The 53521-nt window shown below is 34.5% G+C and overlaps 5 protein-coding genes across 5 annotated transcripts; 3 read left to right on the top strand and 2 right to left on the bottom strand.

Moving 5' to 3' along the window:
- The first annotated feature begins 5550 nt into the window (after window positions 1-5550).
- On the top strand, window positions 5551-10158 carry LOC120422397 (37 kDa salivary gland allergen Aed a 2-like). Its single transcript, XM_039585816.2, has 5 exons — window positions 5551-6039; window positions 6100-6312; window positions 9256-9477; window positions 9532-9720; window positions 9773-10158. The coding sequence occupies exons 1-5, from the start codon at window positions 5983-5985 to the stop codon at window positions 10067-10069; spliced, it is 978 nt and encodes a 325-aa protein (XP_039441750.2). The 5' UTR covers window positions 5551-5982; the 3' UTR covers window positions 10070-10158.
- A 16866-nt stretch (window positions 10159-27024) lies between these two features.
- Window positions 27025-28356, top strand: LOC120422423 (37 kDa salivary gland allergen Aed a 2-like). Its single transcript, XM_039585837.2, has 5 exons — window positions 27025-27148; window positions 27202-27414; window positions 27470-27700; window positions 27761-27931; window positions 27994-28356. The coding sequence occupies exons 1-5, from the start codon at window positions 27107-27109 to the stop codon at window positions 28276-28278; spliced, it is 942 nt and encodes a 313-aa protein (XP_039441771.1). The 5' UTR covers window positions 27025-27106; the 3' UTR covers window positions 28279-28356.
- Window positions 28357-28618: 262 nt separating this feature from the next.
- LOC120422422 (37 kDa salivary gland allergen Aed a 2-like) lies at window positions 28619-29825 on the top strand. Its single transcript, XM_039585836.2, has 4 exons — window positions 28619-28922; window positions 28982-29212; window positions 29268-29438; window positions 29497-29825. Exons 1-4 carry the CDS (start codon window positions 28671-28673, stop codon window positions 29779-29781), a joined length of 939 nt encoding a protein of 312 aa, XP_039441770.1. The 5' UTR covers window positions 28619-28670; the 3' UTR covers window positions 29782-29825.
- A 5665-nt stretch (window positions 29826-35490) lies between these two features.
- Window positions 35491-36824, bottom strand: LOC120422421 (37 kDa salivary gland allergen Aed a 2-like). Its single transcript, XM_039585835.2, has 5 exons — window positions 36726-36824; window positions 36468-36668; window positions 36182-36409; window positions 35946-36125; window positions 35491-35886 (listed from the first exon to the last, which is right to left on the bottom strand). Exons 1-5 carry the CDS (start codon window positions 36765-36767, stop codon window positions 35602-35604), a joined length of 936 nt encoding a protein of 311 aa, XP_039441769.1. The 5' UTR covers window positions 36768-36824; the 3' UTR covers window positions 35491-35601.
- A 3865-nt stretch (window positions 36825-40689) lies between these two features.
- LOC120422387 (37 kDa salivary gland allergen Aed a 2-like) lies at window positions 40690-42020 on the bottom strand. Its single transcript, XM_039585796.2, has 4 exons — window positions 41864-42020; window positions 41378-41809; window positions 41141-41320; window positions 40690-41085 (listed from the first exon to the last, which is right to left on the bottom strand). The coding sequence occupies exons 1-4, from the start codon at window positions 41906-41908 to the stop codon at window positions 40792-40794; spliced, it is 951 nt and encodes a 316-aa protein (XP_039441730.1). The 5' UTR covers window positions 41909-42020; the 3' UTR covers window positions 40690-40791.
- Window positions 42021-53521: the final 11501 nt, after the last annotated feature.

The following is a 53521-nucleotide window of genomic DNA, read 5'->3' as shown; positions in this document are numbered from 1 at the left end:
TGATTCCGGTTAAAACATGAACAAAACAAAACAATTAGTTCACCAATTTCCAAATTTGTTGCTTTATAATCTTCTGTGCTTATTCAGACTGTAGTCACGATTTTCCCCGCGATAATTTGTAAAATATTTTTGAATGTAAAAAAAATCTATTCTAAAGTTATTTCAAATCTAACATTCACTGGTTGTCATTTTATTTGTTGCCGCTTCTTTTTTTTAAATACATTTTCAATCATATTTTTTAAGCTTTTCTTGTCATGTCACATTAAAGAATTATTTAATTTGAATCACATTGGATTAACAAATGTGGTTCGACACAACAAAAAAAAACATTTTAATTATCTTTTGAGCTAACAAAAAAACTGCTGTCCTAGTTCAGATTTATGTTTAGATTATCATCAATTAATAGTATTGAGCAAATTCTATGATTTTGACCATAGAATTTATATTTAAAAACCTTTTAAATGAGCCTTAAACATCGAAGATCTGGTAACCCTATCATAACTCAGATAGTTCGATTGAAACGGTGGCCGGGTCTATTATGCGACCCGTCGTAAGTTGGATAATTGAAACCCCTTTCAAATCACCCCAAAACATTGACCCCTCTCCTATCCTATCAGAAATTATAAGAACTTAAGTGATACTTTAGTACTTTTCAGAAGGCGGATCTCGTCAAATCGTCCCCAAATTATGGGAACTTTAAAAAAGAAATTGAAAATTGTAAAAAAATAAAATGAAGGTACAGCTAAATACTCTAAAGATACATTCTCGAGCGACTAAAATGCCACGTTTTGGCTGATAGGTCTAATATTTTAATTATTTATTCGTTGTTTTATTGGTCCAATCATCAATCATAGCTGGATTAACAATTAGAAATGTTTATAACAACTAAAACATGAAATATTAATTTGTATGAAACCAAAAGGGTCGAAATTGGGCTTTTTCTCACTCCGTTGCAATGTCACGGAGAGATCGATGTGGCAACTGAAAAGTTCGAATTAAAACTTGTTTTCCATTGTCACTACTTGTAGAAAATTCTATTTCCAATCCGAATCTGTAATAATATATAAGTTTGGGACAGGTTTTGATATCATACGAGACATACTTCGAAAAAGTGAAAAATTTAGTGACGGTGGAGTAAGTAACGTTTTTAAAATTATTGCTGAAAAAATTACCTTCTGTAATTTTTTTTAGTTTTAAATATGATCAATTCTAATTGGTGCTTTGAATAAATTTCAAATAACCGTTACCCATCCCAACCAAAATCCAATTTCACGAAACATTTCTCCGTAATGCAGTCATTTCTCAAGCACTCAAAACCCAAACCAAAAAAGGGTTCAGCTACGTCGCCGTTGCACACACTTCGAAGCATATTTTGCATACTTAAAAGTCGATTAGCATACATTTCATTATAATAATGCAACCCAGCAGACTCTTTCACTCACTTGCCTCCTCTAAGCACCAAAAAAAGTCTTCAGCGAAAAAGGAGGTGGCGTAAATCACTTTAGTTGCACTTTAGGCAATCCTTTTCATTGCTTTATTTAACTCTCCCCTCAGGTGAAAACTCGTTCTTTGCCACCAGTCCAAGAATTATGTCGCGCTCGCAAGAACGGCTGTGTGCGGTATGTAAATCAACCTTATGCATTATTAATCGCAACTTGCTACAATTTAGATTGGAAAATTTGGCATTTAGCTGAAGGCACGCATTAATTGACGGTTTCACGCGCACTAAATAAGCCCGAAAGGTGGCCCGTTTCTTTTTGCATAAATTTTGCCAGCGAGGTTGGATTATATTTTGCATGATCGATTGCAACCTCGGTTCCCACCGAGGTTTCTTTTCTTTCGATTTCGCTATGCACCACTTTTAATGACTATATCGAAATCGGATCAACGTCCAAATTCCGTCACTTGCCGGGGCACGATGAGAAAGTCCCCCTAACCGACTTGTGATTTTTTCTCTCTCCTGTTGTTGTTCTTTATCAAACACGAAAAAGAAAATCCCTTCCCATGCAGTGCGTCGTCACCAAACTTGAAAAATCGGTGGGAAATAAGTTCGTTACGTATTTATTTCATTGCTTTTATTACGGGCAATAAATGGGGTTAAATTTATTGTTATAATATGTGTGAGGCCGACCTCTTCTTTCCTTGAAAACGACTGAAAAAAAACCTATGACGGAATTCGGAAGCAGGGGATGAAAGTTCTTTTTCATTAGCCATCAGGGAAATCGGGGCATGTGTGGGAAAGGATTTTCTGCGCAGGTTCTCCCGCCAGTACCGCGGAACAATGGACTTCTTCCAGTCAAGTGTGTGCGTCGTGAGAAAGTTTTTGGCCAAGTGCAATCAAGGTGTGCCCATTGTAATGAGTGGAATTGCAAGTGCTGATGGAATTTTAAACAGGGAAGGTGTAACTTTACGTTACAAGTTATAGTTGGGTCTTGCTCCACCAACTCACACAGCAGTTGCCCCGACCCCTCTTCAATTTACGTGAAACTTTGTCCCAATAATTTGCAGCATGAAATGATGATGAGATGGAAATTTGGTGTCGAATGGACTTTTATATATGACCGATTTTATGGCATACCGTTAACCGTGGTGACTTTGATAGGATTTCTATTTGTTTTTTGTAATATTTTCCAACAGGTAAGCCTTTTCTCAAGATTATTATTTTTAAAACATGTACTGAGGTAGGCTATACAAAGTCCATGCACTATTTTGTAAAAAAAGGGTTTTCAATGGTATTTAGAAAAATAAATACGTTAAAAATTCTTAGTTTCAATTCCGGGGTGACTTTGACACACCCAAAGGAAAAATATATCTCAAAATCTGCAACAGTGGATTTGCTGCAGAAAATGTCACATTTTATAACATTTTTTGCAGCAAGCCCCTAGATCATTTTTGCCCGCGTGTAAATATTTCAGCGATCTGCAGTTCTCACCAACACATATAATGCTGGCCCGTCCCCGAGCAACACTCCAAAGAGAAGCATATGTTTGTGCTCTTTCACTCAATTTTTATCAAGCGTCCATGGCGCGGTGGTAGAGTGTCGGATCAATAACCAAGAAGTTGGTGGTTCAATCCTCGTTCTGTTAAGGGGTTTTTTTTTAATACAACCAAAAAGCCGTCGGTAATGTCGATAATTGTCAGTAACGGGCAAAAATGTCATACCCCTATATCGCAAAAAATGCATGAGGACAGTTTTCATGCAGATTCTGATATACTTTCATGCCGCCATGCATCACAATCATGCGACCGCCGTTTAGGTGCAGTCATAGCATTTCTTGTTAAAATCATATTTAAGATGTTTAAACTTTATTTGTACGTTAAATGTACCATCACTAAAGAAGCTGATATAGTTTTTAAGAAAAAAAATCAATGTTTAAATTTAGTAAACTAAGTTAAATTAAGTAAACTATGTAAACAAATACGTATAAATGTACGGTAAAATTGGTAAAAATTTTGCCTGAAATTTGTTAAAACTAGTTTTGTTTATAAAATAAATGATTTATATTGCATTTTATACTGAATTCGAAGCACGTATCACAAGTTTTCACATTTTACATGAAATTTGTTCAACTGAAATCGCCTATAAATTTGGAGATTTTTTTTCAAAAACACATATAATTTATTATTTACAAAATTATTTAACCTTCTCCTTGTAAAAATTGTCCAAAGAATCCGAAAATGCATTACGTTTTCCGATTCAAAATCATGTCGATTGAAATAATCATTACACTTCATTACAGAAGTTTAAAATAATTACTTCATCAACATTTTCTTAACTATAGTTAACTAACTTTTTAAACCTTTCAAAATTTTATGAAAAGTTCTTCTTGAGGTACTTTGAACACTTCTCTACCACGGTCAGTATGATTCTAAACAATTCCGTACGTATTTTAATTGAACTATTCATTTTGCGGAAAAGTCGCAAACATATCAAAGTCACCCCTTTTTACGGTACTCAGAATTCAGAGAAAACGTACATTTCATCGCAAAAATACAAAAATAGTTTCAAAAATTCTGCTATTTTTCGTTACTCGGCTGTAAAAAACTTGTGACAAGTCATTTTATGGAAAATTTGTTGTTCTTCTCGAATCTGCATTAACCCAGAAGGGTATTTTTTCATTTAGAAAAATTTTTCATTTGAAAATGTTGGGTTTTTTCCACTTTTGCAGAGTATTTTTTTTTAAAGTGTAATAATGTTATATAAAGTTGTAGAGCAAACAACAACAAAAATTAAAAGACATTAAAAATTTTAATATCGAGAACCTGACAGATTTATTTTCATTATTCGATTATCCTTATCCTCTTCTATGAAAGTTTTAGATAAATGCACTCTGAATAATTGAGTCTGTACTGTAGTCCAGATCGCGATTTTCAATTTTGTTGTTGAAAACTGTTTTTTTTATCAACAATTATTATCAACTTAAATGCAAAAAAAATATTTTGTTTTTGTTAAAAATGCGGTTTTCATTCAAGTTTTGGAAAAATCATTTAGTATGGTAAGTTTATAATGTTTTTCTTTTTAATGGTGGTTACATCAGCAATGATATTCATTGATTTTTTTTGTCAATTTATATAGTTGGCACTAAGCAGTAGCATGTGAAATAGCGAGATCAATTATAAAATTGAGTATTCATGAGAATTCTAAAATTACCTTTTTTTGTCATACGACTAGTTCTCTTGATTTTCGTGAATTTTTTTAAGATTTCTACTTTATTTAGATGAAACTTCGTCCACAGGAACCAATTTTGCATCAATAGTTTTAAATACCATACAAGGTTTTTTTTATTTTTCTTTGGATGACTAGAATTTTTTTTATTTTCATTTTTTTATGGACTGCACCAAGTGCGCAAGTGCTTTCCCTTGAAACAAAAATAGAAATTAGATGATAACGTAAGAAACAAAACCTGATTCAGTTTTCACTTATTTTAAAGTTTAAAGACCGAGATTGTTTTTTTTTTTTAACTTACAACCACAGTAACAGCAACAGCAACTGCTGCAGCAGCATCTAATCTCTCGATCGTGTCAGCGATTTTTACCCCAGCAAACAATTATTCATCCCAACACGCCATTATTATTAACGCGCTCTCGGAACAGCCTCCACCAGGGGCCATATGAACTAGCAAACTCTTTGGCAATCGCTCATAACTCACCGTTCTGGTACACAGAAGTTTCGACTCCATAGAACACCAACTTGCAGTAGCAGCAACCAGTCTGCTTCAAGACTTTAGTCAGAAGCTCGAAAAAATAAACTATTGGTAGCACATTAACTGGTGCACGATTTAATAATTAAAGTGTTTTTCTCCCTGTGGTCTGCGCTGATCCTGAACTAGTGCTAGTGCCCCTTCATCATATTTGGCGACCTCTGTGCTGCTGCTGCAATTGCTAGGGCGAGAAGCTACTGTACAGAGCCTCAACTGTAGACACTGGAGCAGCAAGATTGATGGTTTGAACCCGGCCCGAACTCGAGTGCCCCTGCAATTGTTTTTCAATCAATCGGGGAACAGTTGCAAACTTTATTTTTTAGCAAACTTTAACAAAATCAACAAAAAAAGTCAACATTAACTTTTTTTCCTGTGCAAAAGTTCGATTAAAAGGTGTGTAGCTCAGGAGATCTATCAGTTCAGCACCCGTTCCTTGTTGAAGTTGCGGAATCGGACAGGTTGCGGTTCCTGTTCGTCAAATTCCGTACCGGAATCCGTGCCGCAGTAATTAACTTTTTAGAGGTTGCACTACACCAGTCAGTGGCGATCAGAGCGGCCAGATATGATTGAACGGTGGCTCAATGAAGGCTGACACAGTAGTGCTCGGGAGTGTGGCTGATTGAAAAATGGATTCAATTAATAACACTTGCCGCAATACTGCTTGATAGCTATAAGGGAAAAGTGAGTGCTTTGTTTGTCCAGGTGTTAGGAGAACAATAAAGACACCTCAAGTGTCTATTAAAGCGTGCTGATTTGATGAGATGCTGTCAGTTTGTATAAAATGTGTGGAAACATAATGATTAGCGTGCTGGGGCTGCTTTTGCTGATTAGTCGTTCTGTATTGAATCAATTTTATCAAAAAATGTTTCAGCTATATAACACAAATCTTTTAAGACAGATCACAGCATGGAAACCGTTGGATCCGGAGCAAGTGTTGTTTGGATTTTCGAGGTGTGGTGAGGATTACACTCCAAATGATGAAAATCGAACGATTCGGATTAAAAATTGGGCCAAATGGACACTAGAACCCGTGGACAACTGGACCATGTGCTACGTAAGGTGCTGTTTGGAAAAACTAGAGTTGTTTAATGCGACGACGAATAGGTTTATGGTAAGTAAAAGTTATATTACACAGTTTGCTTTCTGTTTTTATCAATAGCTGAATATCTTTAAAAAAAAAGTTAGTTGAATATTAAATGTGTAAAAATGTGAATCTGTTGAAAATTTATGTTTTTTTAGAAACGGACCAAATAAGGATTTTAATAGTAGTTTATGCAACAAGTTGCAAAAAGAGGATTTTTTCAGCACGAGTCGTACATTTATCCAACGAGGTTCACCGAGTTGGATAAATACGACGAGTGCTGAAAAAATCAAGTTTTGCAACGAGTTCCATACAATATTTTTTGCAATTTCGAAAAACACCCATTGAGTGAAATTTTAAAAATCGTTCAACTTTTCAGCACCCATTTCAGTGCTGCAAAGTAGAACTTTTCAGCATTTATTTTGAAAAGTGTTGCTATTCGATTCTGTTATTTTTGGTACAGAAAAGTAGGCTATTTCGTCGTTCAAGAATGACAGGAAAAGAAAGAAGTTTCACGACGGAATTGCAAAAACATATTTATAACAAGCGATATTTGATACTTTTTTCGTTACCAGTAACAAAAAAAATGAATAATGAAATCAAATTTAACAAAAAATAGCAACACAAAAATTGGGATTCAAACCAATTGATAAAAATATTATGTTTGCAACTCCGTAGTGAAACTACTTACTTTTCCTGTCATTCTTGAACGACGAAATAGCCTACTTAAAATCGAGACTAACATTTCAAACGGGCCAAACATTCAATATTACGCCCTTTTAAAATGTTAGTCTTGATTTAAATTTTTATTTAAATATTGTTTTCGAAAAGATCGGAAAATTTCACGAATGCTTCATGTTTAAACACTGTAATTCGGACCATTAGTTGCTGAGATATCGACATTAGAAAATGGTGGGTTGTTTGGGTGAGACTTAGAAAACATCAATTTTCCTGTTTTTTTAACTGTTGCATGCCAATATCTCAGCAACTAAGGGTCGTATCAACAAAGTTCAAAAAAGCAAAATATAGAGAATTTTCTCAGCTTTTCAAAAATATTTTTTTCAAAAGTGGGCACTAATTTTAAAAAATGAAAAACTGCGACTATTTTCTAAAAAGTTACCTAAAAATGGCTATAACTTGAAAACGGTGCAATTTATCAAAAATTCACTTAAGTACTTTTTGATTGCAAATTTAATTTTACATCGAAAAAAGAAGTTGAAAAATTTTTCGACCAATATTTCGATTTTAAAAAAAAAATTGTATTGATTCATAAAAATCATAACTCAGTCAAAGATTTTTTGCCCATTCTGGAAATTTCTGAAAAGTTGGCATTTGAGTCCTCTAAAACATATCAGAAATTCCGTCGTGAAACTATTTACTTTTCCTGACATTCTCAAACGACGAAACGGCCTTCTTTTCTCTACCAAAAATAACAGAATGGAATATTAATACCTTTCAATACTAGTGCTGAAATGTTCTACTTTTCAGCACTAAAATTACATTTTCCAATACTTTTTTTGTTTTGATCGGTGAATTTACTTAACATATGGATGTTAAGCATAAAATTCCATTCAAAGAGCGTTCTTTGAAATTGCAAAAAATTATGCTAGCAACTCGTAGCAAAACTTGATTTTTTTAGCACTTGTCGTATTTATTCAATTCGGTAAACCTCGTTGGATAAATGTACGACTCGTGCTGAAAAAATCTTCATTTTGAAACATGCATAAACTACTATTTCAATTTATTCAATTTATTTTTTAGTAGTGTTCTTGTTATGTAATCGTTGATTAAAAATTCTGAAATATAAAAATTGCCTTGAAAATGCAATAATATTTTTTTTATGTTCATGTAATCATAGTTTTTTTTTAAATGAAATTAAAAAGACTCAATTAAAACAAAACTGGAGTTTCAATTTTTTTTTAAAACAACCATGCACCTTTGCATTTTTCTCTTTCAGTCCAGCCTCAATGAGAAAAGAAACATATTTCAATCATGTTTAAAAAATAAATCACTTATTTTTCAAACAGTAACACAACACATTTATTGTTCAGTCAAATTAAATTTTATATGGAAATGATTTTTTTTTCGAATATCCGAAAATATTGTACTTTGAGTTCATAATTTGAAACTGTTAGCTCCAAAAATTAATTTTAAAAATCATTAGAAAAATTACCAAGCCCAATTTCAATCATAAATGAAAGATCAATCCAAATATGCTTGAAAAACTAAAAAATATTATTTGTCAAAAATTTCAAAAATATAAAACATTTGAGAAGTAGGTATAAATGTAAAAGAATCGAACTGAATAAAAAAAAAGCGAAGGATATTTTATTAGAAGAAATTGATGTGGAACGAAACATGTTTTTAATTGATTATGGAGGTATATCTGGTGACAATTTTTAAAGTGGAAAACATTTAATTAAATTTAAAAATCAAACGAAAATGTTTAATGTGGAAATTGAACTTACAATTTATTGAAATTGTGCAATCTTCTGAAATTTTTATTTATATTTAACATGTGGCTCGCGATTCTGGTGCAAGTTGGCCTTCGAGGTTTCGTTAGCTGAGGACCACTGGAATAGAGAGATAATTTATACTAAAAAAAATAATGATTTTGTGATAACTGCTAACAAAAATTGAATTTAACCTTTAAAGTTGTTTTTTTCCTTCTTTCAAGAATGGAAAACCCTCATAACTTGTAACAACTGCTGACAAAAGTTTAATTTTACTGCAGCAGTTATCACTAGTAAATAGAGTTTTCCATTGTTAAAGAAGGAAAAAAAACAATTAGTGCCAGTACGCCATTTTTTCAAGGTCAAGGTTATATTCTGGGGAATTTATCATTCCGGGGAGTGGCATTCTGGGGAATTGAGATTGGAGGATTGGAATTCTGGGGAATAGGATTGAATCAAAGATACTTCAAGGTATAGTATATTTGCTTAAAATTTCAAATTGTTTTATATATATTTACAGACCCATCACCTCAACGACCAATTTGAAGGATTCAAAAGGTACAACGAACTAATCCAAATCAGTGTCAACAAATTTGCCGCAGCTTTGAATAACATTGGAAAGTTGCATGACTGTGAGGCTGTTTTCCATGCACTTACTGATAACCTGAAAAATCACATGCTAACATTGATTAAATTGTTTAATGGAAGTCCTAGGATCAATACGAAAATCTATAAAGATTTGGTAATGGCAAAAAATTATCTTCGTAAAAGTGCTCAACATTCATGATTTTCGTAGGGCTCCACCATTCGTCAAAGAAAGCAATCTTATGTGGAGTTTTGTGAAAATAAGTTAATTAAATGCAACAAAAACGATGTTTGCAACTTTCGACAACGTAAACCAAGCAGCTCTGCGAAAAATAATGGAAATTTAGTTCATTGCATTTTCAAAGGATTCCGTTACTTGGATAAACATGATAAAATAGATGTGAGTATTTGTAAAACAAACAAAAGAAGATAACTTTTAGTTCTCTTTTCAGCCTCAGGAGGTGATCAGAGATTTCCATGCTATTGGAGAAACCACTCTGGACGACGAAATACGTATCACCTTAACAAAGTGCAGTCGAAACAACCGACCAGCCACTGCCCAAAACTACTACAAATACATGATTTCCAACAAAAATCTCAAAAACCCCTTTCGCGAAGCCTTCGACTATCGCGAGTTCCGCTCAACCGACTACGATTACGCCTTCGCCATCCCGGGACCTCCAACCTACGACCGTCGCCAGGTGGCAGCGGCCAAACGGAAAAGGATTTCCGCACTGGGTTGTACTTAATTTGAATCAGCTCGATGAATGTCACATTAAAGTCGTAAACTTGCGATGTAAAAACAAACCATGTTTCACACACGTGAACCCGAAATCGATACCGTTGTTCTTATAGGAAAAAACCTTTGCTCCAGAAGTTCCAGACTGGCGCCAACTCCAGACTCCAGTTCCTTCCGTTTTTCTTTCCGTTTCACAGCCCGCCAAGACGCCATCGTAAACGCCATCCCGCAGCAAGGTAATTCTAAACCCGAAAAAAAAAAACTCGATCGCAAACACGCGCCAAGAACTCGGCTCAAGATCGCCAGCTGGAGACCGGCGTTGCGCAAGCTGTTGAAAACCGCAAACCGTCTAAATCAAACTTAGAACTCCGAAATCCAATCGCCAGGTCTCGTGCCATCGAGGGGTGACACCGCAGCAAAACAAACCTCGACGGGTCTCCCCCACCACCACCATATGACAGCGCGCCGTATATCACCCACAATCCAAGAACCTGGCGGCTTTAATTCTTAGCAGTCTAAGCAGATTCGAACTTTGCACCGCGGCGACGACTTTTCCAAGTGTGTTTTTTTCTTTCCTCTTTTTCTCGCTAGGAGGAGGTAAAGTGTCATAAAGATTGGTTTTATGTTCACGCGTTGCTGCTCATGCTGGATTGGGTTAGTATTGCTTGATCTTTAAGAACACTGCGTTTGGTGGGGGAGGATCCCATTCGTAAGCATCCATTATTGGTTGAAATTAATGAAGATCAGAGCAGATGTACAAAAAAATCAATCAATTTAAAAAAGAAACATAAAAACAAGCGATTTAAACAGAAAAAGTGATCAATATTAAGGCTTTCTAAAAGCCAATCTTTAAAATTATATGAAATCTGAACTCTAGAAATTATAAATAAGTGCAGTGAAATGAGTTTGATTCAGACAAAAATACCAATTTGATGTAATATTACATCATTTTCAATGTAATTTCACCTCAATTGTTGATTTTGATTTTCAGATGTAATATTACCCCTTTTTCTGACACAAAATTGACAAAATTCAAAAACCCTGTTTTACCATGATTTGAGTAAAATCGTTTAAAACTCGCGATATAAGATAAACTTAAAAAAATGCTTGCTTTCATAGACAAAATAAGATTTAACTCTTACACAAGAGAAAATGAGTTCAAAACACTCCGTATTGCACTTTAGATAATAGAAACCACCAATAATAATCTGTATTCATAATGATCCAGGAAGTCGGTATTTTTTATTAGAAACCTTTGAATGTAAAAAAATTGAACTATGAAACCGCGTAATCCGTGAAATTTGCCCTTTTGAAATCTGATCAACACCGTGAAATGCCGCGAATTTAGAAAAATCTCTTGAACAATTGCTCCTCAGAGTTTAAAAGTTTGTTTTTTTTTTTAATTGAAACAAATCACAAGTAGAGCATTTTGGATGCAGTCATTAAAATAAATGAAAAAATATTGCATGATTATTTTAGATCTCATTTGAAGATATTGATCATAAAATAACTCTATCTAAATGCTGATTTTCACATGAAAATCATCTTTGATTGTAACATGCCACGGAGATCACAATGTGAAATTCAATAAATGAAAACACCAAGAAAACACAAAACAGTTTAAGCTGTTTTATTTTTAAATCTCTCTTAAATTGAGTAAAATAATGATAAATGAGTTTCATTGTATAACGTCAGTAAGAATTCAAAAAAAATTTGAATGTGTTAGGTAGAAATAAAGTTTTTAATAAAACTTTAAAAAATAATACATGTTGATAAAAATTCAATTTTTATTTATTTTTTGTTATTATTGATATTTATACTAAATGCTGAAAAAACTATTATAAATAGAGGGAAACAATCAAATATTATAATTCTACTTTGGTAAATTAAGAATGGTTTTCGTTTAAAGACACTTTAGCAAATTATGTTGATAGTAAAATCTTATAATCTTTCAGATGAAGAACTGGACAACTCATACAAAAATTCCAGGAATATTTAGATTTTTTGAACTATTGTTTATTCTCAAAGTATCTTTCCTCTACACAATAATACTAAAATAGCATATTTTTGCATTTATATCAAGCAGATTTTCGAGTACCGTGAAATTGCCGTGAAATTCCAATGTTATGTAATTGTCATGCCGCGAAATTTAAATTTTTGAGCCGTGAAAAAACACATTTTATCATAGCAATTAACATGCAAAATCAATAATTTTCATTTATTTGACTGTGAGACGTAAGAGCCAATTAGATACACGTTTTAGGAAAACATGTTCTAAAAAACAATAAATAATCCAAGATAAGAGTAACATGTGATTTCACTTAAATTATTTGATTCAATTTGTTGTTTTTGTTCTTTTTAAAAATAAACCCATAAAAAAACGATTCCTTTTGAATTCTCTAGCAAATTGCTTAAATAAATTTACTTTAAAGTTTTTTTTTAACGGTACATTGAATTTTTATAATCTAACAAAAGCAAAAGAAATTTGAAAAAAATAATGTAAATTCATGAAGAAAATTGGCTTAGTTGTGCAAATAAATATATATGACATTTTTAGCAGCTTTGATGATATTACAAATATTTTTCAAAGTATATGTTGATCCGAATAAATAGAGGTAATTTTTTTCAAATACCTTCACAATTTCAATTGAAGCAGAAATGTTTTCAGCTGATTGCTATTATAATAACATTGAAATTTTATTTTTTTTAATAATTTATTTTGCCCCTCAATTTTTCGGACCGTCACTTTTTTTATTAAATATTTTCAAAAGAATAAATATTGATTATTACCTATTATATAATATAATATAACCTAATAATATAACCTAATAATTTCATAAAAAAAACTGTTAATTAAACTTTTTATTATTATATTTTAATCCTGCAAATCCTGCAAGTGCATTTTAATTTCATAGAAGGGAAAAGATAAAGAAATCGACAATCATTCAGAAGTGAAATTCTTGAATTTTATGTGTTTTTGACTGTATTGAAGTCAAGGCGAGAGATAAAATATAATTTGAGCTCATTTGGTTAATGTTAAGTGGGCCCGGTTTTGACCTGAAGTTAGTTCGGAACATTAAACATTTTACTATTAGGAAATTTCGCTTTTAACATCTTCATAGAGAAAGTTTCAAAAAACTCCATCAAATTTTCCTATTCTTAATTTTTAGATAGATTTTGATCCGGGAAACAACATTGTACAACATCGCAAAGTGCTAGGAATTGATAGCAAAAAGATGCACAGTGTTTTTTCCGTTTTTTTTTATTTATGTGAAAAAGTGATATGTAAATAAATTAAATTTATTAAATTTCCAAGCTAACTTCAGGTCAACACTGGATCTACAAAATCTTGACCAAATCATACAGATATTCACAAATAACAATTTACTTACAAGTTCGGTGTTTTTTCACAGCTACTCTTCTTCGCTGCGCCCGTGCTCCCGCTAACTCAGAATGTTTTCAACTTTTCTGCTCATGATTAGCGACAGCACGGGCACCATATAAACAATAACAAACACTGACACTACGCAAAACAGGGGGCTGCTTCGGCGCCGTACGAGGGACGCGCTCCGTCGCAACAATATTGTTTAGTATTTATAAATAATATTTGAAATATATTAATGCAAAATGCAAAACGAAATTTAATTGAAAAAAATAAATTAAAAAAAAATGGATGCTGTAAAAATACAAGTGAAAGAAAAAATCAAATTGCAAACATTTTTATTTATAGAAATGAAATATCCCATAGTGAACTACAATCTAGCAGACTATCAAGAGATTCGATCTATCTAGATTCTAGCTTCTAGACGAGATCTCAGCCTTCGTCAGACTCACAGAACTCGGTCTCGCACCGAATCCCATACCAGCACTAAAAAAAGGTCCAATGTCCAGGAATCTTGTAGGCAATAAAATTCACAAATGTTTTATAATGTCACACCTTCCCTGCCGGATTGCCTCCACACCGGTGGTGTCAGAGGCCAAGTGTCTGCTCGGATTTCCCTACGATCCAAAGCGGGTATTGTGTGCATAATCTCAGAATTTATTCCCGTCGTAATGTAACTTGTCACTTTAAACATACGCAACGTGGAGTCGCGCGAACGTATAAAATACGACACCTCACGCGGTCCAAAAATGGTCCTCCGGAGGCAACCACCGCTGCTGGGTCGTAAATAATCTCTCTCGCTCGTTGATGTGCTGGATCGTCACGCGGGGAAGAATTCTTCGCTGTAATCCCACAAGGTTGTCTTCAAAATTGGCAGATTTTTCCCTTAAAATTTAAACCTAGTCTTACAGAAGGGGTAACGCGCTGCCACCCAGTCGCGGGAAATAAAAATCATTTTTTATTTCTATTTTCCCAGAAATAAATAACAAATCCGATGTTCAACAAGGGAATTACCCGTGTTGTGGCACCCCCTTCCCTCCGAAATCGTCAAGTGAGCCTATCATAACTTAACCGGCTCAATCTTTCCCTACGGGTCCGGAAAATCCCAACCTCAAAAAGAGTTGACGCTGTTCGGAAATCGTTTGAAATCTATCTTTTTCCCCGACTTTCAGGAATAAAAAGACGTTTGGGAATTACCGGGTGACAATTGCTCGAACAACAACTCTGGGCCCCCCGAAAAACAAGCGCCTGGAAGTGGAGTTATTAATGACCTGCCGTAAATCGTCATCTTTATGATGTTTCGTCAAAGTTTGACTCGTCGTCAGACGTGATTGCACCGCCGCCGAGGGAAGATTAATGACCGACTACCGTAAGGTGCCGCACTGGGATCGATCAATATTGTGGAAGCTGCAAGCACGATCGACACGGCGAGGGGAGATATTATCTGTTTTCATGGAATTTTCAGCCCTGGTGGGTTCTGATTGGAGTTTCCGTTAAGTGTTGTGAAATATGAAGTTCTACGGTGAAGTCTTCAAATAGTATTTTCATCTTCAGAATTTGAATTTTCATCTAGTAGATGTGTTCAAATTGTATTTATAATGATGAAGTTTTATGAAAACAAATGTTTAAGGCAATTAGGAGTAAAAGAAAATATAGGCAAAATTATATAAATTAGTCATAAAACATTTGAAAAATTCGAAATTGTTTGGAATATTTGATGTTTTCTTATTTAGAAAGTGTAAATTTGAACTTGTCAAAATTTCCAAAAAAAAATATAAAAATTTAAATTACAAGCCAAAAATAAAAAAATATAAAAATTTAAATTACAAGCCATTGCACAGTGGGAAAAAAGGACCCAACAAATTACCGCAACATGATTTCGCGCAAACCATCGATTGCTATACACCAAAAGCTTCGTTTTTGCACCAGAAACAATAATCCGATGAAAAATCGCACTGCACGGACCGGTGGCCGGAGTACAGGCCAACGAAAGGTCCGGATTTTTGAAAAAAGTGTCAGATTTATCCAATTGTGAACTAATAAGCTTTCTTCTACCATGAATAGTCATGCAAAACAATCCTAGAATAATATTATTTGGCAAATTCCTGAAACCACTCTTGCGACATATCAAACTTCATGTTTTTAAAAGAGGAGTGTATAACTCATGTCCCCATCCAAAATCTAGAAGTTTGATACGTCGCATGACTGGTTAACACTGTTTCCTAATGCGGTTCCGGATGTTGCCACCGGAGATCGGTGGAACCGGTTCCGATTGGTCATATGGTATTTAATATTATTCATGGTAGAAGAAAGCTTGTTAGTTCACAATTGGATAAATCTGACACTTTTTCCAAAAATCCGAATCTTCCGGTGGCCTGTACTCCGGCCATCGGTCCGTGCAGTGCGATTTTTCATCAGATTATTGTTCCTGGTGCAAAAACGAAGCTTTTGGTGTATAGCAATCGATGGTTTGCACGAAATCATGTTGCGGTAATTTTTTGTGCCCTTTTTCCCACTGTGCATTGTCTCAACATTTGAATGAAAAAAGTGTTTTAAAATGCATTTTACACCTGCCCAGTTGTTTTGCAATCATTAGTTTTCAAAATATGCAATTATTGAAGAGATTTTTTTTTTGCCGAAAAAAAACTTTCTGCGGTGCTGTACCATCGGATTTTCACAAAAATTAAAAATATTTTTGATTGATCCCAGACATGCTAAATATGATTTTAAATGCAGGAAAATGCATTTCTAATTGATCATAAGTGCAGTGCTTCTGGGGACGCGCAGTCCTGTTTTTTTCGTGATAATTTTCGTCTCTTTTGTGTCACTGTTTGTGTGCATGGGGTGATTGGTTAGTATAATTGAATAATGGCATCATAAGTGCAGTGCTTTTGGAATGTATTACGGAAAAGCAGTCGGGAGCTGGTTGGATGATCCTGGAACTGAATTTGGTGAGAGCGTTCTAATTTATATCTTATTATATTACTGCATTTTAATGTTCATAATATTTATCAACCAATGCCCACTACTTCATTCGTCGGTGAAGTATCCCATCAAACCCTTTCCCCTTCCAAATCCGGATATCTTGGAGGTCGTCTAAGTTCTTAGGCATCTCTATAGGGTATCCAATCATCAAATCCCTCCCCACCTCCCCCGTTGATCGTGAGGAGCCTTAATGCATTCCCTTGCATTAAGAATCATTTTTGGCATGTTTGGGTTGACTGAAAAATCTTTCGAATTTTTGAAAATTTTCGATTTTTAGTATCGCTAAAAGTTTTTTTTTAATGAAATTTTTGTTTTCGTCTAATCTTACATTTTTTGATTGCAAAACAACTGAACTAGTGTAAAATGCATTTTAAAACACTTTTTTCATTGAAATGTTGAGACTATGGCTTGTTATTTCAATGTTTATATTTTTTTATTGTTTTGCCCCCCCCCCCCTTTTAAACTTTGATTATTTTTAAAATAACTTAGGCCGATTTTAAAGTTTTTGTTTCTCCAGAGGCCAGAGCCGAGAAACAAAAACTTTAAAATCGGCCTAAGTTATTTTGAAAATAATCAAAGTTCAAGTATTATATTTAAACATTTTGATTAAAAAATATTTTTTCGTCATAAGAAAAATAAACTCTAGTTTTTCAAATGTTGATTTTTGGGCCATAAAGCTCTAGAAATTGGTAATTGCAGATTGGTTTACATTAAAAAGGCGTCATCCATAAAGTATTTAACGCTCTAGGGGGGGAGGGGGGGTCTGAGCAAGTGTGACATTGCATGTTGTAAGTATAGGAAAAGTGCGAAAAAGGGGGGGGGACATACTTTATAAATGAAGCCAAAGGACTTTAATCCAAAATAAAGTTAGTTCTGAATTTGGGCTTCAGTGTTCAATGAATTTCAATTAAGTTCTCATTTATTTATTTTGAACAGACAAATTCGTCTCTTAAAAATATCTTGATTTGATAATGTCTGAAAGAAAAAAAGTCTGTTAAGAATGACACTTAATAATCTAAAAAGGTTCGATCAAAACAATTCACCATAGCTTACTTTGGATAAATACTATTTTTTTATTCAAACTGCTCTGGTACTAAATGAGAAAGAATCGTCAGTGGGAGTGAAATTTGTTCAACGTTTTTTTTCGGCTTATGCAATTTCTTAGATTGAAATCAATAAAACCAAAATCTTTTATGTTTGGGACATCGTGAGGAAACTTTGCTGGAAATATCACGTTGCTAAAACAAAACCTGTAATTTTGACAGCACTTGAGGTAAGTGCTCCATCAGAAATGTCCTATTGGAAAATAAACCATTTGAAATATTTTTGTAATTGCTCGAAAAGAACTTAAATGTTTAAAAAAAACCTCAGCACTGGTAAATGACATTTTTTGACCAATTTTTTGTTTTTTGTTTACCCATGGTCACCTCCACTGACAGTAATACATTTTGAATTTCTTTTAAAATAACTTTTCACGTCAATCAGGAAGCTCACACTAACAATATTCCATTTGTGTATGGTTCAACCTTCTATAATCAAAAGTTGCAAAATGAAATTGATTAATCAGTGAAGCAAAACTGATCAGAAGTTAAGGAAGAATACAAAACTCACCATTTTCAATACATAAAATCATGACAAGCAAAAGTATTATTAAATTATACCGATCGCAAATTCAAACAATTGGTATCGATTTCAATGTATCGCCGGAAGGTTTAATCAAATCGAACTGTTATGCAAATTTTTGAACGTCCATTCAGGACCAACAAAAGTATCGTTAAATGCGTCAGTAATAAACCATTTCAATCAAGTTAATTTGCAGCTACTTTTTTCCGCCATCCACCAATTGGTGCAACCGAAACCAGAAATGACTCAACAACTTCGTTCTGGTGGTGCATTCGCAAAGTTCGGAGTATAAAACGCGCCGTCGACAACACCTTTTCACAACTTGCATAATTTGTTTTGAAAACACCAGCGACTTGCAACACTTGAATTCCGCTCAGTTGCAACGGGGTTGAGACTCTTTTTTCGAAAGTCATCCCGCTCAGACAGCGCCCGAACGATGCTAAATTATAATGTTATTTCCTTGAGGCACGTCGTCGTCCCAACAAACTGCTGCTGGGAGTCCGACGGCGCCAATCTGCCTGCGGGACGTCCCAAAAAATTACCGGAGGTCGTCGAGTTCCGGCTAGTCATCGCGTGGTCGTGCCAAAAGAGGGCCGAGCCCGAAATCAAACAGTTTTGTAAAACAAATCCTAATTTGAGGTAAACAGGCCAACCTCCTAAACGGTGCCGAGATTGGGCCGTAGATAAGCGGGTTCTGCTGTTTAGGGTTTTGTTTTTGCTGTGTCTATCTTATTAATTATTGTGATCCTTGCTTTGAGGCAGGTTCTTTTCGTTCTTCTCCTCCTCTCCGTCCAGGATTGGGTCAAGTTGGCGCGAGCACACAGGTAGGTCTGCAGAAGGAGATGAAGAATTCCAGGATTTCTTGAACCGCAAGGTGTGGAGTACCGCTGTGCCGAAGTCTGCCAAGTCACCTTAAACTGCGTTGATTAGAACGTACCTTATCCAACGGAACGATCTGGTTCGATGCACGTGCTGAGATTGAGTCAGTACAAAACCACGTGGTCCGGTGTGGTTTGTCGAGCCAATCAATTTCCCGGTATCGAAACCTGCAGAAAGTGATAACAAACTTGCTTCCTTCCAGGTATTCCAGAAACACCTTTCGAACCGCAAACTGAAGTCCGTGCAGAGAAGGCAAGGTTGTGTGACAGTTTCATAAAATGATAAAAATAGGTTTCTTTATGACGCGTCCAGGAAACAGGATCTTTACTGGTTTTGAGTTCCCCCTCTCTTAATTTTTAACCTTTATTGACGACGGAGCTGATAAGTAAACACAATTGTGTAAACATCCAGACAAACCACCACCACCGGGTTCTTGACGACTTCAACTTTGGATGGATATTTAAATCGTCCAAACTAGGGTGAGGGAGCAACGCGATTGTGGCCATAAACGTGGAAACAACCACGTACTTTGTAACAATCGACGAAGAAGGTGATGAGCTAATGTGTGTTTGGACATCAACTGTAAATAGAGTTTAAGATACCTGACGCAATTCTTGGGGATCGTTTTGTGGTGCAGCAAGGATATGAGTAATGCGGGTTTGATGGGAAAATCCAGAATAAAAAAAATATGACAAATTTACAAGACCTTTGAGAATCTTTCAGTAATCACAATTTTGATGACTAAAACTGTGAGTCAGTTTTTTTTTTTAATTTGACAAATTAAGATTTGTTCAACGTTGTTATTCTATTTAAAGAAAATCAATTAAAAACAAAACAAACAAATAGCATGTTTACAAAAAAAGTTTTCGTGAAATGACTAAATTATTTTGTAGTTCAACAATTGCAATTTTGGAACAGGTGTAATCAAGTATTTAATCTGGATTTTTGTATGATGATAAGGGCTAGTGATTTTTCATGGCAGAATAATTTACTAAAATCTATTCAGCATTTTTAAATCACCAAAAGTAGAATGAGTAGAATCAGTGAAATATTATTTTGTCTGTTTTCGTGGTTTTCAGCAAAAGGGATTTTGCTTATTTAAAAAAAAAATGTTCCATTAATAATGTTTTTTTTTGGCATTTAGTTGCAATAAATTATAAAAAAATATACTTGAAAATAACGATTTTTTATCAACATCTATTAATCTTTATTTTATCAAATTTTCAAAAAAAAAATGATAGAAAATTTAAAGAAATTTAAAAATGAAATAGACAAAAATACTACGTTTTCTTTCATTTCACAATATGTTATCCATGGCATGTTGCAATCGAAGCTCATTTCGCTGTATGTTTACATCAGCATTTTGTTAGAAATTTTTTTGATCATAATCATCATAAATGAGATCCTAATTTACCGAGCAATATTTTATATTCATTTTAACAATTACTTCCAAGATGCTTGGTTTGTTTTAATTCAAAAATCAAATTTCCAAACACTAAATAGCATTTTTTCAAGTGTTTTTTTTTCGAATTTAGCAGCATTTCACGGTAATGACTAGATTACACGGACAAGGGCAAATTTCACGGATTACGCGGCTTCCATGAAATCGCGAAAAATCACTAGCTTTAATGATGATGTACTCTTATGTTTGAACGTGTGTGCAGTACATTACCTTTTTTAATTATTTCCAGTCATAAACTGCAATATAATGCCAATATTTTTCCATCAATTAAAACAATGTTGAAATCAGTTTCAAATTAGTGTGTACAAAGTGAGATTGAATATTTTCTTACTATTCAACAAAAAAAAAAGTTTCTGAAAAAAAATGCTGGAAAAAATCCGAGGTCAAAATCACACTGTACTTTAAAAATAACATTTGAAATTTAATTTATTTATACCTTTTGATAATCTTGAATAAACCATTCAAGAGTCTTAAGGCTGGAGGATTCAAACTAAGTTTAAATTTTTAATCCTCATTTTGTTTTTTTAGGCAAAAAGTATCATAAAATGCTTTATACGTTAAAACTAAATATAAATGAAGTTATGAAAAATAAACTAAGGTTTGAAGCATTATTTCGATCTATGCTCCATAAATTCACGTTTTTAAATATTTCAAAGAATGTATTTGAATATAAATAAAAGCTTAAATAAACGTCAAACCATGTATTCAACATAGTTACAATAAATGTGACAACTATTTTCAATGCAAATTTTAATGTATAAATAATAATCTTATTTACCCCAGATTTTTGAAGGAAGACAGAAACTTGAAAGAAAATTACATTGGCTCTGCTGAAAATGAATTCATAATTTCAATGAAAAATTAAAAGATATTGTTGTTTATTGTACCGATCCTAAGTTAGTTAATTGTCTTTATAACGAGCCTTTAAGCCTTAAAAGCTGGTTCGGCTCAGAGCACACACAAAAAAAAAATGGTAATATTCATCTGGAAATATTGACAGATTCTGTGCCAAAAAATGGTGAAATTACATCAGCAATTGTTGAATTTTCATCAGTTTCTGATGAATTTAAGAATTTTTAAAGATTTATTTCATCATTTAAATTCATAGTTTTAATATTTGATATTCCTGCAAAGTTACAAAAAACATGTTATTTCAACTTGAAAAATGCTTTCGGAAATTCTTAATCAAATGAAAAAACAATATTTTTTTAAGTAAATTAAATCTATTTGAAGAATCCTATCTAAAGAAGTTTAATCTTTAATTTTTCTTTAAAAAAAATCAAGTTTATCAAATGATACAAAAAAATATAATTTATTAATAGAATCAAACTGAGTTTAAAGTAAACTGCAAAACAATCGGAACAATGTTTCTTACACCTTCCACCAAAGTAACGGTCTTCATCTCAACCTTTCAAGTACTCCCTCTTCAGATTACACATCAAACGTTGATCCAATTTTGATAGCCCCACCATAATTACGATGCTCTAACCCTGAATCCAACACGATCAACCTTCTAATCGTAACTTATCACTAGCCCAGGAAGACGCTTCAGTTGCTGCCCAACCAAACCCGTGAGACGATGATGTGATCATCCTCGACTGCTCATCTTGAGTCACTCAATTTGCGCCTCGTCATCGTTCATCCTTCCCGACCTGGTCATGGGGGTGGGCGTCCGCGGACTTGTTCCAAAATTTGAGAGATCGTGTAAAGGCTTTGAGTGGGCAGCAACAGCATCAAGGTGCAAGGTGGCTTGTGGTGGGCGCTATCCCCTCAAATGTATCAAATTCATGACCTTTTAGCCCCGTTTCATAAATTACAAGCCGCAATTTGGAGGGAGTTCAGAAGGTGTGGTGTGGCCCGCATATTTACCCCCGACGAATGGGAAAGTGTATCCTGTCCGCCCGGGGAGCAAGTTCCAACCAGGGGTTAACTAGGCGTTAGGGTGATCGAGATTTGTAGGATGATTTCCAACTGAAATTATTCTAGATTTCTTTATCATTTTTTTTTTGTGTTTTGTATTTATTCCCGAAAACCATGTTTCAAAACTTTGTTATAATCAATTACCTTTTCAACTTGCAAAAAATACAATAAAGTACAGATTTCTGTTGATCACCCTAGCAATGCCCAAAGTACAATCATACATCCATATGAACCCATAATGGTATGATTGCATGCCCAGTTTTAAAGGCTGTTCTAATTTACTTAATGTGTTCCCTTTTCCCTCCCACTAACGCTCTGAGCTCTTCCTACAGTCGAGCCAACATAATAAAATTCGTGCAAGCTGCTTATCCAAAACCATATTCCACACCACCTTTACACCAAACTCATAATCACCTGCCTAAACGATATGGTGGATCATCACGGTTGATGATTATGGTGCTGGTGGTGTAGGCGATCGAACGCACATTCCTAGCTCACCTAGAGACGAACCAGTTCCCAAAAAAAAGGTGGAAGAAGATATTTATTATGATTCGATGATTTGTTTAAATTAGATATGATGAGCCACGGTTTGGGACCGTAAACTAGGCAACTGGGAAAACGAAAAACTCTGAACACATGATAAATCTACCAGCAGGACGATATGATTTACGGCTCGATAAACCTGTAATCAAACAAAGGTGTAAATTTGACATTTAGGTTCTAGCATGTGTGTTGCCCATTCGGGGTTCGTGTTTGCTAACAAAACAGTGGAAACTGAGTTAAGGTGTTTTTCGAGAGTCCAAAAATCGACTATATTGACCCAAGGAAAGGAGGTCTGCTCCATTTATGGCCTTGTAAACTGAGATAAACTCTTGCTTGCTGGACCTACTTTAAGGTGCAATCAATAACTAAATATTTGAATAAACTTCACCTAATTTGTACCGTGTTTGAACTAACCACAGAATTTGTTGTAACCAAGCGTGGGATATTGCAGCTGAAGATTGTGTACAATTTCTGAAAGTTCTACTTTACTTTTACTTTTTGTTTAGTAGCAAGAGTTTCTTTCCAGTCAAATCATAATGACTTGACATTTGAGCACAACATGTAACACTAAATGTCGCGTAAAATGAGTACACCCATCGCTCAAGAAATTCTATCCACTGAAAACATATTCTTATGAAAACAAATATAGCACGTGCAACAAGGCACCTTTTCTTTCTAAGACACCCTCACAGCAGCTTCCTCGTACACCCCGGGTCGGTAATCATTTCAGTCACGGTCTTTATCCTCCGCGCAAGGAGCCAAGATCGAATGACAAGCGTGCCCTGAAATGTGTCGATAATTGTGCGCACAAAAGCCAACATTCGAATCAGCTGACGATGCTAGCACAAAGGACAACCTGAACCGGCCAAGGATACGACATCCTTCGAGTTACATCTTGCGTCATCTACCGGTGAGCTGACACTTTTTATTGAACCCATCTATAGCTAGGACATGCGCTTATAAACTCATTTATTTATTGAAAGCTGAAAAATCACGACCCTGGCCCAACACAAAAAAAACAACATCCGAATCGAAATCGACTGCGTCTTTGTCGTGAAATGCAGAATTGTAAGGAACCTTACGAAGCAGAACCAAGAAACATCTGTCGATTCGAGTTTTGTTCGACTGCCAACAAAAGCCCCGAAAAACCGTTTAAATGGGTATCTATTTTCATAAATCGAACACTACCGGGCTCCTTCTGCAACGGGACAAGAATAGAAAGTTGATGTGCGTTGTTGTTGTGTCTGCAAAGAGAGGGAAAACCTGAAAATCATACAGCGGTAAGGAACACCTTCCCTTTCCTTCGCCGTAAGACACAGCCCGTGGACACGTGCGTCGATTCCTAGATTTCTAGATTCCTAGGTGAGGTGTGCGTACTTGATGGGATGAGACGCGGCACACATGCCGCCGAGCCACACGACCCCCGAGGCCATTGAAATCCATACGTCATCTTTTGCTCTTCTCTTGTCGTCGTCCTCTAGGAGGGATGATGCCGCAGAAGAGGACACCCGAAATCAATAATGTCCCGGGCGAACATCTGCCTGTCAAACTTTTGTTTACACTGCTTGGTGCGCTTGTTTTTGTTGCTGTTCGTGCCACGACGCAGCAGTTGGGTGAACTATTGTGTTGCAGTTGATCGACATTTTTCGGACCGCACTGACTCGTTTCAATGTTTGAGTCGGGAATGTCAGGTGACGATTAAATGGAAACTGGATGTACCTTTTTAATTACGGTTGTAAAATTATATTTTTTTATTCCTTCATTACCCTAATAAAAAAACTTTGTATTAAAAAAGTAAATTAACATCACTAGCAAAAACTAAATGTAAAAAGTAGTTTATGCAACAAGTTACAAAATGAGGATTTTCAGTAATTATCAAATGAAGCTCTGCCAAGCTAAACAAACCCAGCGTGTGCTGGAAAATCAAGTTTTGCGACACAACTTTTTATGCAATTGCAATTCCAAAAAACACCAAAATGGAATTTACAATGAATCAAGAGCTGAAAAGTTGAGCTTTTCAGCACCCAAATGGTTGCTCTTATAAAAGAAACCTTTAGCACTGTTATTTGCAGTGATGATAAGTAAGACTTGTCGGAAAAACCCAGTTTTATTTAAAAAAAAAATCTTAGAATCCTTTCAATGAACTCTTCTCATTTTTGAATATATGACGTAAATTTCCCAAAGAATCCGATAAAAATATTTTCAGACATAGGCTTTTTGGTCCAGAAATCGTCAAAATGACTTTCAAATTTTTTATTCAAATTTTTAATGTTTTGAAAAAAAATATCGACTGATTACTATTTATTTGCGTCCCAAAGCGATTAAATCTCTTTTTACGACAAAAAGATATGATTTTCTGTAAAAAAAATTTTGCTTTTGCTTTTTTAATAAAAAACGTTTTATTATGTTTTTTAAACCACCCTTGTAGGGTGCCCCTTTATGCCCAAATTAAAAAAAAAACAGTTGAGAAAAAAATATGGAGTTTGTTGTAAGTCTTTTGGCGCGACCGATATTTTCTGAGCAATCATTAATGTTATTATCAAGAAAAAAAATCTTCTGTTAAGCTTGCGCAACAATAATTAAATGTTGTTGTGCCTTGGGTCTGGTCTAGGTTAAGGGGGAAACAGTTTTAAGAAACATGAGATATCAAAATATAACCCAAATTTAAAACAATTACTTGTAATACTTTTTTAGCATTACAAATAAACTATAAATTATTACATTACTACTTATAAATTGCCACATATAAATAAAATTATGATTATTTTTGGTTGCATGATTTTTTTCCGATTCGGTTCGGAAGACGTTATATAGTGTATTCTAGATTGTAAACGATTAATCCATTTTTTTAAATAAAAAATTCAATTTTATGAAATTTTTGGAATGTTTCTTGATTTTTTGTAAAAGTTATTATACACCTCACGAAAAGAAACGTGAGGAAAGTGCTATTTTGCGAGAGTATAGTCATCTTGCGTGTTCATTCGTTCATTGGAACAGTTCATCCTATTGAGTGGCTTATATGGACAAATGACCGCCACTTTGGCACCGAACCATGGTGGCCCATACGGCAAAGGCACGGTTCAATATGCCGAAGGTCTTGGGTTCGAGTCTCGGTACCGGTACTTTTTTTTTTTTTTTTATAGATGAACTTTTTTTGAAAATGAACCATGAGTAAAGTACTCTCGGTAATTTTGGGATTTATCCTCTCTGTCCGCACACAGTACCGAATCTTGCTCTTTATCCTCTCGTATGCCGATAGCCAGTTCTGGGAATAATTAATCCAGTTGTTCAGACAAATAATTTTCAATTGTTTCAGCCAGCACGAAGGAGGAAAAAATAATTTTCTGCTAGTTGTTTTTTTTTCATAACTTATTTTTATTAGGCCCTTCAGGTGCTGCGACCAGGTAAGGACCGAAGGTCAAAGCTAGTTGGCTTGGGACACATGTTATCCGGTATATTTACTTTAAATTTTCAATGCAATTTAAAAAAAAAAACCTATTTATTTGTCAAATCAAAACTATCATTTTTAAGGTATACTAAAACAAGATAATATCTTATTTTGAGTTGTCTTCTAAAAATATGAAAATAGTCTCGATTAACAAATCTCAGAAATCGCCACATCACATATATGCATTGCCAAAAATAATTAAAAAAAAAAAACTTGGTCAAATAGATTAATTAACAATTTATTTTAAAAATTTTGCTAGCTTATCTAACCAGGGGAATTAAACATTGTCTCGGCCCATTTTTATAAAGTGTTTTTGACTATTCAGAAGTAATAAATTGCACAAATTAAAGTGAGCAATAAGCAACTATCCGTTGTTGGTGTATCTGAAAATGTTGTTCGAATAGCGGAAAACTGCTGAAGTGATGAAAATAGGTCTGAAACTTTAGTGTGACAAAAAGGAGTATATTTCCCCTAACAAGCTATTTATTGTTATCAAAAACAATGACGCATAGGACGTATTGCTACATTAAAAGACAAAAAATTAGACATGAAAATTTTTATCACATCTCACCGTACGAAGATTTTCTGAGACACGTCAGCTCATATCAGATTACAACAACATAATTGATCACAATATTGCTCAACCAAGCTGTGCAAAGTTTGTTCTAACAATAATCACAGCTTGTGCCATACCTCAAGTGGAAGTTTGTAACGATCTTGGGGTATAAAAAGGAACACTCCACGTTGGATAACCATCAATCAGGATTGTAGTTTCAATCTGAACTTGGATCTGAACAGCTCTACGATGAATTTCGTTGGCATTTCCAGCTTGGTCATTGTGGCACTTGTAAGTATTAGTGAATTTTCAGTAAAATTAATTAAAATTATATTTCTCACTAGTTCGTAGGAGGAAACGCAGCGTGGAAACCGTTTTCTCCGGAAGAAACTCTGTTTACCTACACGAGATGTATGGAGGACAATGCGAAAGGGGATCTTGCCCTAGCGAAGAAATGGATGGCTTGGAAGCTTGAGCAGGACCCAAAATCAGCGTGTTACGCCAAGTGCGTTCTGGTTGGGTTGGAACTGTTCGATGAGAGTACTAAGACGTTCAAGGTGAGTGGCCTAATCAGTATTCCTTAACAAAAAGATAACTGTCTGATTTTTTCAGGGTGACAATATTCTCGAGCAATACAACAAATACAAAAGCTACACTAGCCAAGATGAGGCTGGTGTTAAAAAGTTCCAGCAAGCAGTTCAAGCATTGGGAACCATTGATAGTTCAGATTGCGTAAAGGTTTTGCAAAAGTATGGACCAGTGCACGCACAGTTTACGGATGTCCAGAGAAATGTCTATTTTGGCAAAAAAGAAATCACCGATAAGATTTACAGCGCTGATTCTGTGAGTTTTTCAACGATTTATGTGTGTACTATATTGTTATAACAAGTTTTATGTTTATAGACAGTCAAGAAGCGAGATGAAACCATGTTCCGGTTCTGCGAAAGGAGCAATTTCAAAGATGGCAGTCCAGAGTTGTGCACTTTGAGGAAAACTGGTATTACCACGAACAACAAACATCTGGATTGCTTGTTCCGGGGTCTTCGATACTTGGACAGGAATGGAAATATCAATGTAAGTCTTGGAACATAAAGGTTAGATCATTTATTAACCAGCTGTTTAACATTACTTTACAGCCTGATGAAATCAAGCGTGATTTACACTTTATCAACGTGAAGGATAAAGACGCTGCAGTGGACAAGGCCTTGAAAAACTGCAAGGTCAACGAAGCAACCAAAGCTACTGACTATAACGATTGCCTGTGGAAGGATCCAAATCTGAAGGATATTATGATGCCAGTATTCGACTATCGTGAAGTGAGATCGGAATCGTATCGCTACTTTGTTGAAAATACTGAGCCTTACAATGTTGCAAAAGTTAAGGAAAAGGTTAAGAAGTACGACAAGGATGCAGGCTGCTAGTTGAAAGTGGCAAAAACTGAATATCTCTGTGAAACGGACACTGGCAATAAAACCATATTTTAATCACAGCATCAAAAATATGTTATTTCAATTAATGTTTTTAAATCTTAAAAATATTAAGATGTCTAACCTTGATTTGCATAAGAACAAATAAAAATTTCAATTCTTCATGAAACACGTCAGTTAGAAATCATTTACAACAGAATGGATGCAGAATGTTGCACGACCAGCTGTACAAAGTCTGTTCTTGCAAAAATCAAACAACGGTATGTGTTGATAGTGTTTGCTCATCAAGTGAAGGTTGGAGTCTAATCTTGAGTTATAAAAAGGAGCACTTTGCGTTGAACAAAAATCATTGATGTTTGTAGTTTCATTCAGAACTCATATCTGCAATGAATTTCATTGGCATTTTTGGCTTGATAATTGTGGTATTTGTAAGTATTTGTGCAGCATGGCAACCTCTTACACCGGAAGAAACTCTGTTCACCTACACGAGATGCATGGAGGATTACGCGGCAGGTGATCTTGAACTGGCGAAAAAATGGATGATTTGGCAGGTCGAGGAAGACCCAAAAACGGCGTGTTATGTCAAGTGTGTTGTTGTTGGACTGGGTCTGTTTGATAATAGCTCGAAGACCTTCAAGGTGATTTTGGGTTAGATTTTTATTCAGCAATATACATAGTTAAAGATCTTTTTTTTCAGGGTGACCATATTCTGGAGCAATACGAGAAATATAAACAGTACACTTCGCAAGATGAGGCTGGTGTTAAAGAGTTTCAAAAAGCTGTTCAGGACTTGAAAATCGTTAGAAGCTCAAACTGTTTAACGATTTTGAAAATGTACTCACCAGTACACGCCAAGTTTACGGATGTTGAACAAAATGTCTTCTTTGGTAAAAAAGAAATTACGGATAAAATTTATAGCAGTGATGACGTGAGTAAATGAGCTTATATTGATTCCTACTAAATATTTAATTGAATTGTTTTAGACTGTCAAAAAGCAAGATGAAACGATATTTCGCTTCTGTGAAAGACACAATTTCAAAAACGGTAGTCCTGAATTGTGCAATATGAGAAAAACAGGATTAACCACAAACAACAAACACTTGGATTGCTTGTTCCGCGGTCTGAGATATTTCGATGGAGATGGCAATATTAATGTGAGCCACACTTTTCAATCATTTCAACACCACACTAACTCAATCCATCACGATGCAGCCTGCTGAAGTCAAACGGGATTTCCACATGATCAATGTTGCCGACAAAGACGCTGCAGTGGACAACGCTCTGAACAACTGTAAGGTCAAAGAAGCAACCAAGGCTACCGACTACAACGATTGCCTGTGGAAGGATCCAAATCTGAAGGACTTGATGATGCCCGTCTTTGATTATCGTGAAGTAAGATCGGAATCGTATCTTCACTATATTCTAAGTCCTGAACCGTACGATGTCGCCAAAGTTAAGGAAAAGGTTAAAAAATACGACAAGGATGCAGGCTGCTAGTAGACAGTGCTTAAAAAATATATTTCTGTTAAAGAGATATTGTCAATAAAACTGTTGATCAATTCTGGAGATTTTTTTGAAAAGGTCCACTAAACCAAACTTTCAGTTTCTGCTTTTTGGATGTTACCCCTGACTCAAGGCGGTTTCAAAAACACCCAAAAAGCATAAACTTAAAATTTGGTTTATTGGACCTTTTCAAAAAAAAACTCCAGAATTGCAGCATTGTTACAGTGGTTCAAACAATACTACAAATCCATAAAATCATATATATTTTCATAAAGACCAACTTTGTCATGCTACAGAATGCTTGTTGATAGAGTAATTATCAAGAATTTGTTTTTTGTTTGTTTTGGCTGAAACATTGTTCATGCATTTCCATGAAAAAAAACGTTACTAAATCCACCTTTAGGTGGTTGGTGTCTTCCTCACTTAATTTTATCAATATATCTGAGATTCGGCTTCAAAAAAGTGTATAATGAACACTTAAGTGCTCATAACTTTTGATAGGGTTGTCAGATCTTCAATCTTTAGGACTCATTAGAAAGGTCTTTTGATTACCCATCCAACGATGGGTCGCATGACAGATCCGGACAACGTTTTCATCAAAATATCTGAGATCCGGCCTCTGAAAAGTGTATAAATAACATTTAAGTGCTTATAACTTTTGATAGGGTTGTCAGATCTTCAATGTTTTGGACTCGTTGGAAAGGTCTTTTCAATACCTTTTTAAAAATGTATAACATGACGGGTTTTCTTACAAAAACCACCCTTTTTACAATCTTCCGGACTTAAGTCAAAATCGTTTTTTTAGCATATCTTTTGAAGTATTCGTCTAAACTTCCTAATATTAACTAGGGTCTTGTGGGACCCCAAGACGGATCGAATGAAACCAAAACGGTACCAAATCGGTACAGCCAGTCCGGAGATAATCGTGTGCATATTTTTCGGTGCACGGACTTACAGACATACACACGCACAGACATTTGTTCAGAATTTGATTCTGAGTCGATAGGTATACATGAAGGTGGGTCTACGAGGTCGAATAAAGAAGTTCATTTTTCGAGTGATTTTATAGCCTTTCCTCATTGAAGTGAGGAAGGCAAAAAGCAATTGTGCATCATTAGTTTTTCTAAACGGGGCTCTATTCAATTTTGAGAACTGAAATAGAAATAAATGTTTTTAAATCTGTCGCTTGAATAAATTATCTATAAAAGATAAAAAAGTTCTACTATTCAGCACTGATTTTGCATATAAGGTACGACTCTTGCTGAAAATCTTCTTTTTGCAACTTTTGCATAACATGCACTTATTTTGTTTGAAAATGCAGCTTTTGCTCTAGAGTTTAAGATGGTGCAAAATCTTTACCATGATTAGGCAAGTACAAATCTGGAGTTTTTTTTTTGAAAAGGTCTAATAAACCAAATTTTCAGTTTTTGCTTTTTGGGTGTTTTTTAATAACCCTGACCAGGGATGGAATAATCGCAAAAAAAATCAATTTCGCTAGCGAAGCAAATCAGGCAAAGGAAATCGCTCCTGAAATTCTCCAAGAAAATCAATCTGCGGATGATTTTTATTAAAGTGCCTAATAGAAAGTGAGGACAAGGCACTCAAATGCAAAGCCACTCACAGTTGGTCACTCAAAATTTACCAAGCGTTTAAATGGAAGGTGTTCATTTTTTGACAAAACCTATGGAAGAAGTAGAGATTGTAAGCACCTTATCTGTAAGATCTTGGAGGTGCTCAATTTTTTGACAGAAAATCGCTGGGTTCTCAGTTTCTCGTGTCCCCACTTTCTATTAGGCACTTTAATTTTTATGAACTTCCTTGTCAGCACCACTTAAAAATGTTTTTTTGCCTTTCTTACAAAAGAAAGGTTTAAGGTTAGCACGGCGAGGAATCGTCCCAGGCAAAAATCCTATTACTAAATTGAAGGTTTGGCCCGAAACCCGGAACTCAAAGTCTGATTTTTGAGAGCTCTTTTTCTGAAATAATTTAAGCGATGTCTGTATCCGCTCTTAAAAATTTGTGTCTTCCATCATTGGAAAATCGCTCGTAAAACCCACAATTTTTATAAGTCAGATCTGTAGCCGTGGGGTCGGAGGCGAACATTTTTTTTTCGATTCACAATTTTCGACCAGTAAATGTGGTCAAAGCCATTTTTAGTGGTATTTTTTGGACTATTTTACAGATAACACTATCAAATTAAAAGAATTCAGTTTCAAACAAAAAGCCATTCGAAAACATGCGCCATAAACTGCTTGGTCCCAAAATTTGAAGCATTTCCAAAATGTATTTCCAGAGATACCCGGGCAGACGGTAATAACAAAATTCATGCCATTTCAATAACAAATTCTGTTAAAATAACAGAAAGCGTTATGGAATCTTCCTGAAAAGTCAATTTTTGCATAAAGGTTTAATAACAGTTTATGTTATCATAACAAAATTTGTTATTGGTCTGACATTGGTTGAAAGCCAAAACAACTTTGGAATAACATTTTTTGTTATGGAAGAATAACTCCAACTGTTATTGGGATGATCGGATTAGTTGTTAAAATAACAAAAAATAATAACAAAGATTTGTTCGAAGAATAACTAAAAATGTTATAAGTCTGTTATTACAATAACAATTCAATAACAAAAAAATCATAACGACGAATAACAAATTTTGTTATAAATAACATAAAATGTTATTGGCCTAGTATTTTCAAATATCAAAAAATGTTATTCCCAAGTTATTTCCGTCTGCTCGGGTATAGCCATTTTAGTCTTTTTCGTCTTATTTTTACCCTATTTTTTCCTATTAAATTTTTGGTTTTATACAGAATCATATACTGAACATCAAATTCGAAGTCTCGGCTCGTTCTCGCTCGAAAGATCGACAAGTCGTCAAGTCGAAGCATAAACGCCAGCACATTTACGCTTGCGCGTTTTACGCTGCGCGTGAAAGTGTGCTTTCTGGCTTTTCATAATAGATCGACAAAGTGCAATATCGATACATATTTTTTTCAAGTTAATCATAGACTAATATTAAAGACTGAGTACCCTTTATTTTTTTTCTAATAATGTCAATCCAATAAGGTTTTCTTAATTAAATATATTTATCTTGCGACCCATAATCTACCTCTGAAATAAAAAAAAATGACATTCGAGGTTTAGCCTTAAAAGACTCGAAGCTTTAGGTAAAATTCTCACTGGGTGGCTCACTCATTATGTTTCTGAAAAATTAATTGCACCAATATATTTTTCGGAGTTTCATCATTTTGTAAGAAAAGCTCTATTTCACCTCTGGTGATATTAAATCGGGTTTTTTTCACTTTGTTTACTCACATTGTCCATCTAAAAAATGTGACAGGTCATTTTTCGACGTGTGACGTTACACTTGCAAGTGTAGCAGTGAAAAAGATGTTCCGCCGAATAATCAAGACGATCATTTTTTTGGATTCCTTTTACCGATCTTTCGTGCGAGAGAGAGGAGAGCCATGCTCCCTTCGGATTTTTTTTTCTTGATGAACGTCCAATGATTTTCTTTTGATGATGATTATTCCATCGCTGCCCCTGACTCAAGGCGGTTTCAAAAACACCCAAAAGGCAAAAACTGGAAATTTGGTTTATTGGACCTTTTCAAAAATAAAACTCAGAAATTCTATTAAAAGTTTTTGTTACTCGGCTTTGTTTGCGGGAAGGCAAAAAAAATAAATTTCAAATTTCAAGCCTGCTTTTCATTTTTTTGAAACCAAAAGTACACAGTAAAAAAAATCATGGTAAAATTTCATCTAAAAAGGAGTACATCTTTTATGTCAGAAAAATGATTTAATGTTACCTCTAATAATGTGTAAATTTACATCTGGCAGACGCTAGGAAAAAATATCTGTAATCCCAAAAAAAATATCAAACCGGCGAAAGTTATATCTAGCTTACTAAGTCCGCGCCCCAACCCGCACGGCCATCTCGCCGCTGTGAAAACTGTTCGATCAAAGCCAATGTAGGTCTATGTGTTCCGTACATTGTATTCTGTATTTACTGCATATAGGGTACATATACGATATACGAGATACGTAGAGGTACATTGGCTTTGATAGTCCAGTTTTCACAGCGGCGAGATGGCCGTGCGGGTTGGGGCGCGGACTTAGTAAGCTAGATATAACTTTCGCCGGTTTGATATTTTTTTGGGATTACATATATGTTTTCCTGGGGTCTGCCAGATGTAAATTTACACATTATTAGAGGTAAAATTAAAGCTTTTTTCTGACATAAAAGATGTACTACTTTTTAGATGAAATTTTACCATGATTTTTTTTACTGTGTATCAACAAATTATTCATACAATGTAAGTCATGCTGTTGTCAAGAAAAATATCAAAATATCAAACAAATCAAGTACATATTTTTTTCTTCAAATGTTGCTTCTATTCAACATTTGTTTGAAGTCTAATTGTACTCAATTTGATTAAAAATTACCAGAAAATAAACGTTGTTTAATGCATCATTTATAGATTGTACATGATTTATGATTTTTGGGGAGAATATTACATGGGTGAAAAAACAATAAATATTTTTTCATAATGATGAATGAAACAATCATTTTGGATGCAAATTCAAAATTGTTGCTTGTTTGTTTATGTGTATTTTTTTAATTGCAAGTACTTTCAGAACTGTTATATTTTATGAAAAGGAGGCCGCTACGTTATTTGAAATGACAGAAAAAGTTAGTAGTTTACAATGGAATTGCTAAAACTAAACTCAAAATCAAACAAATTTTCAACATATCCAGGTATTGACGATTTAATTTTCAAAAAAAAATTCTACGTTTAGGCCGTTGCAATTTTTTTTTTAAGTTTATGTCCCTCGACTCTGACCAAAGTCAAGGGGGGGCAAAAAAAATGAATTTAGGAGCCATGGTTTCAACATTTTAATGAAAAAAGTGTTTTAAAATGCATTATAAACCTGGCCAGATGTTTTGCCATCATTAGTTTCCAAAATATCTAAGTATTGACGATTTTAATTAATTTTTTGCGAAAAATAAAATTATTGCGGTGCTGTACATTAGAACTTTACAAAAATTCAAAACATTTTTAAACAAGCCCAAACATGCTAAATATGATTATTAATGCAGAATTTTAGATTGTTTTCAGTTGATTAGACTTCTATTTTATGGAAATTTTGAAGTTTTTTGGAAAAATATTTTTTTGCCCCCTGATTTTTCAGAACTACTTTGAAGTGGGGGTGAGGGGGCGACATAAACTTTGAAAAATATTTGCAACGGCCTTAACAAAATAAAAATATTTTTTTAAATGATCCCATCATCTTTCATATTGTAGAAAAATACGTAGAGGTATAGTCTAGGACACTAGAAAATTACTGCATACTTATTTTTATATAAAATATAGAAAATTTTAGTGGAAAACACAGCCAAAATTGACCTCAAAAAATTACATGTTTAAAAACATTGTCAAAGTCACATAAAACAAGTCAAACTTTGAAACCAAAATTTTTCTGATGTTTGAAGAGATCTTCTCTCTTTTAGTCAGTATCCCTAGTAACATTTTTAAACTTGTAGGTTTTATCAAGGTTCTGAAAACCCTCATCCAACCTAAATAGGCTTTTATGGCCTACTTAAAACCTAAAATGTTACTAGGGATGTTTATCAACTTAGAAAAAATCAAAAGAAAAATACCAGGGAAAATTGTCAATACAATGCATAAAAATAATGTTTTATGAATTGCTGCTTGATTGATTTAATTTTATTAATTAATATGTATCATAAAGGGTCAGATTAAGTAAGCAGTTTCCAACTAGCTTTCCATAGTTCCAGATCAGCACTTCAGCACTTAGCTTCCGAATCGAGCGCTTGTACTTTCGATCTCATCGCATTGGCATCGTACTTGGAAGTTGCTTCGCGCAAACGATAGCTGTAGTTTTCCGAACGAACTTCAATGTAGTCCAAAACCTTCATAAAAAGTTGTTCGCCAAGCCCATCGTAAATACACTTGTAGTAGTCCCGTGCTTTGGATTCATCTTTGGCGTTACAATTTTTTAATGAATTCTTAACCACATCATCTTTGCCATTTTCGTTTACGTCATGTAAGCCTCGTATGATTGCAGATTCCTGAAAATAATAATATTATAACTTTCGTTTCTTCAATTCCGTGTAAAATTAATTCTTACGTCCATTTCTCCATTCTTCTTCATCCATCTCATGCCCCGAGTAGTACAATTGCTATGTTTGATAAACTTGGGATCATCTGAAAAACCATGCTTTCGTACGTTGCAGTAAGCTGCTTCTCCATCTTGATAAAATTGTTTTCCACAGAAGCGGAAAATCGATATGCCCTTCGGTTTAATTTGCTGCAACCATTCACGAAATGTAGCAAACTGTTACACTTTTCGCCAATGTTACCTACCGGATTTTTCTTGTAAATTGCATCTCTCACACTGCTATCTAACAAGTATATTTTCTCCAAAACTCCCTTATTTGCGTTGTTAACTTGAATGAATCCTTTAGCGATTGACTCACATTTGCCATCTTTAGCGTCAATTTTTCCCAACTCATTTGCGATGGCATCACTTTTTGCCTGGTCTACTCCATTGTCACTTTTATACGCCTCATACTGCTGTTTAATGTTGTTGGGCTGAACATTGTCATACAATTAGAGTGAAGTTTAAATCTCCGGAAAAAAATCATCTCACCTGGAACGCTTGCTTGTCGTACATTCCCAAAGCCTCAACAAGGCATTTCACGTAGCACGCCGTTTTGCCATCGCTCTCAGCCAGGTTCCACTTCATCCATTTTTCCGCAAGGCCAAAATCATTGCCGAAGTGATCTTCCATGCATTTTGCCTGCTCGAAAGCCACCTCTTCGGGATCCATCGGGGACCAGTCGTCTGAAAGCTGGATGCACAAACAGTTGATCTGCTTTTATTTCAGAGATTCTTAAGTTATACTTACAACTCCAGCGATTACAGCACCAAGAAGGATTAAGACCTTCATTTTAGTAGTTTTTTTTTTTTTTTTTGCTGTACTGAGATAATCGGAAGCACAGTTTGAATTGAATGAATCCTTCCTTAGGACGTCTATTTATATGAAAATTTCAAGCTTACAATCCCACCACCTAAGTAAATTTGGTGTGTTTGAGCAACTCATGAAGTCTCAGACAAATAATGGATGCTATAAACAGCTACATTATGTAACATTGTCGCATTTTTTTTATCTCGGAAATGTATGTTGATTTCAAGAAACAGAAGAACATTTCCCGAGCAGAGGTGAATAACAAAGGTAAAGCAAATAAAACCTATCTATGGTATCAACATCATATTTTGGCATTCGCAATCCCTTGAAAAAAAGTCTCAAGGATTATTGAAAGGCAAAAAAAATGATATCATAACATTTATTGGTATTATTGTTCCATTGGATATACGCCGTGTTAGAGTTGTCCGAAAAAATGCCATTTTCGTCAATTTTCGCAAAAACCACTTTTAAAAAAAAACTTAAATCCGCGCCATTTCAACCGATTTTAGCTGTCTTGGACGCAAATGAAAGGGTATTATATAAGCTTTAAGGAAAAACAGTTAGAAGTTTCAAATATCTAGCCTAACATTTAAAGAGGTCGTATGAAAACATAAAATGTTGTTTTAAAGGTCTCGGGACCAAACAGCCTATGGCTAAACATATTTTTAACGGATTCCTTGGAAAATTTTACATAACTTATCAAAAAAGGTGATGTAATGTTTTCAATATTCCGAGATACAAATTTTTGAAAAAAACAAATTGGGTATTTCCACGCGCCACGCGTAAAAATGAAAAATTAGAAAACATAAAAATCTACTTTTTTCACTAAAACTCCGATAATTTTAAAATTTCAGCGATGACCTATACATGTACCAAAAGTTGCGTCTTTTAATCAAGGAAATTTAGGTACCCAAAAATGTATAGGTCATCGCTTTAATTTCAAAGTTATCGCAGTTTTAGTGAATTAAACCGTTTTTTCCGTTTTCGTCAATTTCACATAAAACGGCGTAGGTCACCCTAATGGTTTAATTATTTCGGCCAAGGAACCCCCAGAAAAACCCCCAAAGAACTTTTTTTTTGGAATCGTGCTGTTTTCGTGGGAAATTGCTGTGTATTGTTATTATATTGACAAATTTCAACAACAAAAAACTGTCGTCGTTCGGATACTTAATTTTGGTATCAATGTGGCATTACATGTATTCCAATTCCTCCAGAAATATAAATAATTTTGACGAAATCATTAATTTTGCATCAAAATAACATTCCAAAACGAATGCTTCCAATGAAATCATTCAATTTAGAATTATACAACAAAAATAAATTTTTAAACATTTTTTTCTGACGACTATGTATTATAGTGACTAATTAACACAAGTTCTTTGATTATTCAGTTGGTAGCATTGTCAAAAGCATTGATAAACTTGTATTAAGATTCATTTTATTAACTTTTGCATTTCAAACATTTGCATTAGTATTTTAAAAATAATTCCATTTGAAAAGAAAATAAACCGAACGAGCTCAAAAGTTTTCTGGGGTTTCTTGGCCGCAATAGTAAGGCCTGTTTTTTATTTGATTTTGATTATTTAAAATATCGATAAAACACACAATGAACACAATTTCGAGATATTTAGTTTTTTTTAACAATTGCACAAAATTGCAAATAGTTCCGACAATCATCCGTAAAAAAACAAAAGGTTGGTAAAGCGTCTAAAGTTTCTTCTTTTGAACATTATAAATCATAAATTTTGTTGTTTAAGTATAAGTTTTGCTCAAAAGGAAATTTTTGAAATGATTTTATATGAGTGTTAACCACACGATTAACCCTCATTTTCTTATTGATGATATGAAGATCATGGCAATTATAGATCCTGTTTTAAATTTTCCAATAAAATATTAAAATTATCAAATAAAACAATGCATGATCTTTAGAATATTAGTTGTAGCCTGTACTTTTGCAACGAGCAAAAAGTATGGAATTTTCTCATCTCTTCTATTTTTTTAAACCAAAAGGATGGACGCATTTTTAAATTGAAAATAATCGAAAATAGTTTTAATCATTTTTTTAAGTAACAGTTAATTTGAAACACTCTATTCCAAACACTAATCGCTACTTCGTCTTAAAAATTATAAGAAATACATTGTAGAAAAAAAGCAAAAACTGCTCGATTGAACTGCACCATTAGTTTTCACTTTATGTTGATGAAACAAAATAAAGGGGATAATTTACTCAAAACTCTATGCAACGAAAATTTAATTTTAATAATAGCAAAATATCGTTAAATCAATCGCCATTTCAGTAGATCTATTTTTTTAAACTCATGCTTCAAAATTGTAACTGACAGATGCATTACTAATATTTAATGAAAAATCATGTATTGATGAAAACGTGTTCTTATCAATGTTTGACCGAGTCACGTAGCCTATTGGTAACGCTTCCACCTCGTAAAAGGTATTCAAATCCCGACTCTGACCAACACAACTGGTGATCGTTTCTCTTCTTGATTCGATTGCTTAGTAAAGGGAAGGTAGTGTATCGTCACAAGCTGGGCCTTATCAACGACACCTTAGGAAGGCGACCTATGGAATGTTAACATTAACCTTAAAATGTTAAGTTACTTATCAATGTTTGACTAGACAATTGCACACTTTAAGTCGATTTTTTTTTAAAGAATCACTGTGTTTAAATTGTCATCTAGAATTTTATGATAACAATTTTCATCTTGTTTATGAAAAAATCAGCAAAATTGGTGGGAAAGTGTATTAAAGCCCACTTTTCTTTGGGTTTTGTCTGCAGGGTGCGCTACTTTCATCCAAATAATCTAAAGTTCTACTGTTTTGTCGAACATACCAAATCTTTAAGTTAAGGTCCTGAAAAGTTAATAGCGACTTAAAAAGTAATTTTTGCCTGAAAATCATTTTTTCACCAGTTTTGAGCTTAGGTATCAATGGGTTAATCTTTAAAAATTTTGCTCAAAATTCGCACAGATAATTAAAATAACTCAAAAACCGTTTTCCGCTTGTGGAGCTAGCGGGCATTGTTTTTGGGCTTCCGAATAAATATTGTGTGGCCTAAATGTTTTAAAAAAACTCAAGAATTAAACCTTACTGGTTCAACAAAATTTGAAAAAAAAATTCTAGCAATGTAACCTGGTTTACGGCAACAGAACACTGAAAGACATTTAAAGGACCTTTACAAAATTTCCATTTCCTTAAAAATCTAGAATATGAAAAAAAACTTAATTAACCAGAAGCTAAAGTAAAACTAAAACGTTACTTAATCCACCCTTAGGTGGTTGGTGCTTTCCTCACATTTAGAGGGTAATGCTATCCAAAAAAGATACAAAAGGGAGGACCTTTCAGTGTTCTATCAACTTGTACAATCGTTTACATTTGTTCCACAGCTTTTCCCAGGTCGCCATGGGAGCCCGGGGGGTGGTCCCTGTTCCACTCAGAAGTGACTTGTGGTCAGGGGGGCCCCGGGTCTCCCAGGCTCAACCACGGTTGCCCGGGGAGCCCGGGGGGTGCACTTTAAAAAGAATATTAACAGCAGGTTAAAAATACGTTAAAAGAAGTAAAATTACAGAATTGAAAAAAAAATCAGAATTTATGAGAATTTTCTGCATCCGTAAAATGGTTCTCATATATTTTGTTAAAAATGATGTCGGGATCCAAAAATAAAAATCGTTGGAAAAGAAATCGAAAGACCATCCTTAGTCTTTTGAAGACCTGACATCCCGATCAAAGGTGAATTATACTGAAAATTTAAATTCTGTTGCAAAACCTAATACAGGATTTGAATAAATGAACCTTTGAATAAATATCACCTGTTCTAACAAATCAACAAAACAAAACATTCGAATTATTCCAAGGATAAATGTCTATTAAAACAAAAACTAAATTCTAGTCTTGTTTATGTGAAATGAATCATATTTATTGACCTTTTATACAACAGTTGCAACCAATTTTCCCCATTTTTTCTCGGAAAGTCCCATCTCCCCGATCATCATCACTGCTTGGGACACTGCGCATCCGAATCAAGCGACTCGACGTTGGCTCGCATCGCTGCGGCGTCGTACTTGGCCGTTGCCTTACGCAAGCGGTGGTTGTAATTTTCGGACCGCACCTCGACGTAATCCAGAACCTTCATGAACAGCTGCTCACCCAACCCGTCGTACAGGCACTTGTAGTTGTCCCGAGCCTTTGATGCGTCGTTGGGTTTGCAGTTTTTCAACGCTTCCTTCACCTTATCGTCTTTGTCGTTCACGTTGACCAGGTGAAGATCGCGGAGGATGGCGGATTCCTTTAAAAATTGCAAGTTAGTGTATGATTTGAGGGAGAAATGAGTTCAATCTTACGTCCATTTCACCATTCTTCTTCATCCATCTCATGCCACGAGTGGTACAATTGCTGTGCTGGATAAACTTGGGATCGTCCGAAAAACCATGCCGTCTAACCTTGCAGTAAGCTGCTTCACCATCTTTGTAGAATTGCTTGCCGCAGAATCGGAAGATTGAGATGCCTTTAGGTTTGATTTGCTGGAAGAATTGAAGCTCAGAAATATTGCTTGTATATATAGGATTGACTATTCTTACCGAATCAGCACATGTAACGCGATGCCTGACATAAGAATCAACCAGGAAGATTTTCCTCAAATCTCCCTCATTCTTGTTATTGAATGGAATGAACGGTTTTGCAACTGCATCACAGTCGGCCCCCGATGGAGCAAGTTTTCCGATGGCATCCTTGATGGCACTTGCTTTTGCCTCGAGCACTCCGTTGTGGTCCTTGTATGCCTTGTACTGCTGGTCCACGCGGTCAGGCTGGAACTTCTGCCCGTCGTAGATTCCCAATTTCTCGACCAAGCATTTCACGTAGCACGAAGTTTTCTTATCGCTAGCCTCCGGAAGCTTCCACTTGATCCACTGTTTCACTAGCTCGAAATCATCCCCAAAGTGATCCTCCATGCATCTTCCCTGCAGATAGGCCACTTCCTCGGGATTCAATGGAGTCCAGTCGTCTGAAAGCTAATTTCCACACTTGAGAATTTGATTTTAAGGCTACAGATTCAGTTTACTTACAACTCCAAGAATAGCCAGTCCTAAAAGGAACAAAACCTTACTCATTTTAATATCAGCGCAGTTGAGATAGAACCAACGAATGATTCCATCGATGCATTGGAATCCTTTTATACTACATTTTCGCACTCTTGCTTGGCAATTGAGTGATCACCTTGCGCAATTTCGCAACAATTATGTACTAACTTATAATGCTTGATTGGCAGCTGTATAGCTTCTTGCGACAATCTTTAAGATCAAGCATTTTGTTTGAACATCATCTGTATTTACAAAAAAGGTTTATCTTATGTATGTTGTTGAATACAAATAAAAACAAATATTTGCCTTTGCATTGCAGCAGAAAATGTGCAGTTCCAATCATTGCATAACCTTGTAACGAAAGAAATACGTTGTTCTTAACTTAAGTAAGTATTTGAGTCTCAATATTTCAAATAATCAAACAAATTTAAACGCATTCTCAATTAGTTCCAGTCAATTTATATCAGCATAAAGTGCTCAACTAATCACCGTTTTGCATGCAAAACTCACATGCCTCGAAAAACACTTCATCAATCTATCCTGCAGATCCAAGAGACGTGCCAAAGTCGCATGATTGACTTGTCTCAAAACACCTCCTTCCCCAGGGGAGTGCATTGCTACACAAGAAGTTCATGTTCACACTATGTCAAACCGAGATGTTCTCCATCTATGACTAACCGTCGATTGTTGCGATTTATGCACGTTACCGCACACCAAGCGAGCTGAGCTGGCCCCTAATATATTCCAAACTTTGAACAGCAACAACAAAAAAATCGAGCCTAAACACGAACCGATCTGAATTGTATTTTAATTCTAACATTTTGTACTGAATGCAGGCACATGCATATTGATCAGCACTTGCATTGTTTTTCGTTTTTTGCCCATTTTGCCATAAATTATCTCAGCTGAGCTAAGAGTTCACGTGTACAGGTGCCGAAACGAACGAACCACACGAAAAAAATTGGCTCTAGTTGATTTACGATCAATAAGAGCGAAGCCCATGATTTATTCACGAGCGAAAATTGGTGAGTAATGTTTGCATAACAAATCGGTCACGAGTGAGAAAAACGGTGTCGAACGGTGGCAGAACTGGTTCAATAGTTGGGAAGTGTTTTAGAAAAAATCCAAAAACCCTTAAATTGCTTTTGCTTTCGATGGTTTTTTTATAAAAGCCTAAAAAACAAAAACAAAAACAAAAACAAAAACAAAAACAAAAACAAAAACAAAAACAAAAACAAAAACAAAAACAAAAACAAAAACAAAAACAAAAACAAAAACAAAAACAAAAACAAAAACAAAAACAAAAACAAAAACAAAAACAAAAACAAAAACAAAAACAAAAACAAAAACAAAAACAAAAACAAAAACAAAAACAAAAACAAAAACAAAAACAAAAACAAAAACAAAAACAAAAACAAAAACAAAAACAAAAACAAAAACAAAAACAAAAACAAAAACAAAAACAAAAACAAAAACAAAAACAAAAACAAAAACAAAAACAAAAACAAAAACAAAAACAAAAACAAAAACAAAAACAAAAACAAAAACAAAAACAAAAACAAAAACAAAAACAAAAACAAAAACAAAAACAAAAACAAAAACAAAAACAAAAACAAAAACAAAAACAAAAACAAAAACAAAAACAAAAACAAAAACAAAAACAAAAACAAAAACAAAAACAAAAACAAAAACAAAAACAAAAACAAAAACAAAAACAAAAACAAAAACAAAAACAAAAACAAAAACAAAAACAAAAACAAAAACAAAAACAAAAACAAAAACAAAAACAAAAACAAAAACAAAAACAAAAACAAAAACAAAAACAAAAACAAAAACAAAAACAAAAACAAAAACAAAAACAAAAACAAAAACAAAAACAAAAACAAAAACAAAAACAAAAACAAAAACAAAAACAAAAACAAAAACAAAAACAAAAACAAAAACAAAAACAAAAACAAAAACAAAAACAAAAACAAAAACAAAAACAAAAACAAAAACAAAAACAAAAACAAAAACAAAAACAAAAACAAAAACAAAAACAAAAACAAAAACAAAAACAAAAACAAAAACAAAAACAAAAACAAAAACAAAAACAAAAACAAAAACAAAAACAAAAACAAAAACAAAAACAAAAACAAAAACAAAAACAAAAACAAAAACAAAAACAAAAACAAAAACAAAAACAAAAACAAAAACAAAAACAAAAACAAAAACAAAAACAAAACCTTTTTGTTTTTTGCTTTTTTGCTTTTTTGCTTTTTTTATTTCTTGAAATACTTTTGAAAATGTGATTTTGATCGAATCTAGAATGCACACTTAAGATTTTGTTAATAGACAACGAGCTAAATAAATAAATTATAGATCATCAACATGGAGTTTTAAAATGTACAGGTAAAATAAATCAAAAAGTGACCTGCACCGGTCACTTCACATGCAACGCCTTTCGCAACAATTGAACTTTGCGAAAAGGTTCACAACTGCAACATAAACAAAAAAAAATCAACAACCCCCGCACTTTATGCTTTTCTATGCTTGCACAAAGCTGTGCACTTTTAATGAGCTTTTAAGCCTGCCCCCCTGCGCCAATAAACACGCGCCGCGGCGCTACGCGACGTTGACGACGTGCTAACAGCCCCAAAGTCTTTAGGGTACTTAACCAGCGCAAGCGCCCCGTTGACGTTGTCGGCGCTCAAATAGGTCAAACTTCGAACTTCAACAACGTTTCAGCTGCCACTCTCCAGTAGTAGCTACCGGCACTAAACTTCCACCCCGCGCGCGAAAATCGGCAAACTGATTTGTTTTCGTGATCCGAAAATGCATCGCGAATCGATCAAGGCTATCAAAAGTTCATTACTACCGAACAACGGCCAAACGAGTACTTCCAGGACCAAGGTGAAGTTGGAGAGCTGGAAGAGAGTGGCGCGGCTCAGATGGTTATCTCGACGTTGTTTGTTTTTCGCTTACAGGTACAAACTAACGATCTTATCGAGCTCCACGGCTCGCCGAAAAGCTCTAAAGCTCAAGCTTAGAGTCCTACAAGCAGCAAGTTCTGGTAGCTAGCTGTTGGCGCTGTTCCAAATTTCCAATCGAGCACGATCGAGATTTTGCCTCATTTTCTATGCAGACAACAAAAAAACGACGCGGTAACGTCCCTTCAGGGAGGGTTGAGAAGAACAGCTGAGCTGATGATTCAGACTCGTTGGAAGAACTGTGATCGAAACTGGAAGCTTTATTTACATACAGGGTCTTTAGGTCTCCATCCTTCTAGTGCCGTTCTAGCGTTAATAACTCTCGTGAAATTCCTCTCAGACTTGATGCACAATCGATGGAAAACTGACTTGTCACCGGAACCAAACTCAACCTCACAAGCCTTGAGCAAATCTCGTACTGCATCATCTTTATCAGCTACTCCAAACTTGTGGTAATCTTGCAGTACTGCCGAAACACTAATCTTTCCTTGGCTGTCCAAGTATCCAAGTTCGTTCAGTACACACTCAACATATTCCTCAGTAATTGATGTAACCTTTTGCATCCTAAGTTTTCTCATCTGGCACAATCGAGCTGGGTAAGGCTTGTTGTCGGCGAATGCTCGTTCACATTTTTCCACGTAAATTTCTTCGATTTTATAACCCTTGAATGAAAGATTTGTGTTGTAAAAAGTTATATGATATTAAAACTCTATGCATACCGGTTTTCCCTGCACTGAAATAATTGTTAAGAATACAACAAATACTGGACCAAGAATTGCCATCGCGTATCTATTATTTTAAACAATGATTTAAAATGGTAATAACTCGCCTTTTAATCTGCGTTGATTGTTTGTTTTCTTACGACCTAGAACAATTGTTTAAATAAAAAGATCAGATTTGTTGACGCGACAATTTGTACAATAAAAGATCCACTCTGGTTTCCTATACCAGTAGTCACCAAACTGCGGCCCGCGGAACCGGAACAAGTTTTATCTGTAAAATAAACAAAAAAGAAAAAAATATGTTTAATTAAATGTAAACATAAGATTCGCAGCCAATTTAAGTTCATGTAATATTCACATTTATTATATATTTAAAAAGTGTTGGGTAATTCTCTACCAACACACACGAAATCGGAAAAAGTTGCCCCGACCCCTCTTTGATTTGCGTGAAACTTTGGGGTCTTAAGGTTTAACTTTTGTCCCTAATCACGATTCCGAGGTCCGTTTTTTGATGCCTCGTGACGGAAGGGCGGTACGACCCCTTTCATTTTTGAGCATTCGAAAAAAGAGGTGTTTTTCAATAATTTGCAGCCTGAAACGGTGATGAGATAGATATGTGGTGTCAAAGGGACTTTTATGAAAAATTGGACGCCCGAATTGATGGCGTACTCAAAATTTCGAAAAAAAACGTATTTTTCACCGAAAAAAAATCACAAAAAAAAGTTTTAAAAACTCTTCTATTTTCCGTTACTCGACTGTAAAAAAATTTGGAACGTTTAATTTTAAGGGAAATTTAATGTACTTTTCGAATCTACATCAACCCAGAAGGGTCATTTTTTCATTTTTCATTTTAAAATTTAGTGTTTTTTCTTACTCTGCAGGGTTTTTTTTAGAGTGTAACAATGTTCCACAAAGTTGTCGAGCAGAAATTTAAAAAAAAAATGTTATATAATAATTAATAATTTATAATATTTTTTAAATAAAAATCATGATTTATCGCGATTTTAAGAAAAAATTTTTTTTGAAAAAGTTACTTTTTGCGATTCTTTTTGTTTCGTCGTCCGAGTCTGTCGCGAGTGACCGTGAACGGCTATGATTAACGACGACAAACTTTTTCAAAACTTTTTTTTTGTAGAATCGCGATAACTCGTGATGTTTATAAGCAAACCACTGCTGTTTATGCTACCATGCTTAAAAATGTCCATTAAGTCTGAACATCAAATTAGATTCCATAAACTAAGCACAAGATCTTCAAGCAGAAAAAATCAAATTGAAAAAATATCATCAAGTCCCTTTGGCAGACCATTAGAAAAGTGTGAATAACTATGCTCAAAGGTTAATGTTCTAAAGATTCTTTATTTTATAGATAAAAAATAGAAACAACAACAACTTACCAACACATTTTTATTTGAAAAGATAAAAATATGAAATCAATAAAAAAAATCACTACTTTTCACGAATTATTCACGGTGTCCTGAAAACAATCGCAGTCCTGTTGTTGTTGATTTTATTAGGGGAACTTTAACCCCTTTGAATAAAATTTGTTATTCTAGGAATCGCAGTCCTGGTTTTCATAGAATTTAGGCCGTTGCAAATATTTTCAAAGTGTATGTTTTGACTTGTTTAAATACCAATTTCAAACTAAAATTGTACCGTTTTCAACATAATTTTATTCAAAATAACTCAAAATTTAGAAGCAAACAGTTTAAATAGCATGGATGATTTTGAAAATTTTAAAGGAGGTTTGAAATTGGTTCGAAATTTTCTGTTGATTCGATTTTTTGAGCATTTGTGACACAGGAGATCAACGCTTGGCATTAGTATTCTTAAAATCTGTTTTTCAAAGGTCAAATAAACAAGCCTTTTAAAATATTCAGAAATGATTATGTTGACTTAAATGACTTGCTTATGGATTTAAATAAAGTATTGAGTTTAAAATTATTCAACAATATTAAATTGTATTCATTAATGAAATTTCATTGAATTTGACTTTTATTGTTTTTGTTCTATTATTATTTTTAAATGAATGTTTAGTACTCCTATTGAGGGCGATTTAAAAACTACTCAAAAAGTAAAAAAAGAGTGTTGGGCCTTTTTTTTTTTTCATAAAATTATTTTTATTAGGTCCTTTTCGGTACTGGGACCTGGTTAGGACCGAGTCGGCTTTTGTAATTACATTGTTCTTAATGCTAAGAGTAATTACAGAGGATCTTGTGTGTAAATGTTAGTGGGAGGGGAGCCGATTACCCGCGGCCTACTCGGGGTTAGTAGGGAAGGGATTGATGTTAAAGACAAGGCGTGGGAAGGGAAGGGGGATTGTGTAGGGGTCTTGGTTGGCTCTGCTGTCCTTTGCTTTTGTCCCGGTGTCCAGCTGCTGGGGCGTTCTTGCTTTGCTTCCGGTGTAGTGCGTCCATCCCGGGAATTCCCGGGACAAAAATCCCGGGATTTTTCCAAAACCGGGAATTCCCGAATCCCGGGATTTTCTATAATTTGTCCCGGGAATTCCCGAAATTGAAAAAAATATCATATTTTGGTCTGGAAATTCAGATTTGGTTGTGAAAATAGTAGTACAATAAAATGAATTAAAATTTGTATTCAGCAAATCTCAGCTTTAAATTGGCTTTAAAAAAAATATATAATTGTAATTAACAGATCCGCAAAATGCCTAGAGCAATAAAAAAAAACTCTTTTATTTTATTTTATTTAAAGACTGGATATATTTACGTATATTTTCGATTTTAAATAAAAAAAAAAAAAACAAATCAAATTGTTTATAATCAAACACCGGCATCTAGGGCAAATAAGTACAAATGTAACGAATAAAGACAGCTATTAAAGCAAAAAATAATTGCATGACGTTTTGGATGACTTCGGTTAAAACAGGAACAGAACAAAACAATTTGTACTTCCAAATGTATTGCTCTAAAATCTCCTGTACCTATTTAGACTGTAATTCTGATTTTCCCTCGGATGGCGGTAGTAACTTGAAGATAATTTGTAAAATATGTTTTATATAAAACAATGAATTCAAAACTTATCTAAAAGTTTACATTGACTGGTATCATTTTATTTATTGTCGTTTTTTGTTTTTTAGATATAAAATAAATTTTTCAAGCTGTTTTAGTCATGTCATATTAGAATATATATAAAAGAAAAATATATAAAAGAATACCAGAGTTTTTTTTTTGAATAGGTCCTATAAACATATGGAAGACAAAAGCTTATTGGACCTTTTTTTTTAACAAAAAACGAGAACAGAACACTGATGAAGTCTGCAAGTAGTAGACGAAATACGTATCTGTCAAGATATTAAAAATATATAGCGGAATTAAAAGGAACAACTCGTCTCTTTGTATTCATAAAAAAAATTAATCATACTGGAATTAAAAATAGTACTTGATATAAAATCCGAAACACCACAAAGACAGAAAAAATAATTTCTTTTAGGCTATTTTAAAACTGTCGTCTTTGTTTAGATTGAAGTGAGGATTTTCACCATTTTATATTATTAAGCTAATTATATGATTTTAAGCTTGAAAACATAACAAAAATATTATGAAACATAGATTTTATTACTGATTCATAAATTTCCCGGGATCCCGGGAATTCCCGGGATTCCAAAAATATTTTTCCCGTTTCCCGGGAAATTCAAAACCCGGGAAAATTGGACGCCCTATTCCGGTGCAAACCAGAAACGACGGCTTTGTGTGAAGGCGAGTTATACTAACTGAAGGAAAACTAACTGAAGGCAAACTAACTGGAAGAAAGCTAAATAGATATTTTGGAATCTGAGAGGAACTGATAGATCGGAGAGAGAACATCAAGGTCTAGTTGAGATAACGCATCTCGCTTTGGGATTTTTGGTGGTCTTCCTCGGGCCCTGAGGGTATCTTTCAACTTAATTCTGTGAACATGGTGATCTGGACACGCCCATACAAGATGGTCGATGTCCTGATAACCCTGCCCTCAGTCGCATAAGTTCGTATCACTCATGTTGATACGGTAAAGATGAGCCTTGGACGAGTAATGGTTCGACATAAGGCGGGACATCGTTCTGATGAATCCACGCGTCAAGTCCATTCCCGTGTTGGGCCTTATAAAAATCCAGAAATTATGACTTTAGAAATAATGGCTTTAAACTAAGTATTAAGTTTAAATTTGTAATTTGAAATAAATCTATTTGATAATAAATATTTATTGAATGAGCAGTTTCAGCTCAAATCAGGAACTTTTCTTATACTGTTGTACCAGACCCTCTCCAATTTAAATGAAAATTTGTAGTCATGTTATCCTAGGCTTGTTTTAGCCATTTTTGTGTAAAAAGAGCCAGTTAAACTTGAGAATGATATTTGAGATGGGCGTAAGTAGTTTAAATATTTTTGTATTTTGTAATTTTAAAATTGTTATATGTCGAAGCCAAACTTGTAGAAAATTGGACGGGCTTTCTGGAAAAATTACACTGAAAGAAAAAAAATTAAGGTGACGTCACGATTTTTTTCGTTTAAAATTTTTGAGGAAGTAGCCTAAGATGTTACAAAAAGACTCACGAAAAATGCAAGATGGTATGTCCCTAAAAAAAAAACAAAAATCATTTACTGTTTTTTTTTTTTCAGGTAATCTAAACGTCAAAATTAAAAAAATTAAACGATTATGAGAATCGATTTTCCAGACAATTTTACGTAAAAGTCTCCATCGACCATTGTCCTATGTCCAATCTTTGCACAGATACAGTGGCTTTAAAAATAAAAATGTGGAAAAAAATTCTAATGACAGAATAGATTTTTCAGTCTTGAAAATATTTTGATCGGAAAGCTCGTCCAATTTCCCATAAGTTTGTCTTTGACGGCTTTTCAATTTGACTCGTTTTAAAAATTACGTAATCTTATTTACTATTCGTAATCTTATGTACTATTTCTACCATACAACTAATCGCACTGAGAAAAATATTCTATTTTAAGTTATGAGGAATGTAATTAAGCTTATATCTGTAGGCCATACATCCAATTGAAGTGCTGTCAAAGGCAAACTTATGGGAAATTCGACGAGCTTTTCGGTTCATCTTATTTATCCAACTCAGTAAACCTCGTTTGATAAATGTACGACTCGTGCTGAAAAAAAATTCTTTTTGCAACTTGTTGCATAAACTACTATTTCAAAACTAATAAAAAAAACTGAATGGTGTAATGGTAATCGGGCAAAAGTATCAAGTTATCAAAAATACGTTTTTACGCAGGTTATTTTATAAAAGAGATAGATTGATGGCAGTAAAAACAATTGATTACATTTAAAAATGAAACGAAAACGATCTGAAAAATAAGGTATGTTTTTCAAAATTCATCTGTCATGCTATTGAAATTCCACAACTTTCAGGATTTTCTATTTATGTTTCACATGCAACCAGTAATGCTAGAAAAATTTTCCAAAATAACCCGCCAAAATAACAAACATTAAATTCTCACAAAAAAAGTAAAAAAAGAATGATTTGTTGTTTTAGCAGAATTCAAAGTTTATACGTCTCCAAAAATTGAGGAATTGTAATATTTTAAAGTAAATGTCTAAAGAATCATACACTACATTTTTCATTTAATCACAACGCACAGCAAATCTGAGCAATATTTCAATTCAATGATTACATGAAAGTAATCAAACAAAAACAAAAAAAATGTATTGGCAAAAAAACTGAACTTGAATTGGTCAAATTTATTGATTAAAAAAATCGTCCCTCAGATTTTCTAGAACACTCGTTCGTTATTTAAATCTATCTGATCTTAGTGCTTTCAACAGTGCAGTCAGAATAAAAACGAATTCTGCTGTCAACTCCAATAACTGCCACAATAGTTCGTTGATCTCTATAAACCCCCACCACTAATCCAGAGTGGCGTTCAAGAACTCTACTCGCGCATGTTCTTAGACCCGAGTCTACTTGAACTCATGCAAATGTAGTTCAACACTTGCGCCAATCAAGCAAAAGTGCTCGGCTTTAAGTCGAATGAGTCATGCTTCAGACTGCTCCACGCACATTTCCTAGCCCACAACTCCCACCCCTCGGGGATTGCAGAGTTTGTTTTTAATCTGGTTTTTCGTCATATTTTGATGTCTCGTGGACTTTGATCCTAGTCTCGACTGCTTGTGGAGCGTTGTTGGACTTGAAGTTTTTCCAAGCTGGGGTACTGCGACTGACGCATGTGTAGCAAAACTCCAAACACTCTGCAACTCTCAACAGATGATTTATTGCCCTGCGGTGTAAGTGTGGAGTGTCTGCCCGGGGAGTTTTGGAATGAAATATGAGGTGAATTTATACAATACAAAATTGACTGTGAGATTTTCCCGGCCAGCACGTCATTTTGGTTTGGTTTAGGATCTTAACTACGTTTCGATAGAGAAGTTGTAAATATTATTTTTCCCCGCGCACTCGCATGATTGATATCGAATTGTTGGTCCAGAGGTAAAATTGCATTACTCCTGAACTACCGACTACTGACAATGATGCTGGTGATGAAACAAAGTAGCATAAAACTACTCGCGTGGTCAGGTCTTACACGTGGTACTTGGTACCTGCCCTCCCAAATCTAACGATCACTCCCGCACCAAACTTCACTCGCCGTTGTAGGACGTGGTGCTTTGACGACCTCACCAGTTGTGTGGTGGTAACCAGCAGTCGGGGCACGTTTTAGCAATTTCTGCAAAATTAGCCATAATGCACTTGAACTAGCCGGTGCGCGCGCGCCAACCACGCGGTGGCAAGATAATCTGAACCCGTCGCGGCTTGTTGTTTGCTTGGTCGTTTGGATTAGGGTTAGGGTTAGGCGGTGAGAATTAGCCGAAGCCGAAGCGCTACAATCAGTTGCTGGTTGGACTGACCGCTGTACTATTGCGCGATCTGTAGCCGGGGGGATACCAACTTGGGCTGACTTTGAAGAGTGCAGCAGTCGTCAGTCAGCAGTGCAGCACAACAATACCGGTAATTGGGCGGGGAACCCTTTTGGGGCAGAGATTTCATTTTATTTGTTCATGTAAAAAACTAGATTCGTTTGAGAATAAATGGCTTTATTGACAACAAAAATCTTTTCAAACATATATATTTTTATAATTCCGGGATTTGTGAAGGATTTTAAATTCTAAGATTGTTTAAATATATGTTAGCATAATTTGAGAATTTTGAATGCTTAAGCGTTCCCAACATCCGTAAACCGTACCCGGTCAGAACTGCTATTTAAAAACAAGAGTAATTTTCCCAAGAATAAGCAAATTTGAAGGAATTTTAATTTTTGTTTTCGCTTTCTTTTTTTTTTTTTTTTTGTTTCGCTATATTATACTTTTTCCATGACCACAAATGTCATTTTACATAAGTTCGTCCATACAACATATCAAACAATCTTGGCAAAAAGCTATTAACCCTCTACTGTCCCATTTTTTTTTTTCAAAAATATTTATTTTTACCGTGTTCATGAGGTCATTTTGAGCATTTTTTATTCTACGAAAAACTTAACTTCTCTTGTTTTATTTTTAGTATTTTAATTTGCATTTATCTTGTTCAGTTTATGTTTGTTTTTGGTAGTATTTGGCCTATTCTACCACCAAATATAATTACACTTTGCCTATCTAATTTTTTCACGTTTTAAAAATCAATTTTTCAATTTTTCGCATGTTTTTCACTTTTTCTGCTATAGAATGGCACCATTATCATTTAATTTGCTTGCATGTGTAGAGGCATAGTCTAGGTCACTACAAAAATTACTGCATACTTCTTTTTACTGAAAATATAGGAAATGTTAGTAAAAAACACAGCCAAAGTTGACCCCTAAAAATTGACATTTTTAAAAACATTGGCAAAATCACATAAAACAAGTTAAACTTCCAACCCTAAAATTTTCTAAAATTTCAAGAGTTCTTCTTTCCAATGCTTTTTACAGATCAAAAATCGGCTGGAAAATTGATTTTTGGCGACTTTT

Source organism: Culex pipiens, chromosome 2 (assembly GCF_016801865.2).
Source record: "Culex pipiens pallens isolate TS chromosome 2, TS_CPP_V2, whole genome shotgun sequence".
Taxonomy (NCBI): domain Eukaryota; kingdom Metazoa; phylum Arthropoda; class Insecta; order Diptera; family Culicidae; genus Culex; species Culex pipiens.
Note: the sequence above shows the minus strand (reverse complement) of the source record. Positions and strands in the feature narration are given on the sequence as shown.

What these genes read in the sequence shown, in the direction of transcription:
- LOC120422397 (XM_039585816.2), top strand. Translation starts at nt 5,983, where the DNA reads ATGTGTGGAAACATAATGATTAGCGTGCTGGGGCTGCTTTTGCTGATT. An exon ending in TTTTGCTGATTAGTCGTTCT is followed by an intron (nt 6,040 to 6,099) that starts GTATTGAATCAA and finishes CTTTTAAGACAG; the next exon opens with ATCACAGCATGGAAACCGTT. An exon ending in CGACGACGAATAGGTTTATG is followed by an intron (nt 6,313 to 9,255) that starts GTAAGTAAAAGT and finishes ATATATTTACAG; the next exon opens with ACCCATCACCTCAACGACCA.
- LOC120422423 (XM_039585837.2), top strand. Translation starts at nt 27,107, where the DNA reads ATGAATTTCGTTGGCATTTCCAGCTTGGTCATTGTGGCACTT. An exon ending in AGAGTACTAAGACGTTCAAG is followed by an intron (nt 27,415 to 27,469) that starts GTGAGTGGCCTA and finishes TGATTTTTTCAG; the next exon opens with GGTGACAATATTCTCGAGCA. An exon ending in ACAGGAATGGAAATATCAAT is followed by an intron (nt 27,932 to 27,993) that starts GTAAGTCTTGGA and finishes ATTACTTTACAG; the next exon opens with CCTGATGAAATCAAGCGTGA.
- LOC120422422 (XM_039585836.2), top strand. Translation starts at nt 28,671, where the DNA reads ATGAATTTCATTGGCATTTTTGGCTTGATAATTGTGGTATTTGTAAGT. An exon ending in AAATTTATAGCAGTGATGAC is followed by an intron (nt 29,213 to 29,267) that starts GTGAGTAAATGA and finishes GAATTGTTTTAG; the next exon opens with ACTGTCAAAAAGCAAGATGA. An exon ending in ATGGAGATGGCAATATTAAT is followed by an intron (nt 29,439 to 29,496) that starts GTGAGCCACACT and finishes ATCACGATGCAG; the next exon opens with CCTGCTGAAGTCAAACGGGA.
- LOC120422421 (XM_039585835.2), bottom strand. Translation starts at nt 36,767, where the DNA reads ATGAAGGTCTTAATCCTTCTTGGTGCTGTAATCGCTGGAGTT. An exon ending in GTGCTGTAATCGCTGGAGTT is followed by an intron (nt 36,669 to 36,725) that starts GTAAGTATAACT and finishes TTGTGCATCCAG; the next exon opens with CTTTCAGACGACTGGTCCCC. An exon ending in ACGACAAGCAAGCGTTCCAG is followed by an intron (nt 36,410 to 36,467) that starts GTGAGATGATTT and finishes GACAATGTTCAG; the next exon opens with CCCAACAACATTAAACAGCA.
- LOC120422387 (XM_039585796.2), bottom strand. Translation starts at nt 41,908, where the DNA reads ATGAGTAAGGTTTTGTTCCTTTTAGGACTGGCTATTCTTGGAGTT. An exon ending in GACTGGCTATTCTTGGAGTT is followed by an intron (nt 41,810 to 41,863) that starts GTAAGTAAACTG and finishes TGTGGAAATTAG; the next exon opens with CTTTCAGACGACTGGACTCC. An exon ending in GCGTTACATGTGCTGATTCG is followed by an intron (nt 41,321 to 41,377) that starts GTAAGAATAGTC and finishes CAATTCTTCCAG; the next exon opens with CAAATCAAACCTAAAGGCAT.